The sequence below is a fragment of the Corythoichthys intestinalis genome, chromosome 16, assembly GCF_030265065.1.
Source record: "Corythoichthys intestinalis isolate RoL2023-P3 chromosome 16, ASM3026506v1, whole genome shotgun sequence".
In the NCBI taxonomy this organism is placed as follows: Eukaryota; Metazoa; Chordata; class Actinopteri; order Syngnathiformes; family Syngnathidae; genus Corythoichthys; species Corythoichthys intestinalis.
In genome coordinates, this window is record NC_080410.1 from 41,183,076 (window position 1) to 41,255,164 (window position 72,089).

The 72,089-nt window shown below is 40.4% G+C and overlaps 3 protein-coding genes across 5 annotated transcripts; 1 reads left to right on the plus strand and 2 right to left on the minus strand.

The window, feature by feature from the left end:
* Positions 1–6,371: 6,371 nt before the first annotated feature.
* Positions 6,372–9,379, minus strand: fzd2 (frizzled class receptor 2). The gene has a single exon (XM_057861433.1). The coding sequence runs from the start codon at positions 9,187–9,189 to the stop codon at positions 7,555–7,557; it is 1,635 nt and encodes a 544-aa protein (XP_057717416.1). The 5' UTR covers positions 9,190–9,379; the 3' UTR covers positions 6,372–7,554.
* Positions 9,380–10,278: 899 nt separating this feature from the next.
* moto (minamoto) lies at positions 10,279–23,372 on the plus strand. 3 transcript variants are annotated; one of them, XM_057861429.1, is made up of 8 exons: positions 10,279–10,368; positions 10,609–10,686; positions 10,981–11,135; positions 11,204–11,317; positions 14,667–15,978; positions 18,237–18,365; positions 18,435–18,612; positions 22,057–23,372. In XM_057861429.1, exons 2-8 carry the CDS (start codon positions 10,675–10,677, stop codon positions 22,236–22,238), a joined length of 2,082 nt encoding a protein of 693 aa, XP_057717412.1. In that variant the 5' UTR covers positions 10,279–10,368; positions 10,609–10,674; the 3' UTR covers positions 22,239–23,372. The 3 variants fall into 3 exon arrangements, with proteins under 3 accessions (XP_057717412.1, XP_057717415.1, XP_057717413.1); XM_057861432.1 differs by lacking the exon at positions 11,204–11,317; XM_057861430.1 differs by lacking the exon at positions 10,609–10,686 and having other exon boundaries at positions 10,297–10,368.
* Positions 22,983–34,032, minus strand: ccdc43 (coiled-coil domain containing 43). The gene is made up of 5 exons (XM_057861434.1): positions 33,813–34,032; positions 33,454–33,547; positions 28,646–28,781; positions 26,932–26,987; positions 22,983–23,362 (listed from the first exon to the last, which is right to left on the minus strand). Exons 1-5 carry the CDS (start codon positions 33,984–33,986, stop codon positions 23,175–23,177), a joined length of 648 nt encoding a protein of 215 aa, XP_057717417.1. The 5' UTR covers positions 33,987–34,032; the 3' UTR covers positions 22,983–23,174.
* Positions 34,033–72,089: the final 38,057 nt, after the last annotated feature.

The window sequence follows — 72,089 nt, forward strand, 5'->3', positions numbered from 1 at the left end:
TTTGTTTTTTCGGTCAAATTTTTCGGCACATTGTCCTCATGAGTGAATGTTTCTAATCAATTTTAATTTGGTATTATTTACTGATTTTATTACATTTTATTTTTCTGTATCAAATGGTCAAAAATGTACCTTGAGTGTATTTTTTAGTTTGGATGTGAATTTTTTTTTTTAAATTCAGGCAAATTGATGCACGTCAAGTATTCTCTGTAACAAACAAAACAATGTTAATAAAGTTATACTTTATCATAAGTTGATCTATGTTACTTTTTTTCTTTATTAGAAAAAAAGGACACAATGTTAGGCAGATGTGTATTTATAATAGTAATTTTATAGACAAATGACACTATTTACAGTGGCGGCAGAGAGTTTGGGGGGGCGCGAAACATTTACGTCTTCCTTGGGGGGGGCATGACAGAAAATAATTGAGAAGCACAGGTGTAAAGGAAAGAATGAATGGGGCCATGTGTCCAGAGATTTTGAGTGAAAATCTCCTCCCATCAGCAAGGGCATTGAAGGTGAGACATGGCTGGGTCTTTCAGCATAACAATGATCCGAAACACACAGCCAGGGCAAGAAAGGAGTGGCTTCGTAAGAAGCATTTGAAGGTCCTGGAGTGGCCTAGCCAGTCTCCAGATCTCAACCCCATAGAAAATCTGTGGAGGGAGTTGAAAATCCGTGTTGCTCAACGACAGCCCCAAAACATCACCGCTCTAGAGGAGATCTGCATGGAGGAATGGGCCAAAATAACAGCAACAGTGTGTGAAAAGCTTGTGAAGAGTTACAGAAAATGTTTGGCCTCCGTTATTGCCAACAAAGGGTACATAACAAAGTATTGAGATGAACTTTTGGTATTGACCAAATACTAACAGTATTTTCCACCATGATTTGCAAATGAATTCTTTAAAAATCAAACAATGGGATTTTCTGTTTTTTTTCCCCACATTCTGTCTCTCATGGTTGAGGTTTACCCATATTGAGAATTACAGGCCTCTAATATTTTCAAGTGGGAGAACTTGCACAATTAGTGGTTGACTAAATACTTATTTACCCCACTGTACCGCCATCCTTTTTCAGTTATTTCTGAGCATCTCTTTTTCATCGAGACTGTTTAAATGACACGCCGCATTATGTTCGTTTTGATGAACATTAGGGAAAACCTGGTATTTTAACACGGGTGTGTTCCTCTCCTCCTTCCACTGCAAATGCCGCTTTTCCGTCCGTCTGTTTCACTCTGAAACAATCCCTCTCGGAGCCATTCTCCCGCTCCCTCGCTCGCCTCTCCGCTTGGGTGCAAAGCCAAACAAGCCAGCCATTAAGTTGAGTTAAGCGCAGGAAGTGGAGGGAGGCATGTGAGGTGGGGAGCGGGGGGGGGGGCTTTGGGGGCCAGGCGGCAGTGTTTACAAGGAGCTAGTCAGGTTTCAGCAGCACTTTGAAGTGAGCTGCGCACTGGAGACTGTCTGTCACTGGAGGCCGAGGCCTAGCGCCGCTCCACTGACTCACTCACATTCCCCCCATTCATCTGAGCGGAGAGAGAAGGAAAGGAGGGCGGGGAGCTAGAATAGAGATCCAGAAAGAGAGGCGCAGGTCGATTTATGTCTCACCCCCCCCCCCCCCCCCTCTCCGAGTATCTGTTCCTACCTTTCATCAACTCTAACCGTCTGTTGTTCCAGCCCTTCTGTAGGCAAGCCCAGATATGAGATAAGGAGACAAGAAAGACACTCTTGTCCGGCAGGTCACAGGAGACTGTATAGAAAGACTGAAGCCTCACAGTAAACTAATATGATTACATGCACACACACAATGGTACATTCGGAGCTCTGAGGCCTCCCTGCCTGGGAGGCGAGAGGATCAGCTTCCCGAGTCAGCCAAATACATACACACACACACACCCATAGCCTCCATGACATTAACTCAGAGATGCCGAAGAGCACAGCTTGGGGGATTCCAGCTTGGCAGCGGAGAAGTAACGCTGAAACCACCTTGTTTTTTTCCCCTTTCTATTCCCTCCAACAAACAGGCAGGCAGGCGGGAACGCTTTCACGCCTATCCGATGGCGCAGGCGTTTCTCGCCAGATGATCCCTGTGTTGTTTTAACCGCGGCCTCTCGAACAAAAGGGGGTGTTTTTTTCCCTTTTTTTTTTTTGCACTTGGTGGTGTTATGTGTTAGGCCAGCCACCATTTGGAGAGGTCAAGCTTTCACAGATTGCAAGATCGTTCACCACCAACATTTGAAAACAAAGCAGCAATCCGCAGGAACTTTTTTTGTTATATTTCCCATAAGATTCATGTTACATTTTTGTTCAAGTCGTCCTTAACTTGGCCACTATTGACGGTGAAAAACGAAAGAGTCAAATGGATCGGACGTCTATTAATGCCAATTGTCAATGTCCAGTTCAAATGGATTTTATGTCTAACCAGTGGCGGAACAAATGTGAACAGGGCCCAGGTGCGATGAGCATAAACGGGACCCCCCAGAGTGGATCGTTCAATTGGGGGGAGGGGGGTGCTAGCCAGGGCCGGCCCAGCCTATACGCAGACCATGCAGCTGCTTGGGGCCCCTGACCACTAGGGGGCCCCAAATCTGGCAATTGTTTAATTTATATTCTATTTTGTTTACTACAGTTTGCTTTATTTGACTTTTGTGAGTTTTGATACTTGATTACAAGCTTAAAAAAAAAAAAAAGTTCTTCCTTAACTTCTTTCTTTCCTCTTTTAGAAAAAGGTTTGGCGATATCTACTGTTAGTACTGACAATCATCTGGGGTGAGAAGTTTGAAGTATGCAGTGCAACAAAATCTGATTAATATACAAAATATGGACATATGGGTTGGATTGCATGTATGGGTTTCACAGTACACTGTGACGAAATGTTGGGCCAAAAATATGGGCCCCTTTGCGTTATTTTGCTTAGGGCCCCCAAATGGCCTGGGCCGGCCCTGGTGCTAGCGGACAATTATTCGCAGGCTCTTAAGCCTGAGTTATACTCCCGCGTTGCGGTGACGGTGCAGGCCAGGCCCCACTCGTGGCCGAAAAGGGTCATTGCATGTAATCGACTTTCCTATATATATAAAAGTTGTAAAGCAATAAAACTGCTACAAAATGAATGAAATGAACAAAAAAATATATTTTTATAATGGGTCAAAATTATTTTTCGAACAGATCATGTGACTAGCACCTTAGACGGTCATTTGCTTTGCATGTAATTTCACCCCCCCAAAAATTAGCGGAGGGCAATTTTATTTTTCAAATGACTTTTTTCTTGGATTGAAAATATATTTTTTTTGATTGATGAAAATTTTTGGGGAATTGAATGATTTAGACACAAATGTCCTACCCATGATATGCCCCAAACACAAAAAGGATTGCTTCAATCAAAGAAAACTTTTTCGGTAAAACAACTACATACCGTAATTTTCGGACAATAAGCCGCTACTTGTTTCCTTCATTTTGAATCGTGCGACTAATAGTCCAGTGCGGCTTATTTGTTTTGTTTTGGTTAATAGGTATCACTTTATTTTACAGTGGTGTAGGGCTGCAGCTATTGATTATTTTAGTAGTCAATTAATCGATGAACTAGTTAGTCCGAATAATCGAGTAATCGGATAAGGAACATAAAAAAATTTAAATACCTGAGCTGAGTCTCAAACGGGATAAAAAAATAATAAATAAGGATCTAAGTACAACAAAAAAACAATTGGCTAACTTACATAGCAAAAGTCCGCTAGCTTAAATGCTATAAAATGCTAACTTTTTTTTTTTTTTTTTTTACAATGCTCTTAACAAATGGTTCAGGCAATATACTAGTACCTATAAACTAAATTACAAATGCATTACAAAAACATTAGTTCAAACAAAAACTTAGCTTATGTTGGTCTTAACAGGGAGCAGCTGGATTCAGCCATGTGAAATGACGCAGAACAAACACTTTCAAAATAAATCATTACAATGCCCCTTCAATTAAACGAATACTCGGAGCAACAAAATTTAATTTGAATATTTTTTTCTAATAGGACTGCCGTAAGACCGCCATAATTGTGAAATGACACTATCATGGACATTAATTAATACTTACGACAGATGTATCATCCGGCAAGTTATGTCACTAAATCAATATATGTCCAGCTCGGATCTTTTACATCTATTCAAAAGTGAGATAATTTGCCGGATGACAAAAAATGACATCTGTAATAAGTGTTGATTAATGCTCAGGGCAGTGTCATGTCATAATTATGATGGTCTTATGACAGTCTTATGGCGCCACTGTAAAATCAAGTGTGACCAAATACTATAACTACCAATTAATGAAACAACTGCAACAGTAACTGCAGAAATAATAAGCACAGAACATGAATTATGATCATTATTTACATTTGTAGCGCTGCAATGCAATCTAGGAGGGATGCTGGATGACAACCGTATTGACAGCAGGTGGCAACAGAGAATGATTGTCTCCCCCAAGCTCCAGTGATGGCCAAATGAAGCTTCTTGAAGCAATGAAACTTTGCAGCCAATTGGTTCTCAAAGCTTCATGGTGGTTCATTTGGTCTTATGACAGTTTTATGGCGCCACTGTCAAAGTGTAACCAAATACCATAGCTAGCAATTAATGAAACAACTGTAAAAGTAACTGAAGAAGTAATTAGGACATAACATAAATGTTGTTATTTACATCTGTAGCGCTGCAATGCATGCTAGGAGGCATGTTGGATGACAACAGTGTTGGCAGCAGTGGTTGACCGTTTCCCCCAAGGTAGCAGTGATGGCCAAATGAAGCTTCTTGAAGCAATTTGGTGTCATCATCGAAGCTTTGAGAAGCAATTGGTTGCAAAGCTTCATAGTGGTTCATTTGGTCTTATGACAGTTTTATGGTGCCACTGTCAAACTGTTACAAAATACCAGAGCTACCAATTAATGAAACAACTGGAACAGTAACTGAAGAAGTAATTAGGACGTAACTAGAAATGCCCAGATCGATCGGGTCCGATCACGTCATTTTCAAAGTATCGGAATCGGCAAAAAAATATCGGACATGCCTTTTTTTTAATATATATATATTTTTTAATTAAATCGTTTTCTAATTGTATTTAATGTTATAGACATAATATGTTACACTCATCCAGTCTTTAGTTTAGGCTTAAGGTAGGGGGTTATCAAATTTATCCCGTTAACGGCGGTAATTAATTTTTTTACAAATTTATCACGTTAAAATATTTAACGCAATTAACGCATGCACTGGACGACCCACTCACGCATTGTCACATTCAATCTGTAATGGCGCCGTTTTACCTATATATAGAGCTAAAAGGCAGCGTATAATGAGTAGTGAATTTTGGCAGCCTTTGGAGCATTTTTTAATTGGCTAAAGCCTTACAACCCCTCTCCCTATGATTAAAAATATCGTGGGAAGCAATGTGGGGAAGAAAGGTAGTAATTGATCTTTTTCTTAACACCCTATGTTATTTCCCAACGCAGAGAAGATATATCAATTGGTACCACTACGCACAGTCATGGGTGCACTTCCCATCATGCATTTGGGCACAACAGTTAAATGGCTACAGTATCATTTACTGAAAGCTCAACAAATACACTAGATGGCAATATTTAGTCACAATATACAAAGTCACATTTATCCTTTAAGAATTACAAGTCTTTCTATCAGTGGATCCCTCTCACAGGAAGTTAATAATGTAAATGCCATCTTGAGGATTTATTGTCATAATAAACAAATACAGTACTTATGTACTGTATATATTCGTCTGAGTTTTATTCATTTTTTTCTTAATGCATTGCCAGAATTTATATGATCGGGAAAAATTATCGGGAATGATTGGAATTGAATCGGGAGCAAAAAAAAAAAAGCAATCGGATCGGGAAATATCGGGATCGGCAGATACTCAAACTAAAACAATCGGGAGCAAACAAACATGATCGGAACAACCCTAGACGTAACATAAATGTTGTTATTTACATCTGTAGCGCTGCAGTGCATGCTAGGAGGCATGTTGGATGACAACAGTGTCGGCAGCAGTGGTTGACAGTCTCCCCCAAGGTAGCACTGATGGCCAAATGAAACTTCTTGAAGCAATGAAGCTTTGCAACCAATTGGTTCTCAAAGTTTCATTGTGGTTCATTTGGTCTTATGATGCCGCTGTCAAATAATGTGTTCCCGGTTAATATCTTTTGATGTAAATGAGGACGGCTGCGACTTATAGTCCAGTCCGGCTTATCTATGAGCAAATGCCGTTTTCATGACAAATTTGGTGGGTGGCGCCTTGTAGTACGAAAATGGCAGTTTACGTGGCTTTTGTCAAATCACTACAGAACATATTATAGAGAAATGAACTACATGAACCATGCAGCTTGACTAGTCGTTTTTTAATCTCAATTTTTGGACTCAACACATTTTGGTTCAACGCCATCCTGGAGAATTTAGTAGGAAATTGTTTAAAAACACATAAAAAAGACTGCAGGTGTTCCACAAATTTGGCTAACACGATGCACGGTTTTGTGCAAATTCCTAATAAATTTCCACAACATTGGTATTTCTTGAACATCAACAGAAAAATTGACATTTCTCAAATGTATACAAACAAGTGACAAGAACCCGCTTTACAACAGCCCAGTTTGGTTAGCAAAACTGCAATTATCGTCTCAACAATTTACTGAAAATGTCCCAAACAATGAAGGATTGTTCATTTTGGTGTGATCTAATCTTGAAGTGGTGCACAGCACACTGATGTTTATATTTTGTACAGTTCAGCTGCTAGGCATAACGCTATTCCACTAGCCCGCAGAGGCAAGTTGTGCCACGTTCAATGTCCGCCTGACATTGTGCCGCTGAATGATGCTTCCTGTCTGCCCGCATTTTAAATACTAGATGATATCTCCAATCAGGGTTGTTGTTCTATTTTGAGAAGAACAACCTCCCAGGATGTAAGGGGAATTAAAAAGGAGAAAATAGAAAAGCATGCATGACATGAAGTGATTTATATCTGCATCATTCAGAAAAATAGCATGAGCTCATTTATGTTAGTTGTATTACTACACAAGAATATTTAGTAGCTTCCATATAAAGTGACTACATACAGAAATGATGTAAAGTGGGTCATTTTTACATTCTGTTGACAAACAAAACTTGAAATTCTTACAAGGATTTTTTTTTTATGGCAAAAAAAAAAAAAACGGATCTATTTGGCTTTGTCGCAGTGCAAAAGAGAAGCAGGTACGCTGACAGTAAAGAAGTAGTATTTCTTAAATACAAATATATAATTTCATGTTTTTACAAATATTATTTACACTTGGGTTTAATTACATGTGAAATGCTCATTGCGCTCCAGTCTTGGAAGGAGGAACAAGAGGTAAGCATTTCAGCATATGGCGACATTGGCCATGTTTGGTGTGTGTTTTGTTCAATCAGGCTGTCCTGTTCTGGCCTTGTTCACTATTTGGTCAAAACCCAAACGCTTTTTAGCTTCGTGTCCAGGGATCCCGAAGAACGCAGCCGCCATTACAAGCACAAATCAGTCTGTCCGAAAGCTCGCGGCGAGCCCTTCATCCTACACGGTGGTCTCTCCGTGTTTGCCGTTTGTCAGCCTGGTGTAAAACTTGTGCCAAGAGTGCAGAGTTTTCCCGGACCAGATCCAGAAACCGGAGGTGATGCCCACAATGAGCGTCATCAGATATTTGATCATGTAGACGGTGAAGTCGGGCGTCATGCGAGGCCCCGTCTGCGCCGGACAAGGGATGGCAAGGCTCCTACAGCTGTGGCTGATCCAGCTGCGCTCCCAGTGCGGGCGGAAGGCCTGCTCGTAGAAGAAGCAGGCGATGACAATAGTGGCGGGCACTGTGTAGAGCACGCTGAAGACGCCGATGCGCACCATGAGGCGCTCTAGCTTCTCCGTCTTGGTGCCGTCGTGCTTCATGATGGTGCGGATGCGGAAGAGCGAGACGAAGCCGGCTAGGAGGAAGGAAGTTCCGATGAAGAGGTAGATGAAGAGCGGCGCCAGGACGAAACCTCGCAGGGGGTCCAGGTTGCTGAGGCTGACGAAACACACGCCGCTCAGCACATCGCCCTCAATCTGACCGATGGCCAGGATGCTAATAGTTTTGACGGCCGGCACCGCCCAGGCCGCCAGGTGGAAGTATTGGGAGTGGGCCTCGATGGCTTCGTGGCCCCACTTCATCCCCGCTGCCAGGAACCAGGTCAGCGACAGGATGACCCACCAGATAGAGCTGGCCATGCTGAAAAAGTAGAGCATCATAAAAAGGATGGTGCAGCCTTCCTTCTTGGTGCCCTGCACGATAGTTTTGTAGCCGTCTGGGTTAAAGCTCTCGTTGCACACCACTTTGTCGCCTAGGAAGAACCCTGCGATATAAGCGATGGAGACCATGGTGTAGCAGCCCGACAGGAAGATGATGGGCCTCTCGGGGTACCTGAATCGCTGCATGTCCACTAAATATGTGGTGACCGTGAATAACGTGGACGCGCAGCACAGGACCGACCAGACGAGAATCCAGATGCGTGAGAAGTGGATCTCCTTGTCGGTGAAAAACATGTACCCGCCGCCCCGGGCAGGTTCGCACGGGGCGGCGCAGTCCTTCTCCTCCAGAAACATGTAGTTCAAGTAAGGGGGAACCACCAGCGCAGCGGGGCAACGAAAGGGCTTGTCCAGACCGGACACTACTGACACGTCCTGGGTGCCAGGTATGGACAAGGGCGGGACAGTGGCGGCGGATGAGTCGTTCTGTCCCACGCAAATCTGACCGTCACCCAGCACGGGGAAGTTCTCGCAGCGGAGTCGGTCAGGCCACTGGAAGCCGAACTTGTTCATGAGGGCCTCGCAACCCTGCTTGGCCCTTTCACAGATGGACCTGCAAGGCGGGATGGCCTTCTCCAGGACTGTGCAAACTGGTGCGTACATGGAGCAGAGGAAGAATTTCAACTCCGGGGAGCACTGTACCTTCACCAATGGGTAGAACTGGTGGACTTCCAACCCTGCGTCCTCTTGGTTGTAGTGACCAACCAAGTTGGGCATGATGGTTTGGTTGTAGGCAATATCTGTGCACAAAGGTATGGAGATTGGTTGGCAAAATCCATGCTCCGGGATGACAATTCCGTTGTCTCCTTGATACTGAGCTGTTGTCACCAAAGGGAAAAAGAAAAGGACCAACCAAGTCCTACTAAAAAACATCTTGCCAAGTTTGAAGAAAGCAGCTTTAGCCAGAGAAGTCAATCAAAAGTGTGTTGGGCGTGCCGCGAGTGGCAGGCTCAAATGAAATAAAAAGTTGAGGAGTCTGATCATTCAACACGAGCGTCGTCGTCTTTGTGTTTGCTCTTCGCTTGGAAGCTGCTGGCTAACTTTTTCTTTTGCCCAACTTCAATTCTCTTCTCTCACTCTGTCCAGCCACTTTTACAGTGAAGCAAAAACATCCGGCGAGTACTATCAAAATAAAAGCGTCACATTCGCCCTCGCGTATGTGGGTATATACACAAAGAAAAATAAGATTTGCTATTACTACTGTTGCTTGTGAAATGATTGCGATAATTATACTCACTCGTGCAGAAAAAATGAGACAGCTGCGCTAACGTTTCAAGACTTCGACAAAGTTTATTAAATTTATTTTGAAGGGAATTACAAGAACTGGATTTTTTTCTTGTCATACTTGACGAAACAGCTGGATTGCGTGGCCCAACCAGACCTACGAGTTTGCCTGTGCCTGAATGAAGAGCACCAGGTCCCCATCTAGTGTTCACATCATGTTCACAGGCCACGTCATGAAAAGCTATTAAAAGCGATTAAAAAAAATACCGAGGTTAAAATTACATTTTTTGAAATTACATACACACACAAAAACTATTTTAAGTACATTATTGTAACGTTACCTCACGTGTTATTACGGAATTCAACTGTTATTTAAAAACAACTGAGTTATTTCCATATTAAAATAAGGAAATGTTTGGTTAATAACGCTTAAATCTCGAACGTCATGGCGCCTTCCCATTTTCTGCTACGCCAATCATCATATGGATACAATTAATCATGTAAATACTTTGTTCCTTGGTACGGATTAATTAAATAAATTATTCTACAGCAAATAAAAATTGATATTGCATACAGTAACATGATATGTCATCTTCCAAATGAAAAAAATAGGGCTACATTAGCTAAAAATTATTAATTATCTTCAAAATAGGGCGTGATCAATTCCCGTTGCTATGGTCTTCCATTGTCTGCTTTATGCTAATTGGACGAAAGGATTGACCAATGACCGCCCAGACATTCTAAAGTGACGTTGCTAGGTGGAGGTGCGGAGACATTTTAACAAAGTTAAGGACATCGTAATAAGTTATTGTAACATGAATTTTCCAGGTAGGTGAACTCATGGTTAATTGAAAACTATTTAATTGTTGTTTTCCGTAGTAAGAAGTTCCTAAATAGGTAATATTTTAGCCAAGGACGCGTTGGGACTTTTTAAACAATCAGTAGCTAATATGGTGACCCTATTTTTCTTCGTTGTGACCTGTAATTCGATTAATATCACTGCCAAACATGTCTGCCATGACAGTTTAAACTCAGTGAATAACTATATCGTATGTTTTTGCTGATTAGTTATGGAATAAAGCGTCAAGTTCAAGAATTTCATAATTGAATCTTGTGAGCTCTTTCCCCTCCACAATGAACAGTCAGGTAAGTTCTCACAATACAGTCCAATCTTTAAATAGAAGTCAACGAAGTTCACAATAGTTCTGTCTACTTTATCATTCTTTTTTCAGCCCAATTAAAAGACATGAAAAGTGATTATAGACATTTGAAAATGTGTTGATTACTAAAATTGTAGTGAATACTGAAAATGTTTATTACACACACTTGTTGGTTTACTGCTTCAAATGAAAGTGTCATCTAAAAATAGAAGATTCTTAGGTTAAAACAATAATATTTTGTTGTCTATTTAGAGCATAGATTTCCCATTTGTTGTTTCAGGCAAGGGTCAATGGCAATGGTGGAAATAGCTCCATTTCCATGGCAGGTTTATGGGCTCAGGAAGAGGGAGTGCCAGAGTTCAAGCTCTGGTCTTCTAACGGTCACGGTGATCCCTATGAACTCAGGAACTGTACACGGAATAGCATTTTGGGAAGGTAATGTGTTTTACAAGTTGAAAAAAAAGGTTTTTTTTTCCCATGAAAACATCTCTCTTCTCTACAAGGGATTGCATTGCCAAATATGAACTAGAGGAGGACGAGGATGATGACCTACAGGGTTTAGTGTCCAGTATTTTGGACGAAGGTGATGATAATGAGAGTGGATTCTACAAAGTGGGGTATGTAATCGGGGTGGGAACCTCTGGGTACATTACGATACGATACAATTTGCGATACGATGATCTCACAATATGGCGACATAACAATTATTTACACATGGATTGGGAAATAATTCTACAATATTTTACTATCCAAGTAGTAAACCAAAAAAACAAGCTATGTTCATTCTTCTGCAGTGTGTTATATTTAGTTTATCACTAGTAGATGTCCAATTGATTTGAACTGGGAGGATGGTAGTGAATGAACCCGCTGTCATCCCTTTGACGTCACTTTCCTTCAGGTAAACTAGGAGCAATCAGCTATTGACTTCTACAGTGGTACCTCTTCATGGTTCTAATTGTGTCTGGAAGTACATGTAGTTCCCGGGTTAAGAACGACTTCCGTTCCTATGTTGAGGACGTGAGCTAAATTTCAGCTCAAGTCGGAATGAACCCTTTAAGTACCTTTAAACACCCCACAGATCTCAAAATATGTATTATACGTCATTGTACCGTATTCGCCAAGACGTTGGAGCTAAGTCAGCTGTACAGCGAGCTAAGCTCCAAAATGACGATGACAGACGTCCATGTGGTTTGCTGACTTCATTCAGTTGCTCATGACATCAACACATGCAGAATGAAACTAAAATATAAATTAAATTAAATTAATTGATTTCATCTTCAAACTGTAATTCAAATTTGCGTTTTTAACTAGCTGCTGATGCAGCAATAACAATCCACACATATGATTAGCATGTATCAGTTAGCTTCTGTACATTATAAAAAACAATCACATAAGCCCGCCCCAAGTAAAAAAAATAAAACGACTGGAGACAAAATGGCGGACGAGACTCCAGTGTCGTAAAGCGGAAATCACGTAAGTTGGGTAGGTCGTAACATAGGGACTACCTGTAGTAGAGACGCGTTTTCCATGTAAATGCTCTAATCTGTTCCTAGTCCCCCCAAATTCAGACATAAATCTTTCATAAAGCATAAAAATGCATCAAAACATGTTAACAACACAAAATATGTTGCAATTAGATTATAGCACAATAAACTTAAATAAGAGTTGTGCAATATGTAAAAAACGAAAGAATAGAGTAAAGAATAATAGTACAAACAGGCGAATGATTAAGATGCTTGGATACACACAGACACACATGCAGTAAGAGGCCCCTCTTAACCAATTGGATGCCAGGAAGATGCTACGCAATAGCCAATAGCAAAGCAGCTATAAATATGTTATGTTAAAGGGATCCTCTATTTTTAAGCCAAGTAATTCTTAAAACATAAATGTTAGTACGAGTTATAATAATTTGATATTAAATCCCCTCTTAATGTTTTTGTTTTAATAAAGTTTGTAAAATTGTTTTAAGTGACAGGTCGCCATTCTTGTTACGTCGCAGTGCGTGACGTCACTGGCCCCGCGTGCGAAATTCCAGCGCGTCACTCGTTAGCTTTCCCAACATGTCGTCAATTATACCCTTCCTATTTGAACCAGATCTGAAAAGTGAAGAGCAGGACAGCACTGTCGATCGTTCACAAGACGAGCTTAAGGGAAAAATGCGTGCAGCAAATACCTAATAAGACAAAAGTTGGGCAAAACTGGTGATGCGAGAGAGTCCTGTTGGGAACTCCGGTTGGGAGCGAGAGTGCATGCTGTTGGGATTTAGGAACTCCGGTTTTATTAGCAGATATTCAAGGTAAGCATATTGCATTTTCAAACGTTTTTCCAATATAATTGTGTAGATTGTTAGCATCCAGAGCTGTCGTGTGGTTTACATACAGTACAGGCCAAAGAGCACACCTTGTGTAATCCAGGTCTTGTACATTGTAACGCGTGGTAGCTAGAATTTCGTGTATAAAAGTACCAGAAAGGGGAGAAGCTTCCACTTATGCACATTTTTTCACAAAAAATAATATTTCCACCTTGACCACTTCCCTCGGGAGCTATGCAGTACGCAAACACGCATTCCCTAACGAACTCCAACATTGTTGTAAGGTCCACGTCAGAGTCACTGTCGTCACTGTAGCGTGCCATAGTGCTTTAATTATTTAGTATGATTTGGAGAAAACTCCCACTAAGAATAGTCAACAAAAAAGATAGCAATACTAATCCAAATCCACGTTTTTACTCACTCGAATATATCGAGCCGCAGCCGCGATCAGGCCGTCGATTCCACAAAATAGACTGATCCAAAAAGCCGCTGTGGGACCGACGAATAAAAATAAATGGACAGATCCAAAACCATTATTGCAGACGTGATGGGACCCTTACTTGACTGAGGATCCAGGAAAAATGTTCGGGCGCCAGTTGTAACGCGTGGTGGGTAGGATACATGCATACAGGGACCAAAAAGGGGGAGAAGCTTCCACTTATGCACATTTAGTCACTGAAAATAATAATTCCACCTTGACCACTCACTTCACTCCCCTTTTTTCCATTTGACTGGAAATTGCATCCAAAAGCAGCACATCGTGGCATTTTAATTCGTGAGTTTAGGCAGCAATAAGCAATTGTTGAACACGCTACACATTTGGAAAGATACCAATTACGTCATCACTGCGAGCCTGCAAACCATGGCGCCAACTAACGGTCAAAATATGGACTAAATATTATAAAATATTGCCATTGATTTATCATTTTATGTGTTTCTAACAACATATTTTAGTACAAGAGAACAGTTGTGGTTTATTAGAGCCTACATGTATTTAAATCAGAGGATCACTTAAAGGTAACGTTAAGGCAAAAGGCAATTACGAAAGAGAATGGCGAAGACACTGAAAAGCTAAATAGATATAGCAAAACCAGTTATAAAGTTATTTTGCTTCATTCAAATCTTAATATCTGAACATTTAAATATGTAAACTAAAGTGCAATCACATTCGTAAATGAATGGTTTCTGGTTTTTGAAATGTAAATAAACCAAGTTATTGTGATAAAACAACAAAATGGCAATAACTGCATTAACCATCAAAGTGAAGTCTAACTGTAACTGTAGTCTTCAAACAAATCTGAATAAGGAAAAACATTGCAATAAAATAATGCAAACTGGTTAAACTTGAGAGTAACTGAGATCTGTCATGACAGAACATCGCTTCAATGATATCTGGCGCCATCTAGCGTCGTGAATGGGTAGAGTAGCTGAGATCTGTCATGACAGAACATCGCTTCAATAATATCTGGCGCCATCTAGCGTCGTGAATGGGTATAATGTCTAGACCACCAATATAAGACGACCCCCTCTTTTTCAGTCTTATTTCAATGCAAAAAACACCGTCTTATATTCGGGCCAATACGCTATTTGTGTGCAATTGCATTTTTATTCTTTTTAATTAACAACCCAAATACAATTCTGATTTCTTTTAGAAATACACCTAATGTCAATGGTATTTGGAGTCCCAAGAGTTTGAGAGACGACGATTTTCAGTATTCCCAATCAGAGGAAACATTACCTAACTTTGTGAGGAGCAGTTTCATTCAATCTCAAGTGGAGTCCAATAATGAGTCGTTATTCCAAAGGTTCAGTGGCATTCCTGCTAATCCATACTGGCCCATTTGCGTTCCTAATGGAGATGCAGATGACTTAAACAGGCACCCTAAGAGGTCACCACCAGGTCTTCCAATTCCCCAAAGGGGAAAACAGTTCCCACCACAGACAAGGCCGAGCAAGTATGATGTGTCATCTAATATGCACCTGGCATATAATTGCCCTGTTAATGACCTTCCTCAAATAAATGGGGTCGCTCAGCTCCAAAACAAAATGAGCAGACCAAAACGCGATCTTAATGAGAGTGCGATGAGTGCAAAGCGCATTGGTAAAAATGCGCAGGAACACATGAACCAACTGGTTAGTGGTTTGCAGTCTGTCTTGGCTGATGAGTCTGATCAAGGACGTTATGGATGTTTTCCAAGCATGGAAGGAAAAACAGAATACCCTGAAGACAGCATACTTGAGCATTGGAAATTCCCTAGCCAGGCAATGCCAATGTTTCGTGAAAAACAGCTAGAGGGAGAGATTTGGGGCCAAAATGTGACACCAGTATCTAAGCATAACAATCTCCAAGAAATATTCATGATGGTCAATGAAAATGCTGAGTATTGTCCTCAAAAATCTTTCTCAGGAACTTTAAATCCCCCAAAGCAATATCAGTATTTTATAGAGAGGAATCAGTACTTGAATCCTCTCTCTGATTATAAGATACAATCACAGATGCAGAAGGAAACCAAGATGCGTGACAACTTAAGAGAGTGGCCGCAAACCACCGCTCGTGTGGCGGAGACAAAGTTGAGACCACACATTGACCAACTGGGCAGCATTGAGAGATTTCAAGGAGATAACATCATGGACAACTGGTTCATACCTCCCGCTTACCTCGACAGTTACCCCAGACGGTTCACCCAGTTGCCCGTCAAGTCTCAGAAAGACACAAATCTTCTCGGAAAGGGTCCTCCTGTCTTTACCCCAATTGCTTGGATGAATGTAAATGGAGGGGCGACGCCATTGTACAGTCATCTTAAGGGCTCTGAGACTCCCTCTGGAGGAGGCTGTTGTACAGACGGGGACTCTGCTCCTGCAACGTCACTGGACGAGAATCTAGAGGGGTTTGTGACCCAGTTTTCCTTCTACCTGGAGGAATGCTCAGAGCAATTAGAGTACCTTGAAGGAGAGAGGAAGAAGGTAAGCTTGCAAAACTGGAAGGTAGATGCTAGTAGCATTTGGGGGTATTGCCAGCATAACCTCCAGTTTTGCAGTTTAACTATAAATATTCAGGGGTACCCCTAAACATGAAAGATTGTGGCGCACCACCACACAAAAATAAAAGCCACCACCCCTTGCAAATAAGATGTATTTATTATTATTATTTTTTTTAAGATTTAAAGATATATTCTAATTTATAATTTGTACAATTTAACAATACGTCTAAATGAAAATCTATAGCTCATTATTCACGCACTATTTGCCAGAAGTCGTCTGAAATCGTCAAATACAAATTGTTCCTTTACATGCTTTATTTTGAAAATCACATCGGCTCTCCTGTTGCTAGCTTGAGTCTGACTACTTTGGCGCAGAGGCGGAAATGAGGAGAAAAATCCACAGAAAGGTACAGTCATGTGAACATTAGGACACTCCATTAAATATTCAGTTCTTTATTAAGAAATGTTCATATCTTAATGTCTGATCTTTGTTTTCTTTATTTCTTGAAAAGAAAGTGATTTAATTGCAGGTAAACAACAAAAATTAACATTGTTCTACTCATTAGTCCAAATATATCAACAAAAATGCATGTTCTAATCGGGAAAAAGTTAGGACACCCTACCACCTAATAATTAGTGTTGCCCCTTTTGGCTAAAATAACTTCAGTGAGACGCTTTTTGTAGCGATCTACCAGTCTTTGATATCGGTCTGAAGAAAGTTTGGCCCACTCCTCAACGCGAAATACTTGTGAGATGTTTGAGGAGTTTCTTGCATGTACAGCCCGTTTCACGTCACCCAGGAGCATCTTAATGGGATTAAGATCTGGGCTTTAACTCGGCCATTCCGGGACTATCCATTTCTTTTCAGCCAGTCCTTGGTGGATTTACTGGTAGGTTTTGGGTCATTGTCATGTTGCAGGGTCCAGTTTCGCTTCAGCTTTAAGTTTTTAACAGATGATCTCACATGTTCCTCAAGCACCCTATGATACACAATAGAATTCATGGTGGATTCTATGATGGTGAGCTGGCCAGGTCCTGCTGTAGCAAAGCATCCCCAAATCATAACACTTCCACCTCCATGCTTCAGAGTTGGTATGAGGTTCTTTTCCTGGAATGCTGTACTGCGTTCACGCCAAACATGTCCTCGGTTCTGGTGTCCAAATAATTGTATTTTAGATTTATCTGTCCAAAAAACATTGTTCCAGAAGTCCTGGTCTTTTTCTACTTTCACTCGGGCAAACTTCAGTCTGGCCTTAATGTTCTTCTTGGAGAGCAACGGTTTCCTCCTTGTACACCTCCCATGAAGGTTAAACTTGTGAAGTCTCTTTCTGATTGCAGAGGCATGCACTTTCACATCAACAGTAGCAAGCAACAGTGCCTGCTGTAGGTCCTGTGATGACATTGTAGTGTTTTTGGAGACTTCTTTTAGCAACTTGGGCTGAACTTGCTTGCACGGCCAGATGTTGGGAGTTGTTTTGAATATCCTCCTCTTGTAGACTATTTTCCGGACAGCGGAATGGCTGATTTTATATTCTTTTGAGATCTTTTGAAATCCCTTAGCAGACTCATAAGCGTCTACAATCTTTTCTGAAGGCCTCAGACAGCTCCTTTGATCTCACCCTGGTGTTTTCTCTCACTTCAACAGTCAGGGGCACTACAAAATAAATGTGAGGTTTAAATAAGGCAAGCCTCCTTCAAAACACTGGCTAGTGATGTTATAATCATGTGCACCTGATGTGATACACCTGTGTGATTTTAGCCATTTCAAGTGGGATTGAATGATGGGGTGTCCTAATTTAATCCTTAACAGAAATTGCGTTTATTTAAAATTACATTTTACAGAACTTTAGATTGTTTAGTTCTATTACTTGAATCTCTCAAGACTGTTAAAATTGATATTACATATCCATATGACCAAATATGTTAGAAATCACACTCGCTTCCATAGGGTGTCCTAATTTTTTCACATGGCTGTATACTGTATACACAAAAAAATGCATGTCAACAATGGGAGGGTGACACGACTTTGCGGTTTTTCACATTACTCGGTCGGTTCTGGTCCCCATTAACTGCGATTATTGAGGGATCACTGTACGTAGCTTCCCTAACGAACATTTTTATATTAACATGACGATTACAACATGGAGAAAAACTAATTGGCCTTAATTGTGCAGCTCTAGCCTTCAGTAAGAACCACTCATCTAAACATTTGGCGCCATTTGGATGGGATTTCAATTTCAGATAGGGGTACTCCTCGCCGTTTCATATCCCTGCGAATGGACTCCACCACCCACCTTCTCAGTCGGACTACCGACCAAACCCGCGAGAGTTGACTGCCTCATCGTTAATCAGAGGAAGGAACAAGCCAACGTAAAATACCGAGTGACAATTAACCGACAAATGTCAGACCTCAACACGAGTGTGTTATGCTCTTTACAGGTGGAATGGCTTTTACACAAAATGGAGCGCGTATGCAAAGTACCTCTCCACACCAATGTCCGCTTGGCGCTGAACAGTCATCACCTGGCATTATCCTGCGTTCAGGTGAGACGCAGGGAAGAGCTTGCCAACTCGTCCAAGCATCAGTGGCGTGGAGCTCCACTCAGAGAGGATAGAGGTATCTTGGAACGTAGTTTGACGCCAGGTTTTGTTTTCAGAGTGTAGAAAAAACATCAATTTTCTATCGCGCTTGTCCACACAGAAAGATTAATTCATGAAATACCATTAGTTACAACCAGAGGTGGGTAGTTACATGTACCCCGTTACATTAAGTCACTTTTTATGAAAAATGTACTTCTAAAGAGTAGTTTTACAAAGCCATACTTCTTTTACTTGATTAGATTTGCAAAGCAGAAACTCTACTCTTACTCCGCTACATTGGCTTACACAAGTTGTTACATTTTTCCTTTTTATTTGGCACCGATTGACCAGGGAAAACCGGAAATGTGAACCTTTTAATTTCATGATAGGAACTATGAAGGAACCACAATATTCACTATTCAAACTACGAACTATTTTCTCCACTAGAGGGCACTCATGCTCTTTGAACGAATAATGCTTTATGTTGGTCTATTTTTTTACATCCAAGACATCTGAATAATGTTTTCCTTTTACAAAATATCATAATGAACAAGACAAATAGAGCTTTTGATAGCAAAGTAACAATTTGTTTACACATGACTACTGAGAGATGACGCCTGTTGTCGCCGAGTTGACGCCGTTATCGCCGTGTAAACTTTTCCCTCATCGTTGTCTGTCTCACAAAGATGGATTATTTTTGAATCTCTGCGGGGTCTGCTTGGAGAGCCCGCTGCACGGTGGTCTCAGTAGTTTTGCTCCGTCGTCCAGCGCCTGGCGTTCCTGGCGTCCTCTCGGTTGTTTTGTTCGGTCGTCCGCCGCCTGGTGCTGCCCGGACTTTCATTGCTGTTGAATCGGGTTGCGGGTCTTTACAAAATGCGCTACTGCCCTCCAGTGGCCAGTTTTATTGCTTTAAAATGGGTTTGGAGCCTTGTTTTTTGTTTCTCAGATAGATCGCAAGCTATAGATTCTTCTTGTAAAAAAAAAAAACGCAAAAGAAGTACCAATACATTTTTGGGACAATGAAGCATTTAAAAATAGAACGTATTGATATGTTTCTGGGAGCAAATGAGTTAATGGGTGATTGTACAGTATCATTATTACAACAGTTCTTATCGATAAGTTTGTGCTGAGAGAAAAAATACCATTGTTTAAAAAAACATAGCCCAAATAAGCAGTTACTCACAATGTTACTCATTAGGTTTTCTTTTCACTGGATACTTTTTTACTTGTACTTGAGTACATTTTTTGGATGACTACTTTTACTTGAGTAATACAAGTCCTTCTAAAAAAAAATAGCATATTGTGATAAAGTTCATTATTTTCTGTAATGTACTGATAAACATTAGACTTTTATATTTTAGATTCATTACACAAAACTGATGTAGTTGAAGCCTTTTATTGTTTTAGGATTGATGTTTTTGGCAATGAAGTCAAGAAAACCCAAAAATCCCTATGTCAGAAAATAAGCATATTTCATCCGACCAATACAAAAATGTGTTTTTTAATACAAAAAAAGTCAACCTTCAATTAATTATATCAGCTATGCACTCAATACTTGGTCGGGAATCCTTTCGCAGAAATGACCGCTTCAGTGTGGCGTGGCATGGAGGCAATCAGCCTGTGGCGCTACTGAGGTGTTATGGAGGCCCAGGATGCTTCGATAGCATCCTTAAGCTCATCCACAGTGTTGGGTCTGGTGTCTCTCAACTTCCTCTTCACAGTATCCCACAGATTCTTTATGGGGTTCAGGTCAGGAGAGTTGGCAGACCAATTGAGCACAGTAATGCCATGATCAGTAAACCATCTACCAGTGGTTTTGGCACTGTGAGTAGGTGCCAGGTCATGCTGAAAAATGAAATCTTCATCTCCATAAACCTTTCAGCAGATGGAAGCATGAAGTGCTCCAAAATCTCCCGATAGCTAGCCTCATTGACCCTGCCCTTGAAAAAACAGTTGACCAACACCAGCAGCTGACATGATACCCCAGACCATCTCTGACTGTGGGTACTTGACACTGGACTTCAGGCATTTTGGCATTTCCTTCTCCCCAGTCTTCCTCCAAACTCTAGCACCTTGATTTCCGAATGACATGCAAACTTTGCTTTCATCTGAAAAAAGTACTTTGGACCACTGAGCAACAGTCCAGTGCAGCTTCTCTGTGGCCAAGGTCAGGCACTTCTGCCGCTGTTTCAGGTTCAAAAGTGGCTGGACCTGGGGAATGCGGCACTTGTAGCCCATTTCCAGCACACGTCTGTGCACGGTGGGTCTCGATGTTTCTACTCCAGACTCAGTCCACTGTTTCTGCAGGTCCCGCAAAGTGTGGAGTCGGCCCTTCTCCACAATCTTTTTCAGGATGCGGTCACCTCTTCTGGTTGTGCAGCGTTTCCTGCCACACTTTTTCCTTCCCGCAGACTTCCCACTGAGGTGCCTTGATACATCACTCTGGGAACAGCCTATTTTCTCAGAAATCTCTTTCTGTGTCTTAGCCTCTTGCTTGAGGGTGTCAATGATGGCCTTCTGGAGAGCATTCAGGTCAGCAGTCTTGCCCATGATTGCGGTTTTAAGTAATGAACCAGGCTGGGTGATTTAAAAACCTCAGGAATCTTTCGCAGGGGTTTTGAGTTAATTCGTTGATTCAGATGATTAGGTTAGTAGCTTCTTTAGACTACTTTTTCATGATACGCTAATTTTTTGAGATAGGGATTTTTGTTTTTTCTTCACTTTTTTTTGCAAAAATCATCAATATTAAAACAATAAAAGGCTTGAACTACTTCAGTTGTGTGTAATGAATCTAAAATATATGAAAGTCTAATGTTTATCAGTACATTACAGAAAATAATGAACTTTATCACAATATGCAAATTTTTTTAGAAGGACTAGTATTATTTTGAAATAACACTACTGTTACTTGAGTAAAATTTGTGGCTACTCTATCCACCTCTTGACACGATCTGGTTAATGTCAGCGTCATCTCCGTGTCAGTCGACCCGGGTAATTGCTTGCACACATAAAGGTGACCCGTTTAAATCCCGGGACTTAACCGGAATTCAGGTATGTATGAAAGGGGCTTGTGAATGCTCTGGTTTCAGTGCCCTTGATGGCGCTAGATGTCCAATCCGCTCAAAATTAACAGGATGTCTAGTGTGGTCAATGGTAGCCACTGAGCTAACATAGACACTATTCTAATGAAAGATTTTGGTAGCAACCAGTTGTTTCCTTTTTTTTAAAAAAAAAAAAAAAAAAAAAAACTAACACTTTTTAAAACGATATATAGATTCTTGGTGGGACCATATCGATAACCTTTTGTGCTTCAAAATATTGCTGTATATCACCTTTTTGATATATTGTCACACACCAAGTTACAACAGTAGGAAGGTTGTTGATGAATTGTGTGGTCAGTGTAAAAAATAAAACATTTTTAGCAAGCCGATCTGGATCAACTACTGTACAAGTTAAAAAGTTGAATCTTTTTTTCTCCTAGACTATTTTCTGTCAGTCATGGCCTTGAAGGATCTGACCATGACCACCAAAAAGCTCCGCACAGGCATTTGGTGTGCTCTCCAGACGACTCTGCCCATTCCCATCCGAAGGCCAGAAGACCTCCCCGACGCCAGCAGGGAGGAAATACACACTGAAAGCAGCCCCGATCCTTTTACGCTGTAATCTAGCAGGCAACATGCAGTTCAGTTCAGAGGAATTCACATTCAAGTTAATCAATACGTAACACGCGTGCAGTAAATGCTTAGAAAGTACATGAACTATGCATAGTGTTTGGCATCATTAATCAAGTTCCCTTAATTAGACTTCATCTTTAACAAAGTGCTATTTAAATTATTTATGATTTCTTGAAACTATTTATTGGTTCTTTAAGTCTGAACAATTCCAATATACTACAATTTGAATCAATTAGTTTCTAAATACTCCAGCAAGTATGCATTTTTGCTTTAGTTGGAAGTTAAGTCCCCAAAAAATGATTATTTAAAAAAAAAAAAAAAAAATCTTAGTTGTCGAAGAATTAAGTTATTTAAAATACTAATGAAATCCTTTCATCACAGAAAACTTAGCAAAGTTAAGACATGCAGTATTCAGGATTTGCTTGATAATTATACTATAAATTGCTTTAACTTAATGGCGACGTACTTGTTCTGTTGCCCCAAGTCAGCATATTTTGCCAATTTAGCACAGTTTTATCTTATCTTACCTAAGATAGAAACCTTTTTCTTGGATAGTTGCAACTGTTATGAACTAAAAACAACATTTTAAATGTTGCTTTCTCAGTATTTGGATCGTTCCGGTCCTTGTTGTATTTTATTACTGATCATAATGTTCATGAAGTATTCTCCAAATTGTACGTTTGTACAACTGAAATGTTATTAAAAAGAAGTCCTGAATTAAAAGCAATTGAAATCACTCCAAAAGTTTATTAAGCTTTAAAAAGATATTTTATACCAATACATCGTTTGTTTGTTCTTAATCTGGGTCAGTTTTGATAACACAAGGCTGAATGAGTTCAACCAAAGTTGAATACATTTCATGTTTCAGTGCTCATACACAATGTGTTTCCTTGTCGCGCACAACGAAGTGTCCTTTCTCCTGCTTTTATCTTTTGCGTTCTCCCTTTTGCGTGCGCTTTTTCTCTTTCTCCTTCCTTTCTTGTTTGGCCAGTTTGTCCTTTTCCCGCTGCATCTTGTCCATTTCCTTCTTCTTCTGGGCGTCTTCGCGGGCCTGTTCCCGCTTTTGCTTTTGCCTGTTCAGGACCTCTTCCACATTAGTGTTCTTGAACATGGCTGATGCAGCGTGTAGGTCAAGGACAGAACAGTCACTTTCTTTAAGGCTATGCAATCACATGCCTTATGCAGTAGCAATCACAGAACAGTCCATTATTTAATACACATGTCTACGTAAAATAAATTTTTTGAAAGTTGTCTGTTTTTTTTTTCCCAACTGAATTAGGGACAATTTGTGCATCTGAATAAAAAAATGACAATGGTTTCTCTCAATCAGGACAGATTTTTAAGCTAATTTGATTTGTGAAAAATCTGATCTCCGAATGAATCAATTACATTTTGGTGACATCAACAGTTGATTGTCGTTCTCATTCAAAACAGGTTTTGGAAGAGAAAAATCATTTTCTAAAAGTACAGTGGGGCAAATAAGTAATTAGTCAACCACTAATTGTGCTCCCACTTGAAAATATTAGAGAGGCCTGTAATTGTCAACATGGGTAAACCTCAACCATGAGAGACAGAATGTGAGAAAAAAAAAAACAGAAAATCACATTGTTTGATTTTTAAAGGATTTATTTGCAAATCATGGTGGTAAATAAGTATTTGGTCAATACTTAAAGTTCATCTGAATACTTTGTTATTTACCCTTTGTTGGCAATAATGGAGGCCAAACGTTTTCTGTAACTCTTCACAAGCTTTTCACACACTGTTGTTGGTATTTTGACCCATTCCTCCATGCAGATGTCTTCTAGAGCAGTGATGTTTTGGGGTTGTCGTTGGACAACACGGACTTTCAACTCCCTCCACAGATTTTCTATGGGGTTGAGATCTGGAGACTGGCTAGGCCACTCCAGGACCTTGAAATGCTTCTTACGAAGCCACTCCTTTGTTGCCCTAGCTGTGTGTTTGGGATCATTGTCATGCTGAAAGACCCAGCCACATCACATCTTCAATGCCCTTGCTGCAGGAGATTTTCACTCAAAATCTCTCGATACATAGCCCCATTCATTCTTTCCTTTACACAGATCAGTCGTCCTGGTCCCTTTGCAGAAAAACAGCCCCAAAGCATGTTGTTTCCACCCCCATGCTTAACAGTGGGTATGGTGCAATTCAGTATTCTTTTTCCTCCAAACACGGGAACCTGTGTTTCTATCAAAAATTTCTTTATTTGTTTCATCTGACCATAACACATTCTCCCAGTCCTCTTCTGGATCATCCAAATGCTCTCTCGCGAACCGCAAACGGGCCTGGACGTGTACTTTCTTCAGCAGGGGGACACGTCTGGCAGTGCAGGATTTGAGTCCCTGGCGGCGCATTGTGTTACTGATAGTAGCTTTGTTACTGTGGTCCCAGCTCTCTGTATGTCATTCACTATGTCCCCCCCGTGTGGTTCTGGGATTTTTGCTCACCGTTCTTGTTATCATTTTGACGCCACGGGGTGAGGAAATAGTTGAAAGTCCGTGTTGCCCAACGACAGCCCCAAAACATCACTGCTCTAGAGGAGATCTGCATGGAGGAATGGGCCAAAATACCAGCAACAGTGTGCGAAAAGCTTGTGAAGAGTTACAGAAACGTTTGGCCTGTTATTGCCAACAAAGGGTACATAAAAAAGCATTGAAATGAACTTTTGGTATTGACCAATTACTTATTTTCCACCATGATTTGCAAATAAATTCTTTAAAAAGCAAAAATTGTGATTTTCAGTTTTTTTTCCCCACACATTCTGTCTCTCATGGTTGAGGTTTACCCATGTTGACAATTACAGGCCTCCCTAATATTTTCAAGTGGGAGAACTTGCACAATTAGTGGTTGACTAAATACTTACTTGCCCCACTGTATATATTAATTATATACTATAAAAGAAAACTTTTGTAAACTAAATAATACATTTGTAGATTTAAGTACAGACATGTGAGAAAATTAGGACACCCCATTAAATATTCAGTTCTTTATTAAGAAATGTTCACATATCAATGTCTGATCTTGTTTTTCTTTATCTCTGGAAAAGAAAGTGATACGATTGCAGGTAAACAACAAAAATTACATTCTTTTACTCATTAAACAAAATATATAAACAAAAACGCATCTTCTGGTTACAACTGGTTCCTGTGTCCCCTTCGTGACAGTGTTACCCCCTTTGGTTGAAATAACTTCAGTGAGACGTGTTTTGTAGCCATCTACCAGTCTTTAACATCGGTCTGAAGAAAGATTTCCCTACTCCTCATCGCAGAATACTTTCAGTGGTGAGATGTTTGAGGGTTTTCTTGCATCTTGGTGGATTTACTGGTATTTTTTGGGTCATTGTCATGTTACAGAGTCCAGTTTTGCTTGAGTTTTAATTTTTTCACAGAGAGCCTCACATGTTCCTCACGCACCCTCTGATACGGAATAGAATTCATGGTGGATTCTATGATGGTGAGCTGGCCAGGTCCTGCTGTAGCAAAGCATCCCCAAACCATGACATATACACCTTCATACTTTACAGTTTGTATGAGATTCTTTTACTGGAATGCTGTATTGGGTTTATACCGGACATGTTCTCTGTTTTGGTGTGCATATAATTCAGTTTTAGATTCATCGGTTCGAAGATCATTATTCCAGAAGTCCTAGTCTTTGTCTAGGGTTAGGGTTAAACTTCAAACTGGCAAACTTCAGTATGGCCTTCATGTTCTTCTTGGAGAGCTCACCTCCCATGAAAGTTAAAGCTCTGAAGTCTCTTTCTGATTGTAGAGGCACGCACTTTCACATCAACAGTAGCAAGAGCCTGCTGTAGGTCCCGTGATGACATTTTAGGGTATTTGGAGACTTCTTTTAGCATCTTCCGGTCTGCTCTCGGGTGAACTTGCATGGACGGCCAGACTTGGGCATGTTGGCAGTTGTTTTGAATGTCCTCCACTTGTAGACTATTTTCCGGACAGTAGAAAGGCTGATTTTATATTCTTTTGAAATCCCTTACCAGACTCAGAAGCGTCTACAATCTTCTTTCTGAATGCCTCAGACAGCTCCTTTGATCTCACCATGGTGTTCTCTCTCACTTCAACAGTCAGTCACTGTTGAAAGTATTTTGCGTTGAGGAGTGGGCCAAACTTTCTTCAGACCGATGTCAAAGACTGGTAGATGGCTACAAAAAGCATATCACTGAAGTTATTTCAACCAAAGGGGGTAACACTAGCTATTAGGTCATTGGGTGTTCTAACTTTTTCCTCAGAATATGCATTTTTTTTATTTTCCTTGGTTTAATGAATAAAACAATGTTAATTTTTGTTGTTTACCTGCATTTAAATCACTTTCTTTTCCAGAGACAAAGAAAAACAAGATCGGCTATTGATATGTGAACATTTCTTCCTAAGGTAGTGAATATTTAATGGGGTATCCTAATTTTTTAACAAAACTGTACATTAGCGTAGTTCAGAGAGTTGGCCGATTAAGCAAAACCAATGTGATTTTTTTTTGATTCAGCACATTAAAATTTTATAATTCAACTAACAAAACTTTGACAATAAATTTAGCGTTGATCAGTGATTTAGAAAGTGATAAGATTTACATGAGGCAAAATGTATATGAAAATTGACTATTTGAGTACATTCAAAATCAGTTTTTTAAGAGGAAATTTCCACTGGAAAGGATACACTTATCCTGTCCAGGCATGAGGTTTCCATTTGGCGAATCCTCTTCTTCACCTTCAGTGTTTCAGTCAAGGGAACACAATCATTTCAGCCTTTGCAATTCAGTCGCTTTCAACCAATAGCACGCTTTGGTTTGGTGCTGCAACGATTAATCGATTAACTCCGCAAAATAAACAGCTATTCTTTTTCCGATGAGTTTCTGGCAACGGTAAATATGGCATAAGTCATTCAACATAGCATTTACGGCAAGCTAGTGGAGTGGACTTTAGCTATTCAAGTTAGCCAATTGTTCTTTTGTTGTACTTAGATCCTCATTTATGTTTTTTTAATAACATTTGAGGCTAAGCTCAGGTATCTTAATTTATTTTTAAATGAAAGTGCAATTTTGCATAATTTGAAGAAACACTCGGGAATTTATTTTGTACTCGCGTTTAATGCTCTTTTGAGAGTGTAATTTTAGCCTTTGTTTTACATCTCCTAAAATTAAACCTGCAACACATTAAATGTTCTTAATCTGATTACTCGATTATTCAAACTAACTAGTTGATAAATGGATTGATAAAATAATCGCTAGCTGCAGCCCTACTTTGGTTGGTATTTGAAAAGTTACTACTTTGCAGAGGTGACTGCAAGGGAATCTCAGCCCCCCCCCCCCCCCCCAAAAAAGAAAAAAGATTTATAAAAATGTATACTGTTATGTGTACATGCCATTGACTAAATAGCGCTACAACACGCTCAACTTTACCTTACACTCACTGCTTACGATGAGGCTTACTTTTCATTCATTCACGCTGCTTCACAGTGCTTTAAACAGTGTGGATGCTGTGAGTCTCCAGAATTGAGAATATGTTGTTCTACTACAGCAAAACGAGATGAGTCATTGGCTACCACAGGGGTGTCCAAACCGGTCCTCAAGGGGCGCTTTGGGTCCTGATTTCTGTTCCTACCAGTCGAGCACAGACAGTTTAGCCAATGAAGTTCTGCTAAAACAAGCAGCAACTAACTGCAATCAACTGATTGCTCTTGTAAAACACCAGATTGGTGAAAAAGTGTCGTCTTTTTTTGTTTGAATTAAAACCCAGCATCCACTGCGGCTCTATGTGAGTAGTTTGGACACCCCTGGGCTAAAGGCTGGGTTCATCACACCCATTGGACGCTGTGCGTCTCTAGGGATCTATGGGCAGTAGGCGGGGCTTGGCATGCCTAGACTCTGGTTCTCTGCATGATCATCTGTCTGAGGCTAAATCCCTTCTTGATTGACAGAGAAATGAGCAAATCAATCGTATTAACATCCGCATGAGGCATTTTCCAATTCTCATTCCGTTGTTTTGAATTGAACCGGAGACTTTCATAATCATCCTACCAACACTTGCTTTGTTAAAAACAACTAGCGATAAATCACGATTATTTCTGGTGTTTTTTTTTTTTTTTTTTTTTTTTTTTTTTAAATTTTAGCTGCTTGTGTTAAACACTTGACTTCCGGCACTCTAGTTTCCTTCCCTACTGAGCACCTCCATAACAAAGCACTCACAGGCGGACACGCTTTGAGCCTCATTGAAAGACCAGCATCCACCACAGCTACTTAGCATTTTTCAACATCTCACTGAAAAAAAATCTACACACCTTGTTCAAATACAAGTTTCTTTTCGTGTAGAAATCAGACAAAGAATATAAAATTAAGAAGAAAAAAAAAACAACATTAAGAACGGAAGGATATTCCTCTTCATCCGTAACGTTGGCGTATTGCGCCAGTAGGGCCTCCTTGCGTTTCTTGGATTCCTCTGACACTTCTTTCTGCTTCACCACAATCTGAGCCTGCTTCTCGATCATACTGGCAATGGCTTGGACTTCAACTGGCCGGAGAGACCAAAGCAGTCATGTTATTCTCATTTAAGCTGATTTAACTTCAAATCAAAACTAGATCTACTCCATCCCTGTCGTAATCTAGGATGGAAAATATGCATGTTATATGGATGATATACAGTGCCTTGCAAAAGTATTCGGCCCCCTTGAACCTTGCAATCTTTCGCCACATTTCAGGCTTCAAACATAAAGATATAAAATTTTAATTTTTTGTCAAGAATAATCAACAACAAGTGGGACACAATCGTGAAGTGGAACAAAATTTATTGGATAATTTAAACTTATTTAACAAATAAAAAACTGAAAAGTGGGGCGTGCAATATTATTCGGCCCCCTTGCGTTAATACTTGCGCCACCTTTTGCTCCAATTACAGCTGCAAGTCGCTTGGGGTATGTTTCTATCAGTTTTGCACATCGAGAGACTGACATTCTTGCCCATTCTTCCTTGCAAAACAGCTCGAGCTCAGTGAGGTTGGATGGAGAGTGTTTGTGAACAGCAGTCTTCAGGTCTTTCCACAGATTCTCGATTGGATTCAGGTCTGGACTTTGACTTGGCCATTCTAACACCTGGATACGTTTATTTTTGAACCATTCCATTGTAGATTTGGCTTTATGTTTTGGATCATTGTCCTGTTGGAAGATAAATCTCCATCCCAGTCTCAGGTCTTGTGCAGATACCAACAGGTTTTCTTCCAGAATGTTCCTGTATTTGGCTGCATCCATCTTCCCGTCAATTTTAACCATCTTCCCTGTCCCTGCTGAAGAAAAGCAGGCCCAAACCATGATGCTGCCACCACCATGTTTGACAGTGGGGATGGTGTGTTCAGGTTGATGAGCTGTGTTGCTTTTACGCCAAACATATCGTTTTGCACTGTGGCCAAAAAGTTCAATTTTGGTTTCATCTGACCAGAGCACCTTCTTCCACATGTTTGGTGTGTCTCCCAGGTGGCTTGTGGCAAACTTTAAACGAGACTTTTTATGGATATCTTTGAGAAATGGCCTTCTTCTTGCCACTCTTCCATAAAGGCCAGATTTGTGCAGTGTACGACTGATTGTTGTCCTATGGACAGACTCTCCCACCTCAGCTGTAGATCTCTGCAGTTCATCCAGAGTGATCATGGGCCTCTTGACTGCATCTCTGATCAGCTTTCTCCTTGTTTGAGAAGAAAGTTTGGAAGGACGGCCGGGTCTTGGTAGATTTGCAGTGGTCTGATGCTCCTTCCATTTCAATATGATGGCTTGCACAGTGCTCCTTGAGATGTTTAAAGCTTGGGAAATCTTTTTGTATCCAAATCCGGCTTTAAACTTCTCCACAACAGTATCTTGGACCTGCCTGGTGTGTTCCTTGGTTTTCATAATGCTCTCTGCACTTTAAACAGAACCCTGAGACTATCACAGAGCAGGTGCATTTATACGGAGACTTGATTACACACAGGGGGATTCTATTTATCACCATCGGTCATTTAGGACAACATTGGATCATTCAGAGATCCTCTCTGAACTTCTGGAGTGAGTTTGCTGCACTGAAAGTAAAGGGGCCGAATAATATTGCACGCCCCACTTTTCAGTTTTTTATTTGTTAAGCAAAGTTTAAATTATCCAATAAATGTTGTTCCACTTCACGATTGTGTCCCACTTGTTGTTGATTCTTGACAAAAAAATTAAATTTCATATCTTTATGTTTGAAGCCTGAAATGTGGCGAAAGGTTGCAAGATTCAAGGGGGCCGAATACTTTTGCAAGGCACTGTAAGTGAGGGGTACGTTTGTACTGCAGCTTTTAGGCCTTGTTCAGACTGACAGGCAAAATCTGATTTATAGCCTATCCAGATTGAAATTGGATGGTTCTTTTGTTGTCTGAACAGTCACAAAGCACAGAAATCAGATTTTTGGGTGACAGACTGAAACCACATACGGGAGGTAGTTTCATATCAGATATGGACAAGATGCTTCTCAGTCTGAACAGCTCAAATGGGTTTTAACGTTCCATGACTTCACTTCATGCTGGATAACGCCTTCGTTGCCAGAGCTACCTGTCAGGTGTGTCGATAATGTGGCCCAGTCTGAACAGGCTCAGATCTGATATGGACACTTGCTAAAGATATTGTGAACAGTCAGTCTTGAAAATCAGATTTGAGGAGGAATCCAACAAGAATCAGGTATGCCTGCAGTCTGAACGCAACCGGTGTCAGTGTGTTGTCTAAATATTAATGTATAGACTTCACTATCAGTTGACAGGACACAGGCCGATCTGTAGGGGGCCTATTTTTAAAAACTTAAAATTCAAATATTTTCAAAACCAAAGCTGCTAGCGACCTAAATCAAAACAGGCACCTCCCTTAGGCATATGGGTCTCCATGAGCAGTGACTTAAAAAAATTCAAAGTCCCGATTCATTCTTTTTATACAAGTATAACAAAAATTTAAATGGCTACAAATTTCTCAACTTTTATGCTAGATGCATAAAAATCACCAAATGCAGAGATAATCACCTATATTTTCAGGATCAATAGCATTATTTAACTTATCATACAAGTATTTGCCCAAAATAGTAAAATCACTCACTTTTCACATCAGAAACTTACGGTTATACTTAAGGAAAGCATGCTGAATCATCTTAATTTTGCTTTTTTAAAAAGCAAAATTTCCATTTTCTATACACAATCACAACTCATTTAGGTTGAATTCCGCCATTGTGTAGAGAAAATCCAACAAAGTGGCCGTCACAAAACAAAGAGCTTTTCAAGTTGAAAAATCTTGTAAATAAATGCTTAAATTACAGAATGTCTATAAATATGAACATAAAACATTCTACATTATTGGTTAAAAGCAAAAAGCAGGCAGTTGTCGTTCATTTTACGTAAATATTTCAAGTCGAAGTTACGGCATTGTGTAATCTAACATGGCGGCCGTCACGAAACAAGTAACTTGTTAAGTTGAAAATTCTTGTGAAAAAAAATGCTTAAATTGTGGAATTTCTATAAATATGAATGTAAAACAGTCTACATCATTTGTTAAAAGCAAAAAACGGGCAGTTATCGTTCATTTTACGTAAATATTTCAAGTCAAAGTTACGGCATTGTGTAATCTAACATGGCGGCCGTCACGAATAAGTAACTTTTTAAGATGAAATTCTTGTGAAAAAAATGCTTAAATTGCGGAATTTCTATGAATATGAACATAAAACTTTCTACATTATTGGTTAAAAGCAAAAAACGGGCAGTTATCATTCATCTTACGTAAATATTTCAACCAAAAGTTATGCTATTGTGTAATCCAACATGGCGGTCGTCACGAAAAAAAAGAGCTTTTCAAGTTGAAAATTCTTGTAAATGTTTGAATTGCGGAATTTCTAAATATGAACGTAAAACAGTCTACATTATTGGTTAAAAGCGAAATATGGGCAGTTATCATTCATTTTATGTAAATATTTCAAGCAAAAGTTACGGTATTGTGTGATCCAACCTGAGAGCCGACATGAAACGAATAGCTTTTTAAGTTGAAAATTCTTGAGAAAAAAATGCTTAAATTGCGGAATTTCTAAAAAATGAATGTAAAACAGTCTACATTATTGGTTAAAAGCGAAATATGGGCAGTTATCATTCATTTTACGTAAATATTTCAAGCAAAAGTTACGGTATTGTGTGATCCAACATGGCGGCCGCCATGAAACGAAGCTTTTTAAGTTGAAAATTCTTGTAAATAAACGCCTAACTCGCGGAATTTCTATAGATATGAATGTAAAACAATCTAGGTTCTTGGTTAAAAGCAAAAAACGGGCAGTTATCGTTCATTTTATGTAAATATTGCAAGCAAAAGTTACGCTTTTGTGTGATCTAACATGGCGGCCGCAATCAAACAGAGCTTTTCAAGTTGAAAATTATTGTATATAAATACTTAAATCGCGGAATTTCTATAGATATGAACATAAAACAGTCTAAATTCTTGTTTATACGCAAAAAACGGACAGTTATCATTCATTTTACGTAAATATTTCAAGCAAAAGTTACAGTATTGTGTAATCCAACATGGCGGCCGTCGGGAAATAAACAGCTTTTTAAGTTGAAAATTCTTGTGAAAAAAATGCTTAAATTGCGGAATTTCTATAAATATGAACGTAAAACCGTCTACATTATTGGTTAAAAGCATAAAACGGGCAGTTATGTAAATATTTCAAGCAAAAGTTACGGTATTGTGTAAATTAACATGGCGGCCGCCATGGAACAGAGTTTTTCAAGTTGAAAATTCTTGTTTATAAATGCTTATATCTAAATTTCTTTAGATATGAACATAAAACAGCCTAGATACTTGTATAAAAGCAAAAAACGGGCAGTTATCATTCATTTTACGTAAATATTTCAAGCCAAAGTTACACAAATTTTATCCATTGATTTTATATTATTTAATATAATTACCTTGAATCCGCGACCAAATCACTCGAGACACTCCAGCATGCTTGTATGCAGTAAAAGCTTCGTCCTATTTCCACCTAAATCTGGCGTTAGAACGCAGCCTGTTTTAAAGTTTATCACAGTGAAAGCCAAATCAACGTTCTGCCTGTGTCGGCCCCCAACGGGAAGGCGTGGCGCAATGTCTGTGGGAGCTGTCTTGTCAACAAATGATGGTAGACTCTATGATAGATGAACATAATATTAAAAAAATTACCGTCTCCGGCATCTCGCATGTTTGCTGAGCTGTGGTACTCTTTCCAATGCTTGATGATCTGCTGACAGACATCTTCCAGTGTGTTTTCTTCATCCTGCACGTTTCAGTACAGTGCACAAAAACGCAATTAACACAAGACTCTCGGTTTTATACTGTTACTTAGTAACGCAGGAGACAACAGCAGGGATCAGGTTAGGTATTTGGAAACTTTAAACATTCATTTTCCTGTGGTTTGTATCTGAGGAGTCTCCTGTGTAGCCGTGGCGCATTCAAACAACAATAACAACAACAGGCTTCGGCCAAGCGAATGAACAGCTGACATGTTGGCTACGCGCAACATGAGGGGGTCGCTAGCTCACCAAAAAAGCCGATAAAATCCCTTGAAGCGCGTCTCGTTTCTCCTCGTCGCTCTCCTCTTCTTGTAATACGCCCAAAATGTAGGCGCCGTACACCTCTCGGTCCACTTCCAACGCGTCCAGGCGTTCATTTAACCAACTTTCAAACTCCCCGGCGTCTGCCGCGGGCGCGGCCATCTTGGCTCTTCGGGGTCCTTCAACCGGCACATGTCATGCGGCCGTTCTTCGACCTGCCTGTAAGAATGCGTGAAACGATAAAGTACGACAAATTCGCCAATGCCTGTCTGAATGTTACATCGACAGCTAAAATGTGATCGGAACTAATTAGGTAACGCTTCGTTTTAATTGTCACGAATACAAGAAAGAAATGTTTGCTTGACGATGCTTTATTAAAAGACACAGGTGCATATTTTGGAGCCAAACATTTCCAGTGACTCAGCACTGGCAGGAGTTTTGAAACAAAAATTGTTTTGATTTATGATCTTAAGTGACGGCCAACGATATTTAACTGACATATCAGATAGCAGTGATCTTAATAATGTGCAATTAATTTTTCTTGGATACCTCAGTTCCATGCATTTATGATGATACCGCACCGAAGCCTTTGTTCATATAGATGTTTTGCTCAAAACGTTTTGGATTTGTTTTTTTGCAGAAAGAGAAGTACATGATGTTTGATAACAGAATAAATAAATAAAAATAATCATAGTTTAAAAAAAAAATCATCTGAAAACAAAGTTTACAGCAAATGTATCCTATCCCATTTGATTGGAATGAATTGTGATGTCTACTTCGTGCTTCTTATCACTTCAGTTCCATCATCCAAAAGTCGAATCAGTAGTGAGAACAAATCTTTTCATCCTGGGATTGTGCCATATGTCCCCAAAACGGTCTGATTGAAAATTGATGCTTTTGATTGCCGCACACAAACTACTTGTGCACTCACTTTTCAGACTTTGAGCTCAACCCGGCTGCCAATGCTGCTTTCATTAAAATGTTGATTCCCTAAAATAAGCAGCTATTCTTTTTCCGATGAGTGAGTTTCTGGCAGTCGACGCGCTTCCTTTGGCACCAGAAAATCATCTGCACAAGTCTCTGATTGCTAACTTGCACTTTTGTCTTTGATGATGGGTGAATGGAGCGGTTTTGCCTGAGGTTACTTTTCACATTAAAGAAGACACATTGTGTTTTCCCCCCAGTTAAAACTGTTTAAATTTATAGTCTACTCTAAAAACTCTATTTTGTCTTGTTGAAATTACGTTGAAATTAAGTTTTTTCTTTCTCATGCAGTTGAGCCAATAGTGAATCGGACTTCTGAGCTTGAGCATCTAAGCAATCCAATTGTTTGTATACAAGTAAAGAAAAAATCCAATACCCCTGACAATTGTATGAGTCACGATGATCTGAGTCACAAGTAAATCCCGAGTCTTACCAGATAGGGTAGAGTGTAGACATGAGATTATGTCGAGTCAAGTCGAGTTGGATCACGGGGTTATGTGGAGTCAAGTCAAGTTAGTTGTGGGGTTATGCCGAGTCAAGTCGATTCATGAGGTCATGTCGAGTCAAGTCAAATCGAGTCACAAGTAGATCCTGAGTCTTACCTGAGTCATGAGATTATGTCAAGTCGAGTTGGGTCACAGGGTATGTCGAGTTAAGTCAAATTGGGTCACGGGGTTATGTGGAGTCAAGTCCAGTTGGTCATGGGGTTATGTTGAGTCAAGTTGAGTCATGAGATTATGTCGAGTTGAGTCGGGTCATAAGGTTATGTCGAGTCAAGTCAAATCGAGTCACAAGTAAATCCTGAGTCTTACCTGTTGGGCTAGAGTCGAGTCATGAGATTATGTCGAGTCAAGTCGAGTTGGGTCACGGGGTAATGTCGAGTCAAGTCGAGTTGGGTCACGGGGTTATGTCGAGTCAAGTCGAGTTGGTCATGGGGTTATGTCGAGTCAAGTCGAGTCACAAGATTATGTCGAGTCGGGTCATGAGGTTATGTCGAGTCAAGTCAAATCGAGTCACAAGTAAATCCTGAGTCTTACCTGTTGGGCTGGAGTCAAGTCATGAGATTATGTCGAGTCAAGACGAGTTGGGTCATGGGGTATGTCGAGTCAAGTCAAGTTGGGTGACGGGGTTATGTTGAGTCAAGTCAAGTTGGTCATGGGGTTATGTCGAGTCAAGTCACGAGATTATGTGGAGTCAAGTCGAGTTGGGTCATGAGGTTAGAGTATGTCGAGTCAAGTCAAATCGAGTCACAAGAATATGTCGAGTCGAGTCTGGTCACGAGGTTATGTCGAGTTGAGTCACGAGGTTATGTCGAGTCAAATCGAGTCACAGGTTAATCAAGGCCTTCACCATTGTTCCCCAGCCCACCCACAAAGCACTCAATGTAAAAAAAAAAAAAAATGTAAAAATGTAAATGTAATCAAAGCAGTCAATGTAAACAAACAAACGAACAAAAAATAAGGTTTTTTAACATATACAGTATATATATACATACAGTATATATATATATATATATATATATTTAATATTTATATATATATATACATATTTTTTTAACAAAACAGCATATCAAAATTATAATCATTGAGCATTTTGATCGATTTACATTCAATTGTGCTTATCAAATCAATGTAATGATCTGTTTGCCAAGAAATCATATGTAGACCCTATAATAAAGCACAAGTGAATTTACAAATTGATACAGGGAAATTTCGTTATCGACCCTATAAAAAAAGCACAAGTGAATTTACAAATTGATACAGAGAAATTTCATTCCATACAGTGTTGTTTTTGGCACCCCATAGTCTTTTGTAAGATAATGCTTATTAGTCCTAGTCATATCTTAGTCATTTCAAAATGTGTTTGTCTTCATCTAGTTTTTGTTGACAAAAACTCCGACTAATTTTGTCTAATTTTAGTCAGTGTTTACTCAATATTTTATCTGTAAAATTCAAAGGTTTGATTCAAAAAATAAATGTAAAAAGGTTTCCAATTTTAACTATTTTGAATGAACATTGACAGATGAGCACATATAGTAGCATCTACAAATCTATCGTGATAATACACACTCAGCAGGAAAACAGTACAATATTTTCAATTAATTATACACACCGGGACGCCACGAACTGTATGTAAAAAAAATATAATAATAAAAAAGAAAAAGCTGTCCGAGAGTTTAGGAGGACGCTCGCCGTTAGGAATAGCCTAAGGCTAATACGAACGCGAATGTGATGCTAATGCTACGAGTTACATTTAATGTGTGATGATCACTCAGCGCAGACCTTTAAAGGCTAAAGTCACATTGCAACTTCTCTCTTGCCAAGATAAGAAGACAAATCTTGTGTCTCAAAACAAGCACTTGGGAGCAGTGGTCTTACTAGGATGCCAGGTGTGGGTGGGCATTAGTCTTACCAGGGGGGCGAAAAAAAAAAAAAAAAGCTACAATGCTCAAGTAGGTCGAAATCCAGCGTAGGGCTACTGCACCTTAAAACATGTTTTGTTTTCTCCTTGAGATAACTGTTGTTGTGATTTGGTTTAAACAAATAAAAGTTGATTTGATTTGATTTGACTTAGAACACATTCATAACTGAACAGTATGGACATGCAGGTGACAATGTTTTTTTTGGGTAACCTATTGTGGTTCCTCGGTTTTAATATTATTATTATAGTTATTCTTTGTTCCGCAGCCCCTTTGAGCTCAATTTGACCACCTTAGAATGCTTCAAAATGCACCAAAATCGGCAGGCAGGTCAAGACAGGTTCAATCTTTGATACCGTGCAAAGACAAATTCCAAATACACTAGGTAGCGCCCCCTAGCAGTCATTCTTTGTCCCGCCGACGCTCTGAGCCCTACTTTGACCCCCTCAGAATGCTTCAAAACTCACCAAACTCGACAGCCAGGTGAACACAACCATATGCGTAAATGTGTGTAGCGCCCCCTAGGAACAAAACCAACATTTCTTTTTTTTTTTCTTTTTTTTTTTTTTTGTAAGGTGAAAGAGAAAGTAACAACGCAAAGGTTAAAACTTAGAAAACATCAGTACTATATGAATGGGATACCATACGCGGTGCCCAGTTTTCTTTCGGTGGGCAGAGCGTGTCCGTGGTTGGGCACTGCCCCCCCCTTTTAACGCCCCTGGGGAGACTGGAGAGAACACTAGCGGGTGAGTTGAGGGGGGGTCGCATCGCAGCATGTCACATGAGTGACATGACCAAACACTTCTACGATTCATGCTAACGATGCATAACTGTTTTGAACATGTGACGGAAACTATGGTGCATTTGTGTCTCGTCAAACGAAAACTGGCATTCGTGTCGTTATGTTTTAGTCTACCAACACAGGTTTTTAGCTTGTTATCGTCTCGTCATGAAAACAATTATTCATGAATTAAATATTCTCGTTATAATCATTGCTGATGAAAACAACACTGGTTCCATACAATCTTTTTTTTTTTTTTTTTTTTTTTAATTATTCTAAGGATCCTCACTGACACCACTACTTAATTGATGGCAGTAAATGTCAAACTGACTGGAGCTTTTTTTTTTTGGATGGGATGACAAGCCTCTCTTTTAGAGTGGCAGTTGCCACCCTATGCCACCCTGGTGGCTGTGCCCCTGTGAACCAGTAGAAAAGTACGGCATTATCTTACATCCAGTACATTCAGAGCTTGTTAGCCCTGGTTGGTGGGAACCAATCTACGATCCAAGTTGTTCAAGTCAACTTGTCGAGTCACTAGCCACATTTACATGCTGACTTTTATTCATACCGATTCAAATCATTCCGAATGGAAATTTCAGATCAGCTGTTTACATGTCACTTCATCTATTCCGATCCAGCGTTTACATGTGACTGCCTTTATTCCAAAAGGACGTTTGACAACTGCCGTCTGACATGCGCAGATTAATCAAAACAAAGCGTCACGTTGCAAAACATGGAGATCGATCGTCTGAGTGCTGCTGTTTTAACTTTAACCCACTTGTTGTGTTTGTGGGGTCGTATCCGCTTCTGCTGTTTTGCTCTTTTGCCTTGTAGTAGCCGGTTTTCCACCGGTTTCTAATCTGGTCAACGCTCCGGTCTATTCCGGCTTCGTGTAACCTCTCGTGAACTTTTTTAAATAGTTCACTGTTCCTCGTTTTACGCCCGTCTAAGCGAGCAATTATATTCAATTCTTTTAAAGTTTGAATTAAATACAATCTTTCCGCCGGACTCCAATTAGGTGCGCTGTGCTTGGAAGCCATGTTGCAAGTGACGCTACTTACGTCACAAAGTGACGTCACCACGTCAGTACGGAGCATGTGCAGAAAGAACGCAACCAGACACCATTCCGCTTCCCTGTTTACATGATAGAATTTTACTTCTAATCGGTTTGGGAAAAGGAATATTCCACCCCTGTGAATCGGAATGAAATTCCATTCGGTTTGGGCCTGTTCATTCCGAATGAGATGTTTATATGGAACACATTTATTCGGTTTGAACAAATATTCCGATTGTAATTGGAATATTTGGCTCCATGTAAACGTGGCAATATATAGTCTCACAAGTTGAGTCGAGATTCGAGTCTCGAACCCTCCCAGCTCAAGCGAGTCAAGTCCGAGTCTGCGTTTTTTTCTCTTCAAGTCCAAGTCCAGTTGCGAGTCATCAAATTTGCGACTCAAGTCCGAGTCCCTGTGACTCATGTCCAATTGTATGCCATTACCCTTCAAATGTCCACCTGTTCAAGTACTGATGAAACAAATGTACATTGGACTGACATTCTTCTATAGTCCACTGGGGGGGAGTAGAGTACATAAATTCACCGTCCTCAACATCAGGCCTTCCATATGAATATAGTTGCATGACTGCCGTGTGGATGTTTCTCATGTATGTGATTTGCAGCAAATTTGCTTCACGCTCATACATTACCTCCCCCCCTGTTATGGTGTAATTGCGAGCAGTGCTGCGGGGCAAGAAAACGGCCCGCCAGCTGTTTATTGGGCCCCTGTTCATGTTGACACTGGGACAACACCTTGCAGCTGTTTGAATATATTAAATAATGATTCCGTTTGAATGACTCGATTCAGCTTCCAGAGAGTGATTTGTGCAAAGGAGACTGCGGTGTGTCCGTGTGTGTATGTATGGAGTGAGGGAGGAGGGGAGGGGGTTATTAGTTACACCCCTAGTTATACCCCCAGCCAGTCCCACTGCTCCCACATAATGGCTTCACACTTCACTGACGTTGCAGTAATGAAGTGTGAAGCTTCTGTTGGAGGCCGCTGGGATGCTGCCGTGTGGAAGCGCGCCACCTTTGTGTCCTCACAGTCAAATTTTCATTTCTGCTTGTGACTTCTACATGCTGCCGTTCCAACTTTCGTACACTACCTGCTTGTGTTGCTGCTCCACGTGTGGAAAATTTCCCGTTGTTTAAAAGATTTATTATTACCATAACATCAATGCTTATTTCCATTTGCCCATCTGGGGTGTTAGAATTAAGGCCGAGTTATGCTTCTGCGGCAGACCTACGCCGTCACGGCAGACCAGAATAATGACCCTCTGGCGTAGCCTGATGTGCTCCTCCACAGATTCCTGACTGAACGTTACATCAATGCGTGGTGGAGTGATACAAATGAACTGTGATTGGTCCGCTCAGACTGCGTTCCGGTTCAGCGCGAAATCACCGCCATTTAAAAAAAATTGCTGTGCTACACGCAAAAATGGACCAAGCCGACGAGAGTATTGTGAAGAGGTTCGCAAGTACGGCAACCTCCGTCTCGTCAAGACATTATTAACTCATTCACTCCCAGCCGTTTTCACCGGAGCAAGGCCCTTCGCTCTCGGCCGTTTTGCTGGATTTTGACTGATTTTGCAAGGCCCACAGAAAATTCTGTTCTATTGCTATATGAACATGGAACCCACCAAAAGAAGGGTTAGACTCTCTTCTTTCAGCAGAAAAAAGTTAGTTCATATCTTTTTCCATTCTTTTGAAATCAGCATTAGAAAATAGCTTAGTTTGAGCAATTTTCCAATTTCAGATGAAAAAACAGAGAAATTGAGCTTTTTGTGAAAGCATACATTTCAAACATAACTTTGACTTCAACACAGCTATTTTTTGCTTTAGTTACATCCCAAACATCTGAATAATGTTTTCCTTTTAAAAATAACAAGACAAATCGAGCTTTTGATAGCTAAGTAACAATTTATTTACACATAACTAACTGAGAGATGAGGCTATATATATTATACACTCACCGGCCACTTTATTAGGTACACCATGCTAGTAACGGGTTAGACCCCCTTTTGCCTTCAGAACTGCCTCAATTCTTCATGGCATAGATTCAACAAGGTGCTGGAAGCATTCCTCAGAGAGTTTGGTCCATATTGACATGATGGCATTTGTCGACTGCACATCCATGATGCGAATCTCCCGTTCCACCACATCCCAAAGATGCTCTATTGGATTGAGATCTGGTGACTGTGGAGGCCATTTGAGTACAGTGAACTCATTGTCATGTTCAAGAAACCAGTCTGAGATGATTTCAGCTTTATGACATGGCGCATTATCCTGCTGAAAGTAGCCATCAGAAGTTGGGTACATTGTGGTCATAAAGGGAGGGACATGGTCAGCGACAATACTCAGGTAAGCTGTGGCGTTCCAACGATGCTCAATTGGTACCAAGGGGCCCAAAGAGTGCCAAGAAAATATTCCCCACACCATTACACCACCACCACCACCAGCAGTGTGAACCGTTGATACAAGGCAGGATGGATCCATCCTTTCATGTTGTTTACGCCAAATTCTTACCCTACCATCCGAATATCGCAGCAGAAATCGAGACTCATCAGACCAGGCAACGTTTTTCCAATCTTCTATTGTCCAATTTCGATGAGCTTGTGCAAATTGTAGCCTCAGTTTCCTATTCTTAGCTGAAAGGAGTGGCACCCGTTGTGGTCTTCTGCTGCTGTAGCCCATCTGCCTCAAAGTTCGACGTACCGTGCGTTCAGAGATGCTCTTCTGCCTACCTTGGTTGTAACGGTTGGTTATTTAAGTCACTGTTGCCTTTCTATTAGCTCGAACCAGTCTGGCCATTCTCCTCTGACCTCTGGCATCAACAAGGCATTTCCGCCCACAGAACTGCCGCTCACTGGATATTTTTTCTTTTTCGGACCATTCTCTGTAAACCCTAGAGATGGTTGTGATCAAGCATAAGATCATAAGATAAGATCAGCAGTTTCTGAAATACTCAGACCAGCCCTTCTGGCACCAACAACCATGCCACGTACAAAGTCACTCAAGCCACATTTCTTCCCCATACTGATGCTCGGTTTGAACTTCAGGAGATTGTCTTAAACCATGTCTACATGCTTAAATGTACTGAGTTGCCGCCATGGGATTGGCTGATTAGAAATTTTTAACAAGCAGTTGGACAGGTGTACCTAATAAACTGGCAGGTGAGTATATGATATGTATTTATTCATAATAAGCAAAGCAACAGCAACTAACACTAGCCAGCTAGCTGCTAGTGCTGCAGCCCTCCTGCATCCCAGCCCAGCTACGATTGCTGGTGGATTTGCGAGAGCAGATCTACGCACATTGTTTGGGTCCACAGCAACCATTAAAGCAGAGGTGTTGTGGTTGCCCGAGAGTTTGACACTCGCCACGCTAAATGCTAACGCTAACGAGAACGCCTCTACTTGGCCTGTAGTCTGTGTCTGCGCTGTGGTGGTGTCGCGTGAGTAGCCTATTCAATAATCTGCATTCTTACATCCTGCACACATTCCTCATTTCCACTTTCGAGAAATAAACACAAATTCACGGATTTTGTTGTTTGTTGTTTTGTTTTGTCGATATGGCTTTGAAATAGGGATTACGTTTTTAAAAAATGCTTATTTAGGTTTTAAAAGTCTTAAATTTACCTTCAGGAAACCTGTAGGAACCCTACTGATTTAACTGTAGTCTACAACTGTATCAATGATCAAATTTGTTGGCAACTAATTTATTAATCGATTTAATCGATAAGTTGTTGCAGCCTATTTAAGAATCTAGTTTAGACAGTAAGATGTCTAAAAATTGGCAAAAATGTGAATTGTTGTTTTCCAAAGAAAAAGATTTTTGTTCATGTCCTACTTTGACTTAACAAAATATTAATGAAGAAATCTGATATTTACAACTGATAAGTTATATGTGTGTTATAATTTCAAGAATTTAGAAGGTCCTAAACGATTAATTGGTTATCAAAATAATTGTCGATGATTTCGCTAATCGATTAGTTGTCGATTGATCGATTAATTGTTGAACCTCTCGATGCTAGATGGTGACACCAGATGGTTTATCGTTAATTGTTGTATCGCCAAATTGTGAGATGATCGTTATCGTGAGCCTTGTATCGCAAATTGTATCGCGAGGTTCCCAGAGGTTCCGACCCCTACTCATTACACTTTTAAAAATTTTTTAAAAATTTTACACTTGACAGTCAGTGCTGTTAAAAAGTGAGATGCTTTTAATCGTCGCCTGAGCAGCGAATCACCACTGATGTGTGCCGAAGTACGGTCGGTCCACAGGGTGGCAAAAGGGGTTAGAGTGTGGCCTCCATTCCACAGGGCCGCAATGGTCATATTTCAAGCTGAGCGACTCGGGGTCACCGCTTAATGCCACTGCTGCTCTTAGTAATGCGTAGCTTTAGGATGCCTGTCCTATTTATATTGAGGGGCTGTGGATTGATGCGAAATGACGAGGGCTGCGAGGCTGCAGAGTGGGTGGGCGTCCACATGCTCCACTCCACAGGCGAGCCTGCGCCTCCGTGGACGCAAATACACACAGACGCACACACTTGTCTCCCGTCCCGATGCCACCAGCCTTCGAAAAAGCCCTACAGTCTCAATGTGCAATGTCCTCTCTCTGTCAACATATCCTCTGTGCCAGCGCTAATGTGACAGAATATAACCAGAGCCCAGAACAAGCAGTCGGCACAGTGCAACGGGCACGCTTCCTCATCTTCGCCAGCAGTTTGCCTCATCATACAGCCGAAAGTTGAACGCACTTCCCGTGAATAAACCGGTTAAATCCGCAGAGCTGGAGCTCATCCACACACCGGAGTTCACCTTTAGAACAGCTCACTTTTACTGCGACATTCAAGAACCGAATGTAATATATAAAAGAAGTGCGGTCAAATTTATCGCGTTAACGGGCGCTAATTAATCTTTTTAATTAATCACGTTAAAATATTTGACGCAATTAACGCATGCACGGAATGACCCGTTCATGCGTTGCCTCAAACAGTTTACAATGACGCCGTTTTAGCACACTGAGAGCGAAAAGGCAGAGAAATGCGAGTGGACACAGGCATTCATTGGACCGCACCTTTTATTGGCTTAAAGTGCATGTGACATGAAAAAGCATGTTTATTTCATAATACACGCTATATTCTATGCTCCTGAATGATATGGACTGCTTGGATGTGTGTGGAAGCGATCGCTATATTTATTTAGTTTTTTGAGTACCGCGCCATGAAAATGAGTGACTTCCGGCTTCGGTCTTGCATTGAGGAGGAGGGCGCTGTGACGTGTACAGGTGAAGGCGTCCTCTTCACTAAACAGCCATACTGTTGTGTTGCGGATTAATACGTTTATTTTTCGCATCGCGCCAGCCAAACGGCTGCAGAAAAATCTTGCTTTTTGGAGTTTCAAAAGGTTCCCATTCACCGTGGATATTGGCCAAGCCCTACTACTGTGGGACCATTGGACTTACGAGGAAGTGAGTAAACATCTTGTTTTGTATTATGTCAAATATTAATACAGCGATTACAAAGTAAACACGACAAACTTTCTTTAAATAAAGGACTACATACGTTTGATCATTGATAGGCATGTAAAAAGCTCTCCTCGTGCACATTAGCTGCACGTTAGCTGCACAACAACTGCAGCCGCCCTCCTACAGGGAACGAACTGTGAATTGCTTTCCACCGGGCGGTTTGCCGATCTGCGAAGACAATCGACAACCCAGTCGTCATGTCAAATAATCCGGGCTAGTTATGTGTGATTTTCCGCTTCGAAGACTTTGAAACATCACTCGGTTCGGGTTAGCATGTCGGCTAGCTGTCACGCCTCTTGGTTTGTTTACATTCTCCGAAGCCGGGGAAGGGAAATGACATATGTCCAATTTAGGTGTCATAAAATATCGTTCGGGAGGTGCGGCAGTAAAGGTGAAGTCGACAGTTTTGACCATGATGGAGTAATTGTGCCATGTCGTCCTGAATAAGTGCATTTTTATTGTTTCATATTCCATTTAGCACAAGACTGTTATTTGTCATGACCATGCCATTTATTTAGCAATTGTGGAAAAAAAAGAATATCCTGTAAAAATATTGAAGTAAAGAGACAGAAACAATGACATTTTGCAGCTCTCTTCGTTGCGTTTTCCTCGTTGTGAATAGTTCCCCCTCGACAGGCTGACTGGACCTTCTCAAGCCATTTATTTAGCTATTGGGGAAAAATACTTGGATAAAAAGAATATCTTGTAAAAATATTGGAGTAGAGAGACTGAAACAATGACATATTGCGGCTCTCTTCGTCGCGTTTTCCTCGTTCTGAATTATTCCCCCTCAATGGGCTTAATAGTAAAACCGATGAGCCCTTTCTCCAGCTGACGTCATCCACCTGTTAGGGACGCTAGAGCTCTATAATGGTAGGTGTGGCTAACTGGCAGATTAAAAGACTAATTTCTCGTCATCTGCGCTTTGCTAAATCGTTGTATATAGTCGAATCGTCTCAAAATATGATTCTAATTCACATAATAATGCTATTTAAGACTTTTTTTCTCCTGTCCTATGCTCTATAAGCTTTGGCAACTCTTTCACAACAAATTAGGGCTGTCAAAATTATCGCGTTTGACGCATTTAACGCACATGCCCCGCTCAAACAGATTAAAATGACAGCACAGTGTCATGTCCACTTGTTACTTGTGTTTTTTGGTGTTTTGTCGCCCTTTGCTGGCGCATGGGTGCGACTGATTTTATGGGTTTCAGCACCATGAGCATTGTGTAATTATTGACGTCAACAATGGCGAGCTATTAGTTTATTTTTTGATTGAAAATTGTACAAATTTGATTAAAACGAAAACATTGAGTGGTTTTAATATAAAATTTCTATAAATTGTACTAAAATTTATCTTTTAAGAACTACAAGTCTTTCTATCCATGGATGGCTTTAACAGAAGGTTAATAATGTTAATGCCATCTTGATTGCCAGCTGATTTATTGTCATCATAAACCAATGGTCCCCAAATTACGGCCCGCGGGCCGGATACGGCCCACCTCCACATTTGGTCCGGCCCCCTGAACAATACCAGAGAGCATTTAGAATTTTTTTTTTTTTTTTTCTCAATGGTGTTATTTATTTCCTGGCCTTTTTCTGTGAAGAACTCGGAGAAGGTTATTTGGTTATTATCTATTTAATTAATAGTGTTATTATTATTTTTTATTATTATGTTATATTATTATTTTTATTTTAATTACTTTTGTTCCGTGAAGAATCCAGAAAGGGTTATTTGAGTGTGGCTTTCTGAAAAACAATAATTTTTTACATTTAGACACTCCTGCAATCGTCACACTTTTTCTGTTACAAACTGACCCCGGCCCCTCATTAGAGAAGGGAAAAGTTATGTGGCCCTCACAGGAAAATGTTTGGGCACCCCTGTCATAAATAAATCCAGTACTTATGTACAGTATGTTGAATGTATGTATCCGTCTTGTGTCTTATCTTTCCATTCCAACAATATTTTCCATAAAAATCTGGCATATTTTATAGATGGTTTGAATTGCGATTAATTACGATTAATTTTTAAGCTGTGATTAACTCGATTAAAAATTTTAATCGTTTGACAGCCCTACAACAAATATAAGTATTGTGGCAAACGACGTTGGGAAGAATGACAGGAGACGATCTTTTTCTTAACGCGTAATTGAACACAATGCAGAACATACTGTATACCATTTGCAGCCACCACTGACAGTCATGGTTGACCAACTTCCAATCATGCAATTTAGGCGGAACAGTTAAGGCGCTACAGTATCATTCGGTGAAAGCACAACAAAAATAATATTCCTATCTCTCACAGGAGACGATCTTTTTCTTAACACGCTTAATTGAACACAACGCCGAACATACAGTATACCATTAGCAGCCACCACTGACAGTCATGATTGCCTAACTTCCCATCATTCGTTTGGGCGGAACAGTTAATTCGCTACATTATTAATGTAAGCACAATAAAAATAATATTCCTATCTCTCACAGGAGACGGTCTTTTTCTTAACACGCTTAATTGAACACAACGCAGAACATACTGTTTAGCATTTGCAGCCACCACTGACAGTCATGGTTGCCCAACTTCCCATCATGCATTTGGGCGGAACAGTTAAGTCGCTACAGTATTAGTGAAAGCACAACAAAAATAATATTCCTATCTCTCAAAAAAATAATATTCACAAAAAGATAAGCGCTCAATGCAAAGAGAACTGGCATTCCTAATCAAAATAGCTATGCAAAATACACATCCAAATTACTCAGACTTTGCCTTGGCTAGATCTCTAATTAATCTAAAACTCACCATTGACACCTTGTGGTGTATTTCAATCACTACCTTACGTACGTAGTTAGAGACACTGTGGAAGAACGGCAGGGATCCCATGTGACATCACCGCTCGGAGACATCAACAATTGTGAGCTACTACTATAGTTTATTTTTTGATTGAAAATTTTACAAATTGTATTAAAACGAAAACATTAAGAGGGGTTTTAATACAAAATTACTATAACTTGTACTAACATTTATCTTTTAAGAACTACAAGTCTTTTTCTATCCGTGGATCCCTTTAACACAAAGAATGCTAATAATGTTAATGCCATCTTGTGGATTTATTGTTATAATAAACAAATACAATACTTACTGTATGTACAGTATTTTGAATGTTTATGTCCGTCTTGTGTCTTATCTTTCCATTCCAACAATAATTTACAGAAAAATATGGCATATTTTAGAGATGATTTGAATTGCGGTTAATTACGATTGATTAATTTTTAAGCTGTGATTAATTCAATTAAAAATTTTCATCGTTTGACAGCCCTAATATAAATACATCTAGTGCAGCAACAATTAATCAATTAACTCGAGTAATTCCATTAGAAAAAAGCTTCGAAAAAAAATTTGTTGCGTCGAGGATTCGTTTAGTTAGTGTTGCGTTTTAATGGTTTGTTTTGAAAGTGTTTGCATTTAGTTTTATTGATTTGGGTGGATACACTGCCCTCTATTGGCAGCAGTGATTATGACATAACTCGTTTAACGTGGTGTGAGTCCAGCTGCTCTGCTTTTGTTGAGCTTGTTTGATCTTTTTTTATGCATTTGTAATTTAGTTTATAGGAATTTTCAGTCGTTATTTGGGGGAATATGTGTTTGAACAGTTTGTTAAGAGCATTGTAAAATAAAGAGTTGGTATTTTATAGCATTTAAGCTAGCAGACTTTGGCTATGCAAGTTAGCCAATTGTTCTTTTGTTGTACTTAGATCCTCATATATTTATTTATTTTTATATCGTTTGGGGCTACGCGCAGGTATTTTCATTTATTATTAAATGAAAGTGCAATCCTGCATGGTTTGAAGAAACACTCAGGAATTTTATTTTGTATTCACATTTAATGCTCTTTTAAAAGTGCCATTTTAGCAAGCCTTTGCTTTACATTTCTAAAATTCACATCAAATGTTCCTAATCCGATGACCCGATTATTCAAACTGACTAGTTGATAGATTAACTGATTACTAAAATAATCGATAGCCGCAGCCCTAGATACATCTTTACATAAGTTAGGGCTGCAACCAACGATTATTTTTATAATTGATTAATCGGACAATTAATTAAACAATTAATTAGATAAATGTCACTTTTTTGCGGCTCATTTGTTGATTTATTTAGGTTAATAGGTAATACTTTATTTGAAAGAGGTGTCATAAGACTATCATAAAACCGTCATAATTATGACATGACACTATCATGAGGATTACTGATTGCTTATGACAGATGTCATTAAGTGTCATCTGGCAAATTAGCCTAACAACACAAAAGACATTCCCACTCTCGACACGTTGTGATGATATTGATTCAGCAACCCAACCTGAGTGTAGCAGTGAACTCTCTCTCTCTCTCTTGCTCCAATCACTGGCGCACGTGTGCGGCCTCACATTACACCATTACTTCTCAAATAGTGGGGCGCAAAGCAATGCTGAGGGTGGCGCTTGTGACCTCGGGGAACACACTTCTTTGCCGTCCTAGAATAAAATGTAATTGCACATCCACTCAATGGGTGGCAGTGGCACTCGCATTTTCAGAGGTTGGTCAGTATTTTTGAACCAAAAAAGAGCACTGGAGATATGAAGCGCGAAGACGAGGAAATATGACAAAGCGTATGTCGCGTTTGGCTTTTGACTTTTCATACAGTGGGAGACGAGGAAAGACCAGTCTGTTTACTGTGTCTAAAAATGTCTGCAGCGGACAGCAGCAAGCCAAATAATCTAAGATATCACTTAAAGAAATTAGACCCCAATCACATTGATAACCCGATTGATTTTTGTTGCTCAGTGCAAAATAACCCTACACCATAGTGTAGCCCAGAGAAAAATATTGAAGCGTTATATCCAATAACCACACTGGAGGGCATGAGCGACATTTTAATGAAGTCAGAGACTCACAAGTATGACGTCAGCGCATGCGCACTTCCTTTTGGAACGTTGGCCTTTTCTAACTGAGGGGGGAAAGTTTTGTTCGCCCAGAAAGAAAATGGAAAAAGATAAAGAAAAAGCAAATTGACAAATGCATCAACTGTTGCTGTGTGGCGTCTGTTGCTTAAAGCGAATTTAGACGGTCGCGTGGTGAAAATATTGATCAGAAACCACTCGGTAAGATGTTGAAACAATTCGCTAATGCTAAATTTGCATTCATGGCTAACTGCTAGCGCCTTATTCATGCAGGCCAAAAGCCTCGTGTGAGAGGAAGAGGACCAGGCGTCGTCAGTTAAGACTATTCGGTGAGATATTTTTATTAAAATATACTGCTCTTTGAAATGGTATAAAATATAGTTTGCAGTTGAAAGGAAAAGAAATGTAATTATCATTTTGTGTTTTGAAAATAGGGAATGGGACGTACTACGTCATTGTTTGGACGCGCCTCCATGCTGGCAATATGATTTACTTCCGGGTCGGCAGACTCTATGCGGATTGTAACGTGTGGTCGTGCTAAGCTAACTCTTTCGGTGTTTTAGAAAGAAATTATGGGTGTGTATTGTTGTGTTACCGGGTGCAACAGCTTCTCCTACGACTAAAAAAAGGGCGAGGAAAACTGGACTCACTTTTCACCGTTTTCCTGCATGGAGGACCAAATATCAGATCACGAAGGCACGACTGATGGCTGGATTGCAGCGGTTCGTCGGAAAAGCATTTCTTATGATCATATTTCTGCTGGAATGAGAGTATTCCCCTCATCTCTACTCTTGTAAGTTGAACGATTTATCCGTTTTGGTTTCAATACGGTTTTTTGTGTGTGTTTTTTTTACTGTTGTGTAAATCTGCCTCGGTAGCAATGCTAACCTACTCCTCCTCCCCTACCTGTTGTGTTACTAGGAAAACCTGCATATGAAATGCTGACAACACATCCCGATTGGTCACCATATCTCTACTTGGGTTATTCTAAGGTCAAGCACACCACATCGGAGCGTTATGAGAGGTTGGAAAGGCGAAGAGTGCACGCTGAAACTTCAGTTTGCTCTGCTCTTACAAACACGATCCCAAGTGTTGTTGTGAAAAGTCAATAAAATATGAATACCAAAACATGACTTGAACAACTTCTTGACAAACTGTAACTGCTTGTTGTTTACTTCAGGTCTTCATAATAAACAGGTGTAATAATTACAAAGTCAGGTGACTTAATTTTGTTATTCTATTTGGAATATGCATTGACAATTTTTGGACAGTGTTGTAGACAAGAACTGGGACTGATAAGTTGCAATAGATTTATTTCAAGTAATGCAATTTCTCCAATACGATATTTTAATTGACAGTTTAAAATCTTTAAATTAGTGCAAACAAGGCCCACCCTCTGACGGTGGCAGCAAATATTATATAATTATAAGTAATACACAAATACAAGATCACAATAAACGTGTCTTTGTCAAAGCAGTTTAAAACACTATTTACTGGCCTTGGGTAAATTGCCAGACAGGATAAATATGTGCTTTAAAGTTCTTGCATTTCCATTTTAAGTATTGCAAGTACTAGTCTCCAACACAGTATTTGAACTGACAGTTTAAAATCCTTTTAGTACAAAATGGCCCACACTCTGGCAGGGGGCAGCAAATATTATAATACATAATACATTATAAAAAGCTATATACTATATAAATACAAGATCACAACAAAACCTGTATTTTTTCAAAGCAGTTAAAAAACATCCAGTGGCCTTAGGTAAATAAAGGTGTAAAAATATGTACTTTACAGTTCTTGCATTTCTAGTTTAGGTATTGCAACTTTTCCAACACTATTTGAATTGACAGTCTAAAGTCTCCATAAGTGCAAATAAGAATATTATAATTTAAAAATAATAATAGAATATATAAATTCAACATTACAATGAAACGTGTCTTTGTCAAAGTGGTTTAAAAAAAAAAAAAAAAAAAAAAAAAATAATAATAATAATACGTCACTGGCCATAGTTAAATAGCCAGGCAGAATAAATATGTGCATTACAGTACTTGCATTTTCACAAGTTAAAAGCCCGCAGTTCATCGACGAGAAGGGCAGACCCAGATGGCGTCTGCAGCAGGGGCTTGTTTGAGTCCGACACAGGACAAATGGAACCACTCCATTGAACAAATTTTCTTTGTCAAATGATCCAAGAAGAGAGATGGTGACCAATCGGGATGTGTTGTCAGCAGGTTTACCTAGGAACACAACAGGTAGGTGAGTCGTAGTAGGCGAGCATTGCTACCGAGGCAGATTTACACAACGGTGTAAAAAAAGAAAAACGTATTGAAACCAAAAGTGGATAAATCGTTCAACTTACAAGAGTAGAGATGACAGGAACACACTCTCATTCCAGCAGAAATATGATCATAAGAAATGCTTTTCCGACGAACCGCTGCAATCCAGCCATCCGTCGTACCTTCGTGATCTGATATTTGGTCCTCCATGCAGGAAAACGGTGAAAAGTGAGTCCATTTTTCCTAACCCCTTTTTTTGTCGTAGGAGATGCTGTTGCACCCGGTAACGCAACAATAAGCACCCATATTTTCTTTCTAAAACACCGAAAGAGTTAGCTTAGCACTACCACACGTTACAATCCGCATTGACTCTGCCGAACCGGAAGTAAATCATATTGCCAGCATGGAGGCGCGTCCAAACAGTGACGTAGTACGTCCCATTCCCTATATATAGTTTACAGTATTGCATACAAAATGCTTTTGAGCCTAATTAACATTTTTATGGAAAAATGTATCATTTATTGCATAGAAAATGCTTGTTAATGATTAGAACTTTTGTTATTGAGTGATTACTTAGTATTGTTGAGAAGGTTGTACAACAAAAAAATGAAACTGAAACATTGAAACTGGGAAGATTGTAACTCAGGACCTGTGTTAAATACAGGTCAGGATTTTTTTTCTGATTGGGAAATAAAAGAAAGATCATCAGATTGGATTCAACGATGGCGAGCTAACCCAGAGTGATTGAAGAACCAAGAACATCGATAATTCTGGAATAACAGACGGACTGTCTGTCCGGTAGGCAGGGTACCCGCGGGTTATTAAAAGTATTAAAAAAACATTGAATTTAGTTTTCCATGATTAAAGGTATTAAAAGTAGAGATGTCCCGATGGATCGGCATCCTGATCGATCGGGTCCGATCGTGTCATTTTCAAAGTATCGGAATCGGCAAAAAAATATCGGACATGCCTTTTTTTAATATATATATATTTTAATTAAATCGTTTTATAATTGTATTTAACGTCACAGACATAATATATTACACTCATCGAGAGTCTTTAGTTTAGACTTAATATAAAGTTATCAAAAATATCCCATTAACGGCGGCAATTGATTTATTAATAAATGTGTCATGTTTAAAAATTTAACGCTTATACAATCTCCGCTGCATGATCCTCTCACTCATTGTTGCGCTCAATCTGTAATGACACTTTTTTACCTTTACAAAGATAAAAGGCAGCGCAAAATGAGTAAAGAGAATTTTGGCAGCGTTTGACGCTTTTGTTCAATTGGCTAATACCTTGCAATCACACTCCCTATGATTAGTAATATCATAGGCAGCAGTGTGGAATAGCAAGGTGGCATTAGATCTTTGTCTTAACACCTGAAATTATTTCCCAAAGCAGGGAAGATATATCCATTGATAGCACGATGCACAGTCATGGTTTTACTTCCCATCATGGTTCCACTCCCATCATGTATTGGGGCATGCCTGCAGTATCATTTACTGAAAGCTCAAATAATACACTAGATGGTAAAATTTAGTTACAATACACAAAGTCACAAGTCTTTCTATCCATAATGGTTTCACTTCCCATCATGCTTTGGGCTCGGGCTCTTGCGAAATACTGCTGCTGTGAAATGAAACTAGCTTCAAGTTGCTGCATATATCTTCCCTGTAATGTTGTACATGTTAGCTTGTGTTGTTTGTTAATATTGCGTCACATCGAACTTTTTGAAAACAGCGACTGTCTCTTTGCAAATGAGGCAGACACAGTTGTTGTTTGTTTTATTGAACAAATAGTCCAATATCCACCTATCCTTGACGCGTCGGCCATCGCAGTCAACTTTTTTTTTTTAATTGATTGTCGCCATTTTAGAAAATTGGAAGTAAAGAGTCACACGGGGTAATGTTGCTTAGAGTGCTGCTCTTAAAGTTTTTCAAACTTTCGTGAGAATAGGCTGATTTTGTGTGGACAAGATAGTAGTAGATATCAGGGTAGCAGATGTCAGGCAGAGAGGGCGAAGACAGTGGGTCGAAAAATATCGATTTAGGCATCAAATATGGATCTGGCGAATGGATAGACTGAAGCTTTTCCACATAATGCCTTTTATGCAACGCATCCAATGAGTTTACAGCGTCTGAAAGCAACGGGGCTTCCATGAATTGCTCTATAAACTGAATGACCAATTGAAACCATTGAGAATAGGGCTAAACAGAGACGGACAATATGGCAGCCGGATACAGCGACACGTCATTCTGTGACGTTGGTGAGTAAGGTCTATAAATAGGGGCTACAATAGCAAAGGAGCTAATACTTTATTTATTTAATTTCCATTTGAATTAATTAATGATACATTTAAATATTTATTTAGAAATGTATTTCATTCTGTCCTGTTTGGTCCTCCATAGCTATTGACATGATGTTTTCTTCAATTGGCTTTAATTGCACTTTTCGTCTTAATGAATGTTCATTTTAATTGCGTTTAGTTATGTCAGCAATGATGTAGAATGATAATTGTATTAACTTTTATTACGGCGCTGTACATTCGCTTGTGGTGTTGGACCTCGGATATATGTCACCCGACCCAATTATAAATGATAAATGTTTCTTCTCTGCTGCGTCAATAATTATTGAGTGTATTTAATGACATGGTTTTAAAAAGGCCCAACGGGATGGATACATTATTGTGAAGTTTTCACACTAGTTGGAATTTGGTAATTTAGCTTTTCTTCTTAACAAGAACTGACCCAGAAACATCCCCAAATCAACTGGAAGTGACCCATAAATGCCCGATAATAGACAAGAAAGTGACCCATAAATGCCCTGAAATCAACAAGAATCCAACAGCAAACTATCTGAAATGCTCCAAAATCAATTGGCAGTGACCCATAAATGCCCCCAAAACAGACAAGAAAGTGACCCAGAAATGCCTCGAAATCAACTGGAAGTGGCACAGAAATACCCCCAAATCAACTGGAAGTGACCCAGAAGTGCCCCAAAACCAACAGGAAGTGACAAATAATCAACAGCAAACGATCTGAAATGCAGCAAATACAACCGGAAGTGACAAATAATCAACAGCAAATGATCTGACATGCCCCAAATTCAATAGGAAGTGACCCGGAAATGCTCCAAAATGAATACAAAGTGACAAAAAAAATCAACAGCAAATGACATGAAATGACCCAAAATCAACAGGAAGTGACCCAGAAATACCTCAAAATCAATAGGAAGTGACAAAAAAAAAAAAAAAAAAAAATCCAACTGCAAATTACCTGAAATGCTCCAAAATCAACTGGGAGTGACCCATAAAAGCCCCAAAACAGACAAGAAAGTGACTCAGAAATACCCCAAAATCAACTGGAAGTGACAAAAAGAACAGCAAATGACCTGAAATGCCCCAAATTCAACAGGAAGTGACATAGATATGCCCCAAAATCTATAAAAAGTGACAAAAAAAAATCAACAGCAAATGACATGAAATGACCCAAAATCAACAGGAAGTGACCCAGAAATGCCTCTAAATCAATAGGAAGTGACAAAAAAATCCAACAGCAAATGACCTGAAATGCTCCAAAATCAACAGGGAGTGACCCATAAATGCCCCAAAACAGACAAGAAAGTGACCCAGAAATGCCCCCAAATCAACTGGAAGTGACAAAAAAATCAACAGCAAATGACCTGAAATGCCCCAAATTCAACAGGAAGTGACCCTGAAATGCCCCAAAATCTATAAAAAGTGACAAAAAAAAAATCAACAGCATATGTCATGAAATGCCCCAAAATCAACAGGAAGTGACCCAGAAACAGCACCAAAATCAACTGGAAGTGACCCATAAATCCACAAAAATAGACAAGGAAGTTACCCATAAATGCCCTGAAATCAACTGAAAGCTCCAAACAAAATTTTGTTGTGCTTTATCTGAGATATGATCCTTTGAATTTCAGAATAGTCACTATGAAGGAACTACAGTAATCACTAGTTGTATTTAGTTATTTTTGTCTATACTTATAGTTTGGTTGATTTTTTCTTTTATCCCAAACAATAGTTGTAGGTGTTTAAATACCTGTTAGCTGACATGTTTCGACGAACACTTCCGCCTTCATCTTAAAAGAAGAAACCAACTAATCTACAGTATTCACGATTCAAACTAGGAACTATTTTCTCCACTAGAGGGCAGGGCACTCATGCTCTTTGGACAAATAATGCTTCAGTACTATTTTTTTCTCTTTAATGATTTTTATTTTATTTTTTAAATTCTTTCGCTTAATGTGTTTATCTAATGGGTTATTGTGCAGTATCATTATAACAACAGTTTATATATATAAGTTTGTCCTGAAAGAAAGAAAAAAACATTGTTTAAAAAAAAATCAAACAAAAATAAGCTGTTTCTCAAAATGTTACTCATTACTTGAGTATTCTTTTCACTTCATACTTTTTTACTTGTACTTGAGAACATTTTTTGGATGACTACTTTTACTTGAGAAATGTTATTTCAAGTAACGCTACTCTTACTTGAGTAAAATATTTTGCTACTCTACCCACCTCTGCAAAAAAATCAACAGCAAATGACCTAAATGCCCCAAATTAAACAAGAAGTTGCCCAGAAATGCCCCAAAATTTATAAAAAGTGACCCAAAAATGCCCCCAAATCAACAGGAAGTGACTGAAAATCAACAGCAAATGACCTGAAATATCCCCAAATTTAACTGATTGGTTGCCATTGACCGCCATAGACGTCCAATACGTTCGTTCATTCGCTGCCAACCTCCCAGTTCAAATGGATTGGGCGTCAACGAGTGATAAAGTAATTCTAGTTCACAGCAGAAGGATGTAAATAGCTTGTTTTTCTGTTCATTACTTGTCGATAATTGTTATATCGGTATATTGTGAGATTGTTATCGTGAGCCTTGTACCGCAAATCGTATTGTGAGGTACCCAGAGGTTCCCACTCCTATATTTTTACGTTTTTTTTCCCACGAGGAAAGGTGTAGGCATGTCAAAGCAAATGAGGCCACAACAATAAAGCTAAATGGAATTTAAATGTCATCAACAAAATGGTGATCAGTTATTTTGGTACCCTTCACAGCTTTTAAAAATGGTTTGTTCACAGCACTTTCAAACTCATCACATTCTTAAAAGCCAATTTTCAAGTTCAAGTGGTGTTAAGTCAAAACGCGCTCCCAGACAATGGCGAATCATCACTTTGTTAGCGCCCGGTACGTCTCTTTGCAGCAGAACTATTATCCCGAGCCCATGTCCGTGGGAATCATCTGGTTATGTGTAATGAGGCCTCTTATTATTAGCGCTTATGCATCCGTCAGGCTGAGTGCGGACCTCCCACTTGTTCCTCTCGCTACCCCGGCGCTCAAGCGTTGGCTGCTGCTCTCCAAGTTTTTTCGCTCCGGCAATTAAATCTGACCAAATACTGTGATGAATATGGAACAGTGACTCAGAGAACTCTGCTGAGATGGTGAGAGGAGTTCTAAAGGGCTCTCTAAAACGTCAAGAAAATGATTTGAAGTTTTATCCTCCCTCTCTTGGCCCTGCACGGGTTGAAGAGCTTTCCTCCAAGGTTCCACAACCTTCCAGCTCTGAGAAGAAGCTCTTGGCTGCGACCATGCCATCTCTCGCCCCCTGTGGGGGTGACAGGGCGCTGAGTGAGGGCTGAGCGGATGCGTCTGGACAGTAGAGTGGAGGAGGGTAAATATTAAGCCATGCCACGCAGGGGCGGAGCTTGAAGGCCTCTGTCCAGATCCTTTCTCGCTCTGTATTCAGGGTCACGGATCTCATTTCTCAGATAATATTTCAAGATGGCCACAGATGGCGAATTAAATTGAGGACCTTCCTTTGAACGGGGCGTAAAAGATGGCTTTTGGGAGATTCCGGTGAGATGATACGGAAAGGAAATTGTTAGTGTCGATTTAGCTTTACCTAGAAGTGGATGTATGCATCAAAGCGTCGTAATTTTAAAATGAACCAGTATGTTTACATTCCTAGTTTATTATTGGCTGATTGTTCTTAGACTTGGTGGAACAGCATTACCCACCGCTGTGTTTGGATCCGTCTGTAATTACAGTGGGGCAAATAGGTATTTAGTCAACCACCAATTGTGCAAGTTCTCCTACTTGAAAAGATTAGAGAGGCCTGTAATTGTCAACATGGGTAAACCTCAACCATGAGAGACAGAATGTGGGGGAAAAAACAGAAAATCACTGTTTTCCGAAATATCCAGGTCCGCGGTGAGTCAGCAACCAGCACACTTTTGCTCAATAGAGGATGTTTATTGATTAGAAAATGCAGAATAAATAAGATTTATTGATTACAATCCCACAAGAGCAAGCAACAAGTATCAAAAACAAGCAAAAACAATGGTAACGTGACGCTAGATTTGAGTTTGTCAATCCCAGAATCCCCGCGTTATCGTTACAGCCCAACTAGTTGTCCCTTAGCAATGAAAATCGCTTACCGTGACAAATGAGTGGGAAGCCAGCAACACTCCAGTAAAGCGGCAAAAGGACAAAGCTGGGCGCTCCCTATGCTTAATCCACCAGCGGACTTCACGGGTCACCCGGAAACGTCCGCTTTTGTAAGGACGCACCCCTCGGAGGCGGAGAGGCCAACTTCCGCCTCCGAGCGACGCGGCCCAGTCCAATGACAAACATTACAGCTACTTTTGGTTCAGCCCCCTTGAAAAAGGACTTTTCACATTGGACAAATGAGCTGTGCTGCAACAGATGCAACAAATGTTAAATATTATGGGTGCAAAACAAGTTATCTCTTGAAGATTCCCTCTTAGCTATGGAACTTAGGCGCGTACTATGGTGCAAAACAAGTTATCTCGTGAGATTCCCTACTCAAGCGCGTCTCCTAACTATGGGAACGAGGTGAAAAACAATAGATGTTGTTACAATCTATGTCACAGAAGCAATCATACATCACAAAGGCATAATCTAATATTTTCCCCCATCAATCACATTGTTTGATTTTTAAAGAATTTATTTCCAAATTAGAGTGGAAAATAAGATTTCTGATTTCTGTCTGTCAAAGAAGTCTAACTTCTTCTAACGACGCTCCAATCGTTACCTGGATTAATGGCACCTGTTTTAACTCATTATCAGTATAAAAGACACATGTCCACAATCACAGTCAGTCACACTCCAAACTCCACAATGGCCAAGACCAAAGAGCTGTCGAAGGACATCAGAGACAAAATTGTAAACCTGCACCAGGCTAGGAAGACTAAATCTGCAATAGGTAAAACACTTGTTGTAAAGAAATCAACTGTGTGAGCAATTATTAGAAAATGGAAGACATACAAGACCACGGATAATCTGCCTCGATCTGGGGCTCAATGCAAGATCTCACGCCGTGGCGTCAAAATGATAACAAGAATGGTGAGCAAAAATCCCAGAACCACACGGGGGGACCTAGTGAATGACCTACAGAGAGCTGGGACCACAGTGACAAAGGCTATACTATCAGTAACACATTGCACCGCCAAGGACTCAAATCCTGCACTGCACTTATTTTTCTCCCTTCTGTCATTGTTTGCATGCTATTCTCATTAAAATATGAATAAATGTTTGGGTGGTTTTCGTTAAAACAGTTTTTACATCTGTGTAATTTTGACAAAGCTCAGATCACATTTGATGGTGATTTTATGCAGAAATGTGAGAAATTCCAAAAAGTTCAGATACTTTTTCATACCATTGTATTTACTTCCATTGGGGTCATGTTGTGTTTAATTTTTCTTTTGCGAACAGTTTGGAATTTTTCTCTTGACATGATGCATACTAGTGAAGGAACAAAATGACACAGGTGGCACGAGACTGCACCGTGCCGTCAGTGAATGATGGCAACATGGAGAGCAGGCATGGCTCAATCCGTCACTGCCGACAAATCCAGTCAGGTCTCCCCAGACCTCAACTCGCTTTCTTACTATCACCCCCGCACCGCATCGACGTCCTGCTGGAGCGATGACGAAAAGATTCACCTTGACACTCCTGACCTTGTTAGTTGGTCTGCATGTACAGTGGGGCAAATCAGTATTTAGTCAACCAATAATTGTGAAAGTTCTCCCACTTGAAAATATTTGTGAGGCCTGTAATTGTCAGCATGGGTAAACCTCAACCATGAGAGACAGAATGTGGGAAAAAAATCGCATTATTTCATTTTGAAATAATTTATTTGCAAATCATGGTGGAAAATAAGTATTTGGTCAATACCAAAAGTTCATCTCAATACTTTGTTATGTACCCTTTGTTGGCAATAACGGAGGCCAAACGTTTTCTGTAACTCTTCACAAGCTTTTCACACACTGTTGCTGGTATTTTGGCCGATTCCTCCATGCAGATCTCCTCTAGGGCAGTGATGTTTTGGGCTGTCGTTGGGCAACAAGGACTTTCAACTCCCTCCACAGATTTTCTATCGGGTTGAGATCTGGAGTTAGGCAAGGCCACTCCAGGACCTTAAAATGCTTCTTACGAAGCCACTCCTTTGTTGCCCTGGCTGTGTGTTTGGGATCATTGTCATGCTGAAAGACCCAGCCACGTCTCATCTCCAATTCCCTTGCTGATGGATGGAGATTTTCTCTCAAAATCTCTCGATACATGGCCCCATTCATTCTTTCCTATACACAGATCAGTCGTCATGTTCCCTTTGCAGAAAAATAGCCCCAAAGCATGATGTTTCCACCCCCATGCTTCACAGTGGGTATGGTGTAATTCAGTATTCTTTTTTCTCCAAACACGATAACCTGTGTTTCTACCAAAAAGTTCTAGTTTGGTTTCATCTGACCATAACACATTCTCCCAGTCCTCTTCTGGGTCATCCAAATGCTTTCTAGCGAACCGCAGACGGGCCTGGACGTATACTTTCTTCAGTAGGGGGACACGTCTGGCAGTGCAGGATTTGAGTCCCTGGCAGCGCATTGTGTTACTGATATTAGCCTTTGTTACTGTGGTCCCAGCTCTCTGTAGGTCATTCACTAGGTCCCCCAGTGTGGTTCTGGGATTTTTGCTCACCGTTCTTGTTATCATTTTGATGCCACGGGGTGAGGAGGGAGTTGAAAGTCTGTGTTGCCCAACGACCGCCCCAAAACATCACTGCTCTAGAGGAGATCTGCAAGGAGGAATGGGCCAAAATACCAGCAACATTGTGTGAAAACCTTGTGAAGAGTTACAGAAAACATTTGGCCTCTGTTATTGCCAACAAAGGGTACATAACAAAGCATTGAGATGAACTTTTAGTATTGACCAAATACTTATTTTCCACCATGACTTGCAAATAAATTCTTTAAAAATCAAACAATGTGATTTTCAGTTTTTTTTCCTCCACATTCTGTCTCTCATGGTTGAGGTTTACCCATGTTGACAATTACAGGCCTCTCTAATATTTTCAAGTGGGACAACTTGCACAATTAGTGGTTGACTAAATACTTATTTGCCCCACTGTAAGTCTACTTCCGTTGTGATCATTTTGCATTGGTGTTGCGGCTATTAGCATTCGTGTTTTGTTTTTTCTTCGGAGCAACTTCCAATCATCCAGAAGAATTTTCCCATTAGATTTTTACCAAGAGAACTAAGAGTCAAGAACAGGACTGAGATCGAGTGATCGCTGCTAAACCTTCCAGTCCAAGTAATGACGTCTCTGGTCGTCAATGCCACTATAACCTGGAAAATTGGAAAGCGTTTCAAGTAGGGTTGTTCCGATCATGTTTTTTTGCTCCCGATCCGATCGTTTAAGTTTGAGTATCTGCCGATCCCGATATTTCCTGATCCGATTGCTTTTTTTGTGCTCCCGATTCAATTCCAATCATTCCCGATAATTTTTCCCGATCATATACATTTTGGCAATGCATTAAGAAAAAAATGAATAAAACTCGGACGAATATATACATTCAACATACAGTACATAAGTACTGTATTTGTTTATTATGACAATAAATCCTCAAGATGGCATTTACATTATTAACATTCTTTCTGTGAGAGGGATCCACAGATAGAAAGACTTGTAATTTTTAAAGGACAAATGTGACTCTGTATATTGTGACTAATTTTGCCATCTAGTGGATTTTTATGAGCTTTCAATAAATGATAATTCAGCCATTTAACTTCTGCCCAAATGCATGATGGGAAGTGCAACCATGACTGTGCGTAATGGTACCAATTGAATTATCTTCTCAGCGTTGGGAAATAAAATAGGGTGTTAAGAAAAAGATCAACTACTACCTGTCTTCCCCACGTTGTTTCCCACGATATTTCTAATTGTTGAGAGAGGGATTTTAAGGCTTCAGCCAATTTAAAAAAAAAAGGCTTCAAAGGCTGCCACAATTCTCTCTACTCATTTTACGTTGCCTTTTAGTTCTATGAATACGTAATACGGTGCCATTATAGTTTAAACGTGACATTGCGTGAGTGGCGAGTGCAGCACATGCGTTAATTGCATTAAATATTTTAATGTTATTACCGCCGTTGACGCGATAAATTTGACAGCCCCACTTTAAGCCAAAACTAAAGACTCTCGATGAGTGTAAGACATTTTGTCTGCAACGTTAAATACAATTATAGAACGATTTAATAAAAAAAAAAAAAATATATATATATATATATATATTAAAAAAGGCATGTCCGATATTTTTTTTGCCGATTCCGATACTTTGAAAATGACGTGATCGGACCCCGATCGATCGGGACATCTCTAGTTTCAAGACTACAAGATGACAATTTTGAGTTAGTTTATTCCAACACATGCCCAAAGGCGGTCTTCATAAAAGCCTGTATGCCACTTCATTGCTAAGCCTTATGGGACTGTGTGTCATCGGTGTATACAGCAGTAAATTACAGCTTATTAGTACCAATACCAGCAGTGACACAAGGAAAACATCCTCCCACTCTCCCTAATTGTGCCCCCTCAGGGAGCTATGTGTTATGTGGACCGGTATCGACAGCCTAACAGTCATTAGGACATCACACTCGAGATGATGAGAGGGGATTTCAGGGAACGTGTCCATCCTGATTTGTTAATTTGATGTGAGTAGTTTCTTTGTGGATAAAATATCGTCAGGCTTCGACTTGTGGATTTGGCCCCGAGGGACGGTGGTCCAGACAGTCCCTGGTTATGAATAGATGGGAGGTGGAAAGGGCATTAAAGTTTACGTGTCAAAGGAGAAGTAGCTGATAGCTTATCAGTCACTCTCCTGGCTTGGCACACAGTGCGGAAAGGGTGCAGGTCAGCTCAGCCAGTCGGATTTATTCTGTCCCGACAATGAGCTCTTGTCTGATGGAGATACACCGGCTGTCTGTCACTTTGCACCGCTGATATTGTGTCACCGTTGTCTGAAGGCCGGCTGAGGCCGACCTGTGCGCCTTCTTGTAAATGTCTGCATTTGTGTTGTCAGATTACGATCTCCAGTCAGGTAGCATTATCCCCCGTGCCACCCACCTCCTCTTCACACTGCTGACATCCTTAGGGGGAAGCAGATATAAATCTCAAGTTGGGTTCTTGGCAACAGCAGTGTTGAAATATCTTTATTAAAAAGACCCGAGTTCAGTCAACCACCACTTGGCTGACTGTATTTCCTCCGAATTGTTTAGCCCGTTTGTCAACACAATAGTTTGCTTTAAGTCAGTGGTTCTCAAACTATGGTGCGTGGGCTCCCTCTAGTGCCGGCGCGTTAAAGTGCCTATGACAGCAAAACACATATTTCTTTCATATTTCACACGGTATTTTATGCTCCTGAATGAAATGGACCGCTTGGATGTGTGTGGAAGCGATCGATTTATAATATTCAATTTTTGAATCCTGCACCATGAAAATGAATAACTTCTTGTATTGAGAAATGAGAAATGTATTGAGAAATGCGAATGTGACGTCACCCGGGTCAGGATTTCACAATACAGCATTGCTTTGGGTTCAGGTTAGCATGTCATCTAGCTGTCACGCCTCCTAGTTTGTTTACGCTCTTCGAAGCCGGGGCAGTGAAATGACAAAAGCCGGACAAACTCTGGTGGCATAAAATATCGCACTTTATCAACTTAGCTGTATGGATGCTCCAAACAAAGTTTCGTTGTGCTTTTGTAACAATGACAATACATATTCTGAATCTGAATCTATCTTTCGGGAGGTTCAGTCGACAGTTTTGACCATTATGGAGTAATTTGCCTTGTTGTACTGAATAAATACATTTTTTTAATATTTCATATTCCATTTAGCACAAGACTGTTATTTGTCATGGCCATACCATTTGTTTAGCAATTGGAGCAACATACTTAGATTAAAAAGAATATCCTGTAAGAATATTGGAGCAGAGAGATTGAAATAATCTCTTCGCTCTCTTCGTCGCATTTTCCTTGTTCTGAATAATTCCTCCTCCATCCATCCATCCATTATCTTCCGCTTAGTATCCGGGATCTTGTTCTTTCGGTCACGACCCACAGCTCGTGACCATAGGTGAGGGTAGGAATGTAGATCGAGAGCTTCACCTTTTGGCTCAGCTCCTTCTTCACCACAACGGACCGGTGCAGAGTCCGCATCACTGCAGACGCTGCACCGATCCGCCTGTCAATCTCCCGCTCCCTCCTCCAACATCCAGAGCCTTTAGGAACTCCGGGCGGATCTCATCGACCCCCGGGGCCTTGCCACCGAGGAGTTTTCCAACAACCTCAGTGACTTCAACCTCCGAGATTGGAGAGCCCACCTCGGAGTCCCCAGACTCTGCTCCCTCCAAGGGAGGCGTGTCGGTGGGATTGAGGAGGTCTTCGAAGTATTCTCCCCACCGACTCACGACGTCGAGGTCAGCAGTACCCCATCGTCACTATACACAGTGTTAATGGTGCACTGCTTTCCTCTCCTCAGACGCCGGATGTTGGACCAGAATTTCCTCCAAGCCGTCTGGGAGTCGTTTTCCATGGACTCGCCAAACTCCTCCCATGTCCGAGTATTTGCCTCGGCGACCGCCGAAGCTGTAGTCCGCTTGGCCAGCCAGTACCTGTCGGCTGCCTCCGGAGTCCCACAGGCCAAAAAGGCCCGGTAGGCCTCCTTCTTCAGCTTGACGGCATCCCTTACCGCTGGTGTCCACCAGCGGGTTCGGGGATTGCTGCCACGACAGGCACCAACTACCTTACGGCCACAACTCCGATCAGCCGCCTCAACAATGGAGGTGCGGAACATGGCCCACTCGGACTCAATGTCCCCCACCTCCCCCAGGACAAGGGAGAAGTTCTGCCGGAGGTGGGTGTTAAAGCTCTTTCTGACAGGGGATTCTGCCAGACGTTCCCAGCAGACCCTCAGAATACGTTTGGGCCTGCCAGGTCTGGCCAGCATCTTCCCCCGCCATCGGAGCCAACACACCACCAGGTGGTGATCAGTTGACAGCTCCGCCCTTCTCTTCACCCGAGTGTCCAAAACATGCGGCCGCAAGTCCGATGATACGATTGCAAAGTCGATTATCGAACTGCGGCCTAGGGTGTCCTGGTGCCAAGTACACATATGGACACCCTTATGTTTGAACATGGTGTTTGTTATGGACAAACCATGACGAGCACAGAAGTCCAATAACAAAACACCACTCGGGTTCTGATCGGGGGGGGGGCGTTCCTCCCAATCACGCCCCTCCAGGTCTCACTGTCGTTGCCCACGTGAGCGTTGAAGTCCCCCAGAAGGACGAGGGAGTCCCCAGAGGGGGCGCTCTCCAGCACACCCTCCAAGGACTCCAAAAAGGGTGGGTACTCTGAACTGCTGTTTGGTGCATAAGCACAAACCACAGTCAGAACCCGTTGACCCACCTGAAGGCGGATGGAAGCTACCCTCTCGTCTACCGGGGTAAACCCCAACGTACAGGCGCCAAGCCGGGGAGCAATAAGTATGCCCACACCTGCTCGACGCCTCTCACCATGGGCAACTCCAGAGTGGAAGAGAGTCCAACCCCTCTCGAGAGGATTGGTACCAGAATCCAAGCTGTGTGTGGAGGAGAGTCCGACTATATCAAGTCGGAACTTCTCTGCCTCACACACCAGCTCGGGCTCCTTCCCTGCCAGAGAGGTGACATTCCATGTCCCAAGAGTTAGCTTCTGCAGCTGGGGATCGGACCGCCAAGGCCCCCGCCTTTGGCTGCCGACCAACACGCACCCGACCCCTTTGGCCCATCCCACGGGTGGTGAGCCCATGGGAAGGGGAACCCACGTTGCCCATGGGGACAGGCTCGGCCACCAGACGCTTGCCTTCGAGCCCCACCTCCAGGCCTGGCTCCAGAGGGGGGCCCCGGTAACCCCCGTCCGGGCAAGGGAAACTTGAGTTCATTTGTTTTACTCATCATAGGGGTCTTTTTGAGCCATGCTTTGTCTGGCCCCTCACCTAGGACCTTTTTGCCATGGGTGACCCTGCCAGGGGCTTTAAGCCCCAGACAACATAGCTCCTAGGATCATTGGGACACGCAAACCCCTCCACCACGGTAAGGTGATGACTCACGTAGGGGTAATTCCCCCTCAATGGGCTGAATTGTAAATCAGATGAAATCGTGACCCTGCTGACGTCATCCCCCAGCTGGGGACGCTAGAGCGCGATAATGACAAGCGGGGCTAAACGGCAGATTAAAAGACTAATTTCTCGTCATCTGCGCTTTGCTTTGTTAGGCGTTTTTCAAACATGTTCCAATTGAATTTCCATTTGTGTCAAGCTATTTTTAAGTTCTAGTTAAGTTTTAAGTTAGTCTAAATTGTAAGTCCTGACAGGAATGTGAGTTTTTGCAGTGTTCAATATAATGTATGATACCTCCTGTATTGGAGTCATTTGGCACAAGTGCTACTTGGTGTTTCTTTCATCAATGACAACTGAGCTAAATTGGACAGTTAGCTTTATTATGTTAAATTTTACACCATCATCACTCTACAGAGCTGTTTTTACGGATTAAATAAAGCCTGTATGAAAGACACGTTAGCCACTCATCGACAGCAGAATCATGCCAGCCGAACCCGCGCTGGCGCCGGTCCAATGACCCGGGCCGGCGGGACTCAGGCAATCCGGCCAGAAGGGCAAACTCCGCGCGTTCATCTTCGTCTTAACCCTTTGTACTGACTCAATTTTGAAAGGTTTAAAGTAGAGCTGAAACGAATACTCGAGCAACTCAAGTAACTCGAGTTTAAAAACTGATCCGAGTAATTTTATTCACCTCGAGGAATCGTTTAATTTTTTTTTTTTTTTTTTTTTGCCCAGACTACTTTTTTTTTTTGCCCAGACTTCTTTTAATGCGGGACAACACACTGATGTCACGTGCGTAGAGGAAGAAGGAATTAAAAAAAAAAAAAACCTTACTGCAGCCGACAGTCGCTCCAAACTACGCCGACGTTGCTAAAAACTACGCCTGATGTTAGTTTGGTAGCAGGTAATGCGTCTCATAGATATTGCATGCATTTAGAAAGAGATGCGAAATGACAGACTCGGCCGCCACTGGGCAGCGTTAGTAAACAGCCGCCATCTTTAAGCAGTAGACTTCTTAGCGCAAATAAATATAACGTTACTGTCACTTGCTCACGTAATGTTAGCCCTTCGGAGGGCTAGGTTTCTATTGATTATGACCACTGTCGATGCGTGGCTAACGTGTCTTACATACAGGCTTTATTTAATCTGTAAAAACATAGCGCTGTAGAGTGATGAGGGTGTAAAATTAAAACATAATAAAGCTAACTGTCAGTTTTAGCTCAGTAGTCATTGCTGAATAAAACACTTAAACAGAACTTTAAAATAGCTTGACACAAATGGAAATTCAATTGAAACACGTGGGAAAAACATAGCTTTCAAGTGATGTGTGTTATCAAGCATAATTACATTTTTAGGTAAGAATTTTTTATTTATTTATTTATTTTTTATAAGATTTAGAAGTTTTTTGAGTGAAAGCAGTGAATTTTTCTTGTAGTCACATCTGAGATGCAATTGTTGGCTGCTTTCCACAATGTACATAGAAAATAAAAACGTTGATTGACTCGAAATGGTTCAATATTAGATTAAAATGTTTTATCCGATTACTCGATTAATCGATAGAATTTTCAGTCGATTACTCGATTACTAAAATATTCGATAGCTGCAGCCCTAGTTTAAAGAAGGCTCACTGAAAACAAGTTTACAATTTATTCAGGTCACCACAGATCAAAACGGCAAGGCGATACAGAAACACTCAGGCGGGGAGGCAAGCTCATTCCAAGGTCACCATATCAGAAGTCAACAAAAGGTTCCCGGGAAAAAATGACCATGATTAGTTAAACATTCAGGCTCTCGCAGGGTGGGCTGTGGGCAGGAAGAAGGGTGTGTTTAGGATTATTGTTTGTTTGCGGATTAGACAGGAAGATTCGGGAGTTACTGTTGTCCGGGCAGCAAGGGTTGTGGATTTTGCCACCTTTGCGTCAAAGGGGGCTCTTGGAGTCTTGTCAGTCGTGTTATCAGTTGGATATCGGGCGTTCTCCGGTGCTCCTTGTGTTAGGAAAGAGCGTCCTGCCATTAAGTTCTGGACTGTCCGGGAGAACTGATTGCAAGCACTGTCGTACAGTGAATACATGAAACAAAGTTTGCTTTATCTGCTTTGTCTTGGCGCCTTTTTCTTCGCTTTCATCGGCTTCTTCATTGTTACCTCTATATTCAAGCATGGTTGAAATCAAATACATCCACCGCCTGTATTCTTCCTGTACGCACGTGACATCAGCGCATTGTGCCTAATGAAAAGTAGTCCGGGCAAAACGTCATGCCTAGAGCTGGCAAAATTAAACGATTCCTCAAGACGGAGAAAATTCCTCGATCCATTCTTAAAATTGAGTTACTCAAATTATTCGAGTAATCATTTCAGCTCTACATGGAACCATGCGATCAACAGAATAAAATTCATGAATGAGGGCACGGTTTGGTAACAAAAAAATTTGCAACCATTTCAGCCTTTGTTTCGGTTTCTGCTCCACCTATTACCAGTTTAATTATTATATTATTTTAGTGTGCAATATGCATAGGCGGAGGCCAGAGGGGCAAAACATATTGCTGACCCCAAAACGCAGTGTCAGCAATAAAATTAACTTACAAGAATATTTATAATAATAAGTTGAAAATTTGAGGTTTTTTTTTTGTTTTGTTTTTTTTTGTTTCCCATCATTCTTGAAGGGAATTCTAAATCAGGCCGCTTAGAACACCTATACTCACCAAGATCGTCAATCGTTATCGCCAATGTAGTTACCCCAGACAAAAATTGTATCCCGTGGGTGGAGCCATATGGAGGTAGATTTGTGTCGTCATTATTTGATCAAAAAAAAAAAAAAAAGTGTTTGAATGCAAAAATAAATTTGAAACTCAAAAAAAGCATTTGAAAGCTTTTTTTTTTTTTTAATTGCAGTCAATTTTTGGGGGGAATGAAGCAACTTTTTTGATTGAAGTAATGTTTTTTTTTTTTTGCATTTGGGCCACATTTTGGCTAGGACATTTGTGTCTCTATTATTCAATCAAAAAAATAAGTTGCCTCAAACAAAAAATATATATTTTCAAATGAAAAATCACTTCAATCAAAAAAAGAATAATTTCAATCATCGAAAAAAAGTTTTTGAATGCGAAAAAATATTCGAGACGCAAATATTTGCATTTGAACACTTATTTTTAATTTTAAAAAAAGTTTGATTTTAGCATCCTTTTTGTGTTTGGGCCATATTATGGGTAGGACATTTGTGTCTAAATCATTCAATCCCTAAAAAAGTTGCTTCAATCAAAAAAATATTTTCAAACAAATAAAAAAATCATTTGAAAAATAAAATTGCCCTTCCCTATTTTTTTTTTTTTTTTTTTAATTATACAGTATGCAAAGCAAATGACCGTCTAAGGTGCTAGTCACATGATCTGTTCGAAAAATAATTTTTACTCATTATAAAACCATTTTTTTTTATCATTTCATTCATTTTTGTTGCAGTTTTATTGCTTTACAACTTTGATATATATAGAGGAAAGTCAATTTCATGCAATGACACTTTTCAGCCACCAGGGGAGCCTGGCTCCCCCTTAAACTCCGCTTATGGCAATATGCCCTTTTCCTGAAATGACTCCCTTCAGGCTTCTCTTTGACTCACAAAGCTTACCAAATATGATTTATACTGTACTGCAGTTATACAGCTTGAACTGCACATATATGAATAAGATCTTGCTGAGGCACCTACTTTACAGCAGCCTTGGTCTTTTTTTCGCATCAGCCTTTCTGCGAATGAGTCCAAGTCTTTACTGGGGAGATTGATCATTATGAGCAAGTGGAATTGTAACATCTGCTTTTGTGGCTGTTGATAATGTCTATCCAACTTACCACGCTTGCAACTCCTCAAGGCTTCCCTGAATAGGAGTTCACTTTATATGTCACAGACCCATGTGGGCGTTCGTTCAAATAGTCCTTTGTGAATGAGACTCGGGCGACAATAGCAGACAACGGATCAATATTTGCGACATGTACGATCAATAGTTTGCTGAAATTCTGATAATTTATTGTGCAGGGACACATAGCGAAAATAACGACTCTTTTCAGAATTATTTTCACAATAATTATAATTCAAAAAATGTTAGTGGAACGTAACAAACAAAAAGAAGCATGTACAGTGATGTTTTTATCATTATTTATTTGATCTCAATATTTATGGAGCATTATGGGGTTTCATAAAAGTATATTGACATTTAGAATTTGTTGTCTTGTTAAAGTATTAAAACCAGCCTAGAAGAGGAACAATGTTAAATGCAGTTTACATTATGAGATGTTACTTGACTATCATCTGAGTACCGTATTTTTCAGACTATAAGTCGCAGTTTTTTCATAGTTTGGCTGGGGGTGCGACTTATACTCAGGAGCGACTTCTGTGTGAAATTATTAACACATTATGATATCATTTCACATGTTATTTTGGTGTTTTGGAGTGACACTGATGGTTTGGTTAACTTGTTAGCATGTTCTTTATGCTATGGTTACCGTATTTTTCGGACTATAAGTGGCAGTTTCTTTCATAGTTTGGCTGGGGTGCAACTTATACTCAGGAGTGACTTACGTGTGAAATTCTTTACACATTGTGATTTCACATCATCATTTACATGTTATTTTGGTGTTTTGGAGTGACACTGATGGTTTGGTAAACTTGTTAGCATGTTGTTTATGCTATAGTTATCTGAATAACTCTTAATAGTTATGGCCACGTTCGCGTTCTGCCTTTGGCAATGTGTGTTGAATTGTATTATTGATATGCTTGCAAAATATTTCTACAGAGGCAACGCCCGTGTGTATCATCTTTTCTGTTGTTGTTGTGTTTTCCACCCGCGATCGGACACTTAGAGCCAGTTGTATGGTTGAACGATGTGCTAATGCTAGCGAACGCTTGCTGACCGTTTGTGTCATTGCTGTAATAGCATCATTTATTTATGTTGATGCGAACCTGTTTGGTATCGAGGACAAAATAGATTCAGCAAATTATACGGACGTCCAGCATCGTCATTTGGGAGTTTAGCTCGCTGTATAGCCAAGACCGAGCCGTAGCGTCCTGGTGAGGACAGTATATTGACATTTCGTTGTTCATGCTCAGTACACTGTACACTTATTCAGCATGTTCTTTATTGTATTTTGATATTAAATTGCCTTTCTAGATGACATATCTGTTCTATGTGTTGGATTTTATCAAGTAAATTTCCCCCAAATATGCAACTTATACTCCGGTGCGACTTATATATGTTTTTTTTCTCTTTATTGGGAATTTTATGACTGGTGCGACTTATACTCAGGTGCGACTTGTAGTCCGAAAAATACGGTATCCGAATAACTCTTAATAGCTATGGCCACGTTCACGCTCTGCCTTTGGCAATATGTGTTCAATTGTATTATTGACTTTTTTTATATTGAAATGCATGCTTTTAGTTTGTGGCGCTTTCACGCCCACGTGGGGGCGCACTCGCACTTGTTAATGCGAAGAAGAGCCCTCACATGCCAGAAGAAGACGGACAGCTACGCAGTGTCTCTGAGCGAGTGGGCGAGAGAGAGAGAAACTTGGCTGCGAACCTACGTTCATTGTTTATGCTTGTAAAATATCTCTTCTGAGGCAACGCCTGTGTGTATCATCTTTTCTGTTGTTGTTGTGTTTTCCACCCGCAATCGGACACTGAGAGCCAGTTGTGTGCTAGTTTGAACGATGTGCTAATGCTAGTGAACGCATGCTAACCGTTTGTGTCATTGCTGTAATAGTACCTAATTATTATTTCCGTTGATGCGAACCTGTTTGGTATCGAGGATGAAATT

Bases quoted from the DNA above. Each gene is read 5' to 3' on its own strand.
- moto (XM_057861429.1), top strand. The intron at 15,979-18,236 runs GTAAGCTTGCAA...TTTCAATTTCAG, and splicing joins TTGAAGGAGAGAGGAAGAAG to ATAGGGGTACTCCTCGCCGT. The intron at 18,366-18,434 runs GTAAAATACCGA...TGCTCTTTACAG, and splicing joins AGAGGAAGGAACAAGCCAAC to GTGGAATGGCTTTTACACAA.
- ccdc43 (XM_057861434.1), bottom strand. From the start codon at position 33,986: ATGGCCGCGCCCGCGGCAGACGCCGGGGAGTTTGAAAGTTGGTTAAAT. The intron at 33,548-33,812 runs GTGAGCTAGCGA...TGAAACGTGCAG, and splicing joins GGATTTTATCGGCTTTTTTG to GATGAAGAAAACACACTGGA. The intron at 28,782-33,453 runs GTAATTTTTTTA...CTCTCCGGCCAG, and splicing joins CATGCGAGATGCCGGAGACG to TTGAAGTCCAAGCCATTGCC.
- fzd2 (XM_057861433.1), bottom strand. From the start codon at position 9,189: ATGTTTTTTAGTAGGACTTGGTTGGTCCTTTTCTTTTTCCCTTTGGTG.